The sequence below is a fragment of the Gossypium hirsutum genome, chromosome A08, assembly GCF_007990345.1.
Source record: "Gossypium hirsutum isolate 1008001.06 chromosome A08, Gossypium_hirsutum_v2.1, whole genome shotgun sequence".
NCBI classification, from domain to species: domain Eukaryota; kingdom Viridiplantae; phylum Streptophyta; class Magnoliopsida; order Malvales; family Malvaceae; genus Gossypium; species Gossypium hirsutum.
This window is the reverse complement of record NC_053431.1, coordinates 6,947,832-7,019,920: the sequence shown is the minus strand read 5'-3', so window position 1 is coordinate 7,019,920 and position 72,089 is coordinate 6,947,832. Positions and strand designations below refer to the sequence as shown.

Genomic DNA, 72,089 nt, shown 5'->3' with positions numbered 1-72,089 from the left:
TGACTTCTATCATTTTTAGGAATACTATGAAAAACACACGAGGCAAGAAAATTGTCGTCCCCGCTTTGAAAAAACGGAAGGGTTCTAGGGCAACCTACTCGAGTGCCTCAACCAAAGCTCGTCACCCTTTGCTTCGATTCTCGACAAGCCCACATGACGACTTGTTTTAGCTTCTTCGAATACGACCATTAGGAGTGGGCCGCTGCATAGATTGGACCGCCTTGGAGCAGGTCCAACTTGCCCACCTTGTTCAATTCCATCTCACTACTGCCCCGTGGGATCGATTTTTTTTATTATCGAGCCCACCTATTCGGAGCTTACCTTGGAATTTTGCACTACTTTCCATCTTCAGCACATGATGAATACCTACGACGAGGCCAGTCTATCATTTTCAGACTGGGTAGACTCGTAAGACACATGAGTGTACTAGAGTTTGGAGTTACTTTGGGCCTCTACACGGAGGAGTTTATGGCTTCCGATGCTTTTCTACATCTTTACCAACACATACACCACTCACCTCCCTGCTGTTGGACTAACCTTACGGTGAGTACTGTTCCCTATGATGCAAGTCGCTCAAAGGTGACTTCTTTTCCTCCAACACTATGCTACATCCATGCCATCTTGGCTCACACCTTGACTGGGAGGAGAGAGAGCACCGGCGTCGTTAGCACTACTGATGCTTACTTTTTATGGAGCATGGCTACTGGTCATGTATTTGATTTAGCATACTTTATTGCCCTTGCTTTTCGCCACCAGATAGACCGCCATAGGATGGGCCCCATCTGCCTTGATCCCTACGTAATTTGCCTAACTCGACACTTCAGCCTCTTCGACACTCCCAAGATGTCTTCGATACTCACATAGTAGGCCAGATATCTCTTCAAAGAATTTCCAGTATGATCCACATGAGGATGATAGAGCGACACTGTGGATTCGACCCTCCTTAGTACAGACTCGTTCACTCTGATGACTAGGATGAGCCAGAGGATATTACTGATGATGTCTCTCCCCCTCACGAGGACCCACACCCACTGCCACCACCAAGTCGTCGACCTCCTGCAGCCACTTTGACCAGTATATTCGAGCGACTCACTAGATTCGAGCAACAGTGTTTTGCGAGGTTCGACAGCATCAAGGCGGCTCTGCAGCAGATCTACCAGCACTTCAACATCTCGCCTCCACCACCACCACCTCAAGATCCATCTACCGATGAGGGCTTTTGAGTCTATTTATTTTATATTTTATTTTTCGCTTTATTTTCATTTTCATTTTTATTTTTATTTTTATTTTAGTTCTAAAGACTTGGCATTTATACTTTTTAACTATGTTTATTTTTATGGCTATTATCGAGTAACCCTTTAATTCTCTTCACAGTTGTGTTTTTTTTCTTAATAGTAACTCCGACTTATGCACATTATTAGCCATATCTACAATTTTCACTTTCATTATTCCAAGAATTGCCTCCAAAAATTCAGGGCAGTTTCGCTTCTCTCCCTCTCTTATGATATTATACGTCTATTATCTATCTATATTTGTACATTGAGGACAATGTACATCTTAAGTGTGAGGAGATTATTTATATTCCTGAATTTTTAGCTTGTTCTCAAATAATTTTCTCATATTATTATTAGAGTAAATTTTGATTTATTTATAATTTTTATTAATATGTTTTGAATCAAACCATAGGTAACTGTGCATTGATTGTTTAACTTTAAGACATTAGAGAATCAAGCATGATAAGTTGACTTTTGAGAATTAAAATTGCTAAGTTGTTTCCCTGAATTGAGGTATTATCTTGAAAATTTTAAATTCACAGGATTAACATCAAAAGCCATAATTTTTGTGAGATCTTAAACCTTTAGAGCATATATCCTTTCTTGCTCACTTTTATTGTTGCTTATGAGTGTGTTAATACTGATTTGTTATTCTAGAACTTGCTTTGATTGTACATGTCGAGACCACACCATTGATTTGATATACCGAGATGATAAAGGCACTTAGGCTTTAACCCACTTACCCCATAAAAAGCCTACCACATAATTGACCCTTAATGAACCCCTTTGAGTCTTAACCATTGTTCTTGATTTTCCCCTTAATGTTAATCCACAATTAACCCTTTTTGATTCGTTAAGAATTTCTCCCTTTTCATTGAGTCTTTTTTATCGAGATTTGATTTGATTAGTTACCTAACTATGATCGTTCACTCCAGTGGCTGAATTATTTCTTATTATGTACTTTCCATTACTGTACTTGTTCTTGTTCTTTAAAAAAATCGTATATTTATATTCATATTATAAAGAGCTTGGATAAGTTAAAGTTATTATAGTAAGAAAAAGCTCACTTGACTAGTTCCGAATGGTTTTAATTTTGGCATTTGTTTGTAATTCAGTAATTAGCTTTATTTTTCTAAGTTTGATAATTTATTGAATTAATCTCGATTCTAACCCTCTTTTTCAGCATTTATCCACACCTTTAACCCAAGCCCTATTACAACCCTATTAAAGATCTTTTGATTTGTGTATCATCTCATTTAGAGTGGTGGAGATTTGATTTTCATGCAAGCCTATGGTAATAACTTTTTAGGTTTGACTATTGAGCGCTTAATTATTGAACTTTAAACACTTTGAGTGATTTGAGTGAATCTTTAATAAGGATGTCAACCCTTGTCGATTTGGAATTAAAGGTAATTACTTAGATAAAAGGGGGATACCTTTGATTTTATGATTAAAATGCTCAACTTGAATTGTGTGAAACTTTAATGTTCTTTTAGTTAAACTCTCAATATATGATTACTTGTGGTTTACTTCGATACATTATTGATAAGAATTATAAGTTAAGAAGAATTAATTTTAATTGTGAGTTGAGAATTTTGCTTGAGGATAAGCAAATGCTTAAGTGTGAAGATATTTGATAAACCATAATATATACATGTTTTTACCCTATGAGTGGCATATTTTTGGAAGGATTATCATAAGATTTAATGAATTTGATGCTCCTAATCCTTTAATTTCATGTTTTATACTCAGGAGAGCTTAGGATAGCAAAAGAACAAGAAATGGGCCAAAAACGGACAAATTGGGCCTAATTCAGTGTTTCACACGGCCAGGTACTTCCACACAGGTAATCTACACGCCCGTGTATGACACGCAGGTAGGCCACATGCCTGTGTGTCATGGCTGTATCGACATTAAACCAAGCCAGAATTGCACATGGCCTGAGCACCTTCACACGGGAATGGCACACGGTCGTGTCCCTATCGAGCTAAAGTCTAATTCTATTCAGAGAAGGCTAATTTTGGGCTATTTTGGGCATTCTAAAGTCTATATAAACACCCTAGAAGAGGATCAAAGGGGGGACGCAGAGTAGAAAGGAGAAAATACTCAAGGACAGGGGGACGCAAAGTAGAAAGGAGAAAATACTCAAGGACAGACATCGAAATCAACTCGGAAGCAAGATCTAATTCAAGACTGAAGATCTCCATTCAATTTCCTTAGAAGTTCTTTAGGTTTCTTTATGTTTTGTTGTTTTCTCAATCTTGAGATGTTTTCCATTATTATGAACTAAACTCCCTAAATACCTAAGAAAGATGAAACCTAGGACGGATTTTATTTCTATTTGAATTATATGATAAATACTTGTTCTTATTCTTAATTGTGAGTTTTAATTCTTACTTTAATATTCCAGGATATTAATTCAGGTTTTGATGTGCTTATTCAGTGGAGTAAAAGTCACTGTTTAAGAGTAGATCATTCATAATTAAACGGAGTTGCATGCAATCCTAGAGATATGACGACATAAATCTGTCGGATTAGAGTCAAATCTAATAAGGGAATCCATAGATCAAGTTAATGCCACAATAGGGGTTTTAATTAGAAAGAGATTTCAATTAATCAACCTAGAGTCAGTTGTTTTTAGTCTCGAGAGAGATATTAACATAAATCAGGGATTCCTACGAATTGAGTCAAGTGAATAAATCGTCTAATTCAGAAGTGATAAGTGAAGTCTAGGTGGATTCTTCCTTGGATATTGTCTTCTCCATCGGTTTTCTAAAAAGTATTTCCAACTTTAATCTTTGTCGTAATCTTAGTTAATTAGATAATTAGTTTTAGTTAAAAAACATCCTTTAATTCTTAAGCTAGATAATAAAAAGAAAGTAATTATTAGTACTTTTAGTCCTTGTGGATACGATATTTCCGGTCTCACCATAACTATACTACTGTTTGATAGGTGCGCTTGCCTTAGTCAAATTTTTAGTTAGTTTCACGACCATCACAATACAATAATAGCAAGATAGGTTTCAAGTATATTAACAATAACATGGATATCATGCTTATTTAATCACACGGTCTTAGCTCGAATGCAATTCCGGCTGATTACGCCATTTTAGTCCATAACCTTATACTTTTTTATTTAAGCTCAAATCTCGGTTATTCACTACTTTAATCATCACATTAAATAATACATTCCATAACTTATACTTTGGCAAAATAACTATTTTGCCCCTAGACTTTCCCAAAAATTACAATTTTACCCCGAGGCTCGTAAATCGATTTTTATTGAATTTCTTTATTAATCAAGCCTATCTGAATTTATTTTAGGCTTATAGCAGCCCACAATTTCATTCATTTCACACACTTATCACCTTTTTATCAACCTTTACAAAAAGGTCCATTTAGGTGTTTTTCATGAAAATCCTTTCACAAAAGTTGTTTATTACACAACCATGACTTATTTTTTTCCATAAAAATTCAGCAAAAAACAGAAATATTCACATGGAAAAACCTTATACTTTCAACCATTTTGCAAAATAATGCTCCCATTAGCTAGATTAAGCTACGAGGGTTCCAAAAATACAAAAATCATAAAAAATGACCATCAAAATCACTTACTTGCAAGGGAACTAAGTGGCTGAAAATCTAAGCTCTCAAAACCCCATGATTGTTGCCATTTTTGGTGGAAGAAAGAGAAGAAATGAAAAAGATGACAACTTGTTCTTTATTTTATTTTATTACCAAAACAAGTCACCTAATGCCACCAAATGTTGACTTTTCAAATTTTCTTGTCCCTATGGCCGGCCATCACTCCCCAAATAACCTATTTGCACTTTAAATACCTCCAATTTTGGTTCTCTAGCTATTTAACATATTTGGGTAGTAAAACAAAACTTTTGCCCTTTATGCGATTTAGTCTTTTTTAATTAAGCTCACAAACGTTAAAATTAATTCACCAAAATTTTCATGCACTCATATAATCATTCTATAATACAGAAAATAATGTTAAAATAATTTTTTAACCTCAAATTTATGGTTTCAAAACTACTATTCCGACTAAGCCCTATTTTGGGATGTTACATAGTTCACTCGATGAAGTAAAAATGGCAGCCAGTACTATGCCTATGATTGCAGTAGAAGCATACAACCACTGATTTTAATTTTTTATGGTTTCGTCGCCCGACACATCTCCTGGTACAATGTTGTCAACACGATTAACCTCCAATTAAGTTCACATGCTTCTCTAAAGTAGATGAGCTTTAGTAGCCACCTTAGATGGACAAAATTTCTTGACTTATTGGGCATTAGGAGATCCCCGATGATCATAAGGATGTACTCCTGAACACGTTGTTTTCTTTGAACTTCACTTGAATCCTCATTCAGCCCACCAAAATTTCTTCTTAACCAATTCATATCTATCCAAGCTCCATAAATCATTTTCGAAACCCTCCCCAAAAGTTGCTCGCATACGTCTCTCCAATCGACTGCGTAAATTGACCTAGTCACTACTGGCCTATCCACCGATAACCCGAGCTATAAATGTTCATCCTCTAGAATGATAGTACACTTGCCGCATGGAAGATAGAATGTGCGTCTCAGGTCTCCACATTTCCACCAACGTGCTTACAAGTGTAGGGTCCAATTTACACCCCTTACCCATAAGGGCCATGTGCAAAAATCCCACATCTCTCAAATAGGGTTCGATTAAGGGTGATAGAGAAGCAGGTAGATTACGAATATATGTCTCTAAAATTTGATCTTCCGCCTATATATATAAAAAAATACAAAATACTAAATTCCAATATAACAAGAAAATATTTAAATTAAATTAGATTCAATATAATAAAAAAATTCTTACAATTTGCAATTGATCGATTGAAATATGCTGGTCATCCAAACGGATTAGAGATTTTGTCATTGCTAATTTCAAAAAACACGAAATAAATTGTAATAGAAAAAATAATTTACGAAAATCTTAATACAATTTTAATAATAATAATAAGAGTTGAGAGAGAAATAAAATTTGAGTGAGAAATTAAAAGGGAATTTAAAGAGATTTGAGAATGTGAGAGAGATAGTTGAGATTGAATTGAAAAATAAAATGAAAGGGAGGGGTTTATATAGAAAAAAAGTTATGGTCGTTTGGGAGGGAGAGCCGTTGGTTTCAATGACTAATTAAATAGCCATTGGGAGTGACCGTTGGGGGAAAATGCTTCCAAATGGAAGTGTTTTTTAGGAAATCAGCTAAAAACGTTTCCAGCTAGAAGCATTTTTTGTTTTTTGGGCTCAATCCCGTAATTTTACAAAAAAATGACCTAATCCAATAATTATTTAAAAAACAAAATTTATATGTAATTCAGTCCATTTTTTTACTTAGGGTTTTTTTATATACCAAAAATGGTATATAAAAGTTTTAGGCACCATTTTGTGATTTTCTGGTTGAGATCGAGATTGATTTAAGTTTGATTTCAAAAAAGTTATAAGTATGGTTTCGGGCTCAATCACTCAAATTGACTTATTGTTTAAAAAATATAAATATAAATATAAGAAATTATATTTTTTAATAGTAACACGAGCCAAATTGAGCCTAAAAGTATTAAACTTAAGCTCGACCTAAAGCAAGTTCGGCTGCTGAGTTCATTAACACCTTTAGATCAAATATCCCTTTTTTTTTCATATATTTGTCTTTACCTATATGATTGATGATGTGGTCGTTAACGGTTGACCGCATTAATTGATTTATCGTCTATTTATGTTAACTTATCATTGATTGTGGTTGAAAAGTGTTCTAAGATTTACTTCTATACTTTAATAAATTTATCAATTTGATAACTTTCAAGTTATTCATTTTGATACTTAAATTTTAATTTTGTTTAGTAAAATGATACTTGCCTTTAACACCGTTAATGAGATTGCATCAAACTAATAAAGAGATGACACGTGGAAATTTTTGCCACATCATTTAATTTGTCATCAATCAATTTTCCCACCTATAAGGACTAAAAGGTAATTTGCCCAATATTTATTATTATTCAAAATAAAAAGCCTTCCCTCGCAGCAATCTTGAAAATATAAAAAATACACAACAATATTAATTATCTGATAATAACCCCTAACTAATTTAAAAAGAAAAACTCAAAAATCTCCTTTCATTTTCGTTGGTTTAGGCTTTTTTTTTTCTTTTCCAAAATTTGATTTTAAAATAGCTAATTTCACTGATTTTGCAACCAAAAATCAGAAATATCCTCAACCTTAGCTGGTTTTCGCAAAATCAAAACCCCAAAAAAAAATTTGAGATCGAAAGATTTACTACTATAACGGACCGACTTATTATCATCCACCGTTTCGATTATAAGGTGCAACTATGTAGGATCTTGTAATATTATGTTACGACCGTAAATTGAAGTAGAAGAATTCTGAGAAAAGAAGTAGAGAAGAACGGAGAAGAAGAGAGAATTCTGAATTTACTTCTATATTTTCTTAACCAACTTCCATACACTCACGCTTAATAAAAGGAAAACTAGCAAGAGCAAAACAGAAAGACAGCGTGGCCAATTCAGTTTTTTATACTAAACGCACCATTTAACTTATTCCCCACTACACTCCTTTTAATTGTTCTATTAAAACTCCCCGTTTCATTTAAAGGCCTTCACTGCTTACAATTAGCTCGTAACAATACTTCCCCCCAAAACGAGATCCTTGTCCTCAATGATGGAAGTTAGGAAATTTGGACTGAATCATGGTGAGTGACTCCCACGTTGCATCTTCCGGAAACGAATTAATCTATTCAATGAGTACTTCAGTCACCGCCTGATTTCCTTTCTTGACGATCCTTCTATCTACACTTCGGGCCGGTTCCTTCGGCAGAGCACCATAAACATCCACCAGTGGCAGGTGAGCTTGAATAGGAGCCGATCCAACATGTTTCTTCAACTGCGAGACGTGAAAAGTTGGATGAATACAAGACCCTTGAGGAAGTTAGAGAGTGTAAGCCACCTCGCCTATCTTCTTAACCATAGGGAAAGGGCCATAATATTTAGGGGATAATTTCTGATTGAGAATCTTTTGAACCGTCTGCTGCCTATAGGGTTGCAAACGCAAATAAACCAAATCTCCAATTTGAAAAACTCTCTTAGATCGGTGCTTATCAGCAAAATGCTTCATACGAGTTTGAGCTTTCTTAAGACAAAACTGTAGTAACTTCCTCGCAGCTTCTCTAGCCTGCAGAGTGCGATCCACTACTGCCACTGCAGAGGCGTCGGCAAGATAGGGCATGTGCATAGGTGGAGACTGGCCATACAAGGCCTCATATGGAGTGAGCTGAATCGAAGAGTGAAACGACGAATTATACCACCATTCAGCAAGTGGTAGCCACTGAGACTAATGGCTTGGCGTTTCACCGGTCATACAACGTAAATAATTCTCAAGGCACCTATTCAAAACTTCCGTCTGGCCATCCGTCTGTGGGTGATAGGCTGTGGATAAGAGAAGTTTGGTACCAGCTCACCGAAACAACTCCTGCCAAAAACTACTAACAAAAATTTTGTCGCGGTCGGAAATGATGGAATCCGGCATGCCATGCAGCTTGTAGACATGAGTCAAGTACTCTCGGGCCACCTCTTTAGCTGTAAACGTATAAGACAAAGCGAAGAAGTGACCATACTTGGTAAGGTGGTCAACTACAACAAGAATGGAATTCTTCCTGTCAGAGTTTGGTAAGCCTTCAATAAAATCCAAACTAACAACAGACCAAGCCCGATCAGGTACTGGTAACGGCTGCAAGAGACTAGGAGAAGCCACTGTCTCACCCTTACAATGCTGGCAGACCACACATTCGCGAATCTATCTCTTAACATCGATGGTGAGACCTTTCCAGTATAGCAAATTGGAGATGCGTTTCTTGGTAACGTGCACCCCGGAGTGCCCACCCATGGCACTAGCATGAAAATGAAGAAACAACTCAAATCACAGGTGTCGAATATTACCCACCATAATCTTTCCCTTCTGGAGCAAAAATCTACCATCCCAGGAGTACTTGTGGTCAAGACCATGAGATTGCTGAATATTTTGTATGACTTTCTGCAACTTATCATCATTTGCATACGATTGGCGCACCCTCTCCAAAAGACTGGAGATGACAGAACTAGTTGAGAGCTGATAATATTGACAATGCTCTAACTGTGGTTGTTGAGAGAGAGCATCCACCACCCGATTGTTGATCCCCTTCCTATAAGAAACTTTAAAATCATATCCTAACATTTTGGCGACCCATCTTTGTTGGAAAGGAGTGACAACCACCTGATCAGATAAGAACCGCAAACTCTGATGATCAATGTGAATTTTAAAGTGTCTTCCAACCAAATATGTATGTCATTTCCGAACAGCCAACAGAACCGCTAAATTTCTTTTCATAAATCGATAGATCTTGATGACGCACACCGAGAGCCTTGCTAAAGAAAGCAACTAGTCGTTCGAGTTGCTGCAATACTGCCCCAATTCCAAAACCACTTGCATCCATATCAACTATGAACTCAAGCTGGAAATTAGGAAGGACCAGGATGGAAGCAGCGCTCAAAGCATCTTTTAACGTTTGAAAAGCCACCGTTGCCTGTTCGGACCACCCCCATCCATCTTTTTTTAACAAGTCTGTAAGTGGTCTGGCTAAGGTTCCATAATCTCGTATAAATCTTTGGTAGTAGCCAGAGAGTCCAAGAAAACTTCTCAACTCTTTTACTGATCTCGGAACGGGCCAAGAAGAGATGTATTCGACCTTACTTTTATCCATGAAAACTGTTCCCGCATGTAGGACATGTCCCAAGTAATGAATTTGAGAGGAACAAAAACAACACTTAGACTTTCTAGCGTAAAGCTGTTGTTCCCAGAGTATTAGCAGGACTGTTCTCAAGTGCTGAAGATGCTCATACCAAGACTTCGAATACACTAGTATGTCATCGAAGAATACTAGTACAAATTTTCGCAACAAAGGCTTGAATACAAAATTTATGAGAGCTTGGAAACTATAAGGTGCATTAGTGAGGCCAAAAGGCATCACGAGAAATTCATAATGCCCTTCATGCGTCCGAAAGGCTGTTTTATAGACTTGGGTTCCCACATGCGAATTTGGTGATAACCAGACCGCAAATCCAGTTTGGAGAATATTCGAGCTTCCCCGAGCTCATCCAGCAACTCCTCAATTATAGGAATAGGGAATCGGTCTTTAATTGTATGTTGGTTCAATTGCCTATAGTCGACGCACAACCTCCAACTACTATTATTTTTTTAACCATCACTATAGGATAAGCAAATGAGCTATTACTGTCTCGAATTATTCCAGCTTAAAGCATCTCTTGAATCAACTTATCCATCTCAGTCTTTTGGACAGCCGGATATCGGTAGGGTCGTATCTTAACCACAACCCCTTCATCCTTTAGAGGGATTCTGTGATCGTGTAGCCGGGGTGAAGAAAGTCCTTTTATTACCTGAAAGATGTCATCAAATTCTGTCAACAAGCCTTGAAGTTGATCCTCAGATTCCCTAACTCCTTGGACTGACAATGTCACTTGAGCAGGTGAACTCAAAACTATTGTATAAGGACCCAACGATTGCCCCATCGTCGCAAAACACTTGGATTCAACTCACTGTTCGCTGTTGTCAATGAACCAGGAACAATGCCTTGTATAACACAGGGTACGCCCCCAATAACGAACTACATAGTCAAGGAACTAAAGTTCCAAACGATATCTCCTAAAGACAGTAGCCACTGAATGCCCAAGACCATATCACAGCCCTTCAAGGGCAAGACCATAAAGTCTGTCTCAAACCTATGGTTCTGCACCTCCCAAGAAAGCCCCTTACATATTCCTCTCGTAAACAAACAGCTCCCATTTGCGACCAAAACCTTCAACTGCTCTTGATTGATGATCGATAAAGATAATCTGTTGGCCAATTTGATGTCGATAAAATTATGCGTACTTCCTGAATCAACCAAAATAATAGCCCAATTAGAGCCTACTTTAGTAGCCACCCACATGGTGTTATGCCTTTGTAACCCAATAAGGGCATGTAACGAAATTACAGGTGATTTGGAGGCCTCTTCATCCGTCCCTCCCTCTTCGAGTTTATCAGAACATTCTTGGAATTCCTCTGTCTCACTATCAGAAAGAGGTTCGAGCAAAAATTGGTACAATTGAGATTTCATGCATTTGTGTCCAGCATGTTATTTGACCCTACACCAGAAACATAGACCCTTTTGTTTACGCTCAGCCATCAAAGCAGGTGATATGGACCTAGACCTCGGCTTGTTGGTCGATGGACCACTGGCAGACTGAGACACTGGAATCGCCCTTGCAGGAGCTGAAGAATGAGTTGATATGATAGAAGAGGAGAAAATCGAGGTGAACTAACCCCTGATGGTGTGGGTCGTCTTACGGATGATGAAAGAAGCACTTCAATTTTGCGAGCTAATTGAAAGGCCTCCGTCAATATAGATGGTTCAAACAAATCCAGGTAATGCCCAATTTCAACCTTCAAATTGCTAAGGAAAATACTAAGAGCATATGACTCCGGCAAATGCAGTTGATTCAATAGACTTACAAATATATCTTGGTATTGCTCGACCGTACCTTGTTGTTTGAGGTTGACCAACTCCCCATAGGATTTCCAAACTACCCAAAGCCAAAGCGATCTTGCCGACTCTTCATATAGGCTGGCCAAGCTAGCATTTGCAAGCCCCCATTCCGTTGAGAATAAAAATGATGCCATTCACGACCTTCTAAGTTCAGCATCACTACCTGAACCTTGCTAGACTCTGGAGTACCCTCTGCCTCAAAGTATTGCTCCAGCTTAGTCCACCATCCCCGAAAATCGGTTCCATCAAACTTAGGACATTCCAACTTACTGGCTTTCACAGACATTCCGGCCACAGAAAGTTGATGTCGAAAGTGCACACTACTCCCATCAGCAACATTTTGATCAGCTGGACTCGGAGGTAGCTCATTATCCTTAGGCAAAAACCCAGGGGGTGCCCCTAAGACTCCTTTGCCCTTGTCCACAGCCCCAGTCGTTGAAGGACCCTTAGGTGGTGGAGGACCAAAATATTGACCTAACAAGGCCTGTAAGTCGCCACGAAATTCCTCTTTAAATTCCTGGAATCGAGTTTCCATCTTGGTCTCCAAACGAGTGATCTCCTCTTGAATTTTTGAAATTTCCTGCTGCATACCCCCAACCTCTTTCTGCAAACGTGTTGAAACACCGTCACCAGCCATTGTGGGATCGTAAAAGCTTTGATACCTTTGTTACGACCGTAAATTGAAGTAGAAGAATTCTGAGAAAAGAAGTAGAAAAGAACGAAGAAGAAGAGAGAATTTTGAATTTACTTCTGTATTTTCTTAACCAACTTCCATACAACTCTCGCTTAATAAAAGGAAAACTAGCAAGAGCAAAACAGAAAGACAGCGTGGCCAATTCAGTTTTTTATACTAAACGCACCGTTTAACTTATTCCCCACTACACTCCTTTTAATTGTTCTATTAAAACTCCCCGTTTCATTTAAAGGTCTTCCCTGCTTATCAGCAATAGTAAAACAATTTTAATATTACAAAATGAGTTGCATCTAACAATGTATCTCTGTTATTTAAGTTGTAAAAAATTATAATTTGACAATTTTTTTTTTGTAATAATGTTACTATGTAGTCCATCTCTTTACATGTAATGTCTAGACTGAACATAAATCATGAATCTAACATACCTGTATAGTTTAATTTCTTGTTCCTTAAATATAAAAAAAACATTATGATATACAAATAAGTATAATATCTTATACCGATTAATTTGAACATAGTCATACATTTTTTAATTTAATTCTATTGGTGGACTAAGATATCAAACGAAGAAGGAACAAATCATATCTCCATTACTCAAATCTCACTATATAGTTTGTGGTATATCCAACAATAGGCTCTAAAATAAAAAATGTTTAGCGGCATTAAAATATACAACTACTGATATTGAGAACTATGATAACCTTAAGTTCAAGTATCATATACACCATTATCACTACGAGAATTGATGTGATTTTTATATAATAGTCTGAGAACATTCTCGTAATGTGTTAGTTCAGTAATTGTTTCCCAATGACTTAGTTCAGTAATGTGATTTTTATATAATAGTCTGAGAACATTCTCGTAATGTGTTAGTTCAGTAATTGTTCCCCAATGACTTAGTTCAGTAATTGTTCCCCAATGACAACATCTTATCACCTGGTCTTGACATACCATTGTTGCTTGGCTAGTCACAATTCAAGAATAATCATAAAGACATCATTATTATACAGTTTATTTGATACACAAAAGTATAAACGTAACATCATAATAGAATTGCCTTTATTGATAAAACAATGTTATTTCATGAACTACTCTTAACACACTATATGATCAATCTCAATCACCATCAACCCATGCAACTGGTTTTGCCTTCGTATTTTATAAGATAAAATAGAATCTCGATGATCAACAAAACTGAGCTTTGAGTAACATAATGACATCATCTCCAAATCTCGTTAGAGTCAAAATCTTGATGATCTTAAAAATTTTTTTGACAATAGATTAATTTGTATTAACATATAAATAATACCAGAAAAATATAAGGATGGGAAAATTACAAGTGCATGTAAGACCTACCACCTATTACTCGGGCAACGGGAAAGCAGCCATTAAAATTCTCAACTGTGCATACAAAGATCTTAAGCTATACATTTCAATAATAATAATAATAATAAAATACCCACAAAAGAAAACAGAAATCGAAGGGCAAAATTATAGCTGCATGCTGTTGCCTGTGACTTGACATTGTAAGTCCAGCTTAGCATGTCAGTGGCGGCGGCAACAGCATCTGCAGCTTTTATAAAAGTGCTGACAACCAGATGAAGGAATATATAATTGTCAACATACCCAACACTGAGCAGGCGAACTTGCTCGATTGCAATGGCTGGCAGATGTGACTGACCTATCTCGCCATCCATCAGTCTTTTTTTTATGGTAATGGAGAACCAGGTCTCGGCGATTTATTCATGGTATTTTTTTTGTATCCAACTTCTCCTGTATAAACCTGGAGCACTGTGAGACAACCAACCAATCTGTCATTTTAACTACTAATTATAAATAGACCAATTTTTTCAAACTAATAGAGCATGGTTGGAAAACCTTACTCTCAGAAGCTTTGGGTTTGGTTCAATGGATCATAATCGTAGGCATCACCGGCTTTGACAAAGCGTCCCTTCACACGCTTTCTCACATCGGCCCTTGCTTTGCGAGATGCATATCTCACTCGCTTCTCAAACCTGTCATGCAACAAGGACGAAGTTAAAACATATAAACTCCTTGAACAGATGGAATAATTATATACTGAAAGAATGAGGGTTGCAACTTGCAAACGAGACTAGCGGTAAATAAAACATTAAGACCAAGAGCTTAGAATTTATATCAATCAACTTTCTAAATGAATTGTTGAAAAATATACACATATGAAGACTCAGGAATGCAAATCCACATTCCTTACTAGAGAGCACCACAGTGACATGAAATCCTTCAATAGCATGAATAGTATCTAAACTGCACAGTATACAGATTAGGACACCGAGAAACAATTATACCACTAAAAAAAAATGTTAAAACGATTTAAATATATTTATCTGGAGCAGGCATGTCAGAGTTGTGTTGTTCTGTCTTGTATAGAAAAGCACATAATAAATTGAAACTAGAAGGCAAATACAAAAAGTCCTCATGAGAGAAGTTAGAAAGAGCAATACAGCAACAAGAATGAAGACATGATTATGTACTTAGTTTGTACTAAATTGACATCCACGGAACTATAAATTTAGAAGCAGGGAGGAATTAAAAGGAAGACCAGTAAGTTCCAGAAATTTGTAAAGCCATCAACCTATAGACATGTCAGGTGACACGTTTCCTTATATGGGTTATTGGCATATGCTTACTTCCGTGTCTTCTTCTTTTCCTTGTAACGCATTACAGCATTGCTTCGAGTTGATGATTGGAAGGAGCTCTCAGTACATGGAGGGCACCAAGGAGGCTCTCCCATTAGAAGCATTGATGAAGCCCCACAATCTTGGTAATCTGCTCCGCTGCTCTCTCCAGTAAGGCCAGAAAATGAGAGGCTTGAATGAGCCTGCCTTCCAGTGAAACAAAGCACTGAATCAGTTTTATTGCTCATCACAGAATCAGCAGATGCCCCATTGCTGCATGCTGGCTGGATTGCGTTGACAAGTCCAACAGATGAGCCCTGCACAAAAACATTCAGTTACTGACCATAAGAACATTTACCAAGAACTTGAAATTCTCAGGGGCAGGCATTATTGAAAGTGTGATTCGTAAGGAAGACAAAACAAGCATGTAACATCCAAGCACATTAAATTGTCAATGCTGTTAAGCAAACTGTTGTCACATACATAATTTACAAGAAGAAAATTCATTAATTACCAAGATGACTCTGAAAGATCAAATGCTAATCTATTTGTAAACTTGAGGAATCAATAATCTCATCATCAATTATGGCTATTGATCAACTCTGTCAAAAGAGTAATCACAATTTGCCATGAAGGCTCTGCAAATAGGACAATAAATTTTCTTTCGGTACATAAATCATGTCTGAACTTGTTGTTTTCCTATAAATACTACAGAACCGAGTAGAAAAGGGATATGCATCTTTGATCACCATGCAAACTGCAAAATGAAGATGTAGAAAGATGACAAGCTTTGGTGTGGTAAATTTATCACATCATAATTGAAGATTCTCGGTACCATATCAGAAAACCTTTCTCCATTTTAAAATTGGCAAGGAATACTTCCATTTTCAAATTGAGAAAAAAAAATGATAACCGAAAATATAGTAATTGTTCTACATCATAACAACACAAAAATATTCTAGAAAAATGACAATACTATCATCAGAAAAAGACAATTCAGACACCACAAAGAAAGATCAAAAGAGAAGAGAGAACCTCAGCAGCCACAGCACCACGACAGTCGGAATCAGCAGCAGACAAGTCATTCGTCCTGAATAAGCTGTCAATTCCACCATTCTCAAAAAGTTCTTCTGAGTGATTGAGAGCTACTCCAAAGAGTTCTTCATAATTATCAAGGTTCAAATCAACTTCATCCATGTTGAAGTCATCATAGAGATCATCTTCACAAAGCAATGGACGTTTTGTTTGAGGGCAAGATACCTACAAGTTAATAAAGTAGAAATTAGCAAATATTCCTAAAATGGAATAAATTATTCTAATCACTCTTTTTATGAATAAAATGAAATCTTGATAACTTCCAAGATAACCTCGGCCCAGACAGGTGGCATTAGCGTACAATCCAGAAAGTCATTTGAGTGTGTGAAATAAGTGTCTGGAGTCCAAATTTAGAAACACATGGCACATATAGGCAAAGATGACAAATATAATAAAGGATGAGGTTATTGATTTCAAAATCATATGCGTCACTAGTTTTCTGCAATATCACCCTAAAACTTAAGTTGCTCTAAAATATACTTTAGATGGACCTTTGATTTCCACTATAAAACATAATCAAGAAAGCAAGGAACAAAATTAGCATAAGTTCTTCTGCAGAAGGAACTAATCTCGAAAAAATGATGTCACTTTAACCTCAAGCTTGTTCCCTAAGCAGAAAGAACAGTTATCACTGAGCATCTGCTCTTATATTTTTCAACATAAAGCACAACAGAAGAATAAATTGATCTCGAAATGTTATCATATTTCTTTGATACTGCCCCATGAAACTTAAATAACAAGGGCTCGAAAGTACCTCAATAACAGTTATCTTGATTCTCTAATGATAAATTCCTAATTCGTCATTTACCTTGGGCAATGACGTATCAGTTACTCCAGCTGGCTGATCTAGAGGTGGTGGAGATCTTAGTTCCAGAATTGAAGAAGACCCATCCCAGCCACTTCCCATATCCGCATTATTGTCATTATTAACTTCTGCAACACCATCACTATTCTTATTCTGGCTAACAGTGTTCCCTGTAGGGCCCCAGGAAGTCGTTTCAATATTCTCAGTGATGCTCATTAGACCTAATTCCTTCTCACAAGTAGATTCACCCGGTGAAGGGGACTGCCAAAAAAATGGCCATAAGGAAGAAAGTTCCGCAGATGATGGACAACCAGAGTAACAATTAATTGTTTGCCTCTTATGTGTCGAATTCGAGGTAGATGTACCATGACCTATCCAATCACAGTTTTCGCATAGGGAAACCCTTTCCTCTGTACACCTAACCAAAGCAGGCTGTGAATTGCATCTCTCACATAATAATGTTCTTGAATGGCGTCTCGACAGTGCATTAGCAGAATGGACATTTCGATCACATGATAAACATAAACATGCTGCATCAGACCGGCAATATACCACAGGCCTTTGATGCCCACAGAAATCGCAATTGTAACCCATGTTTGCAATCACAGCACTCCACCACAACAAAACCTATAACTTTTCTCCAAAAATTTACGGACTATAAGCAGAATATATATAAACCATGGCAAGTAGCTTCTCCATGATCACCGACTCTGCTATTTCTTCGTGCACTTCAATACCTGTCACATATAGAGAAAAGAAAGGTCGCTGTTACAAGGGAACTCAGTTTACTTCTGATTTAAAAAGTAAGCGAAACCAACAAGAAAAATGGAATATCAAAATGGATAGTTCCATTTACTTCAAATTTGCACATAAATTGATTATAGCAACAGGGTCAGTAACATGGAAGTGATCACATGAAACAGCACTGATTAAGGGTAAACATTTCCATTTTTCTATATGTCAGCCAAAAAAGTAAACAGTTTGAAGCACTCAGAAGCAAATAAACGATCATTTATTGAATGTGTAAACGTACAAACACCAAATTTTAGAGAGTCATCCATGACGACTACAACAGTCAAGATAAAATAAGAAAATAAAAGGGAAAAAGTGAAAAGAAAAAAAAAAGGAATATCCATTTCAACACTTAATGAAAAGCAAAAAGCAGAGGAGCAAGCATTCCTAGAACAGAATCATAAGCAAAATTAATTACATTTTAAAGAATGTAAAAAAAAGTACCAGAAATCAAATAAAATATCCAAAAAAATGAGTAAAATTTATCATAAACAAATGGAAAATAAAATTTTTAAGTTTAACCCACATAATTAAACTCCATAATCAAAACAAAATTACACAACACAAAACAGATTAAGTTTTGAAAATAAAAGGATCTTATTCAAACCAAGAGACCCAGAAATACTAAACCCAAAAATAAAACTAAATCTAAAACCCAGAAATAAAATCAAAATCGAGTGAAGACAAAAATAAAAATAAAAGACCCAGAAAGGGAAATCAGATTAAAAACTAAAATAGAAAAAGAAGAAGAAATTTACCGTGAAAAAACCAAAGAAGATGGTGACACTAGATCGGTCAGTAGCAGTCATAACAAATTAGAAATTTTATAGAAAAAAAAAAAGGAATTACCAACGAGAAACCCTTGAACAAAGAGCTTTCCAGAATCTCTCTCTCTCTCTCGCTTTTTCTCTGTTTCGAGTTAATGAAAAGTGTAAAGAGATAGAAATTGGCGGGCGTATACGGGAAATGTGATGACATAAGCTGATAAAAAGTGCAGAGAGAGAAAATAAAAAATGATATGAAAATAAATGTAAAGGGTAAAATGGGAAATGAAAAGTGGGGCCTTGTCCTTTTCAATCATGAAAAGGGAAAGTCAGGCCCTGCCTTTTACTTGGTCCCTCCTATAATTAAAATACTATATTTTATAAAATATTTATGTTAAAAAGTAGAAAGGAGTACAAGGTATTAAAAACTAGGAAAAAAGTGAGAACTACAGCCATACCATTAGCATCATTGTGCAACAGTGGCAATAAAGATTTCACATACAAACTAGAGTCATTAAAATATAACATATTCAAGGAAGATTAAGTGTGAAAGTTGCTTCTAGCAAGAGCATTGATATAAAGGTTTCTCTTTCAGAAGACATGTGTGAGAGTCCTAACATCAATAGATATTAAGTAGTAAAAGAAGGATTAAACTTAGAAGTATTATGTAATTAAATTTATCATGGTAGTTGCATCTATTTTGGCTTCAACTTTCTTGATGTTATGATGAATTGCTAAAAAGAAAACCATCGCCCATGATTCTTTCTCTCTCAATGTTTGTAGCAAATGGAATGTGTTGTTAAAATCCTATGATCCATTTTTCTCTATTGTCTTTTGCTCGAGATTTGCTTATATCTGTGCAATAATATTTTCATAATTCAAGTCAATTTAGTACAAGTATATTTATATCAATACAAACATTCTACTCTAATCCAATTCAAGCCAAATCACATACATATTCATATAAAAAAATTTATGATCACATAACTTGCACATATCCATTTTGCACTTCAATTCATTACATAAGTATCTAAACATACAATTCATACTATGTACACATGAGCTTGTCATATCATCTTTCATTCATAAGCATATACTGTTGGATTTGGTGCCTTGAGTGTGGTATATTGAGTCTAGTTTTTCATAAAATAAACGGTATAAGCAATAGAATTGTAGATTATGAGATATTAATTCTTATGAGACAGGTTAGAATAAATTCAGGTTCCCTTGTTCTGACTTTGAAAAATCGTTACAAATTGTACAAAAATGTTAGGAGATGAAATTTATATGCTTAAAATATTGATGAGTCTACTTTCAAGGGAAACAAATGAAAACATAATGTGAGTCTTGCACTGAAAGATAATTAATTTTTAGTGGAGAAGGGTCTGGCAGTAGAACAGGGAAAAATTTTACTGTATTAATTGATTAAAGTGAAAATTCTAAAATTTTTATGGTAAAATTTTCATTGAGTCTAGTTTAAAAAACAATAAGTGAATCTTAATTTGGAATATTGTAGACCAAGATATAAATAATTTAGTGATTGCTATCCAAGTAGATAGCCTTTGTAAAATTATACATGTTATTAGTGAAATCATAATTAACGTTACCTAAGCTTGCTATGCTCAAAAATCAAATGTTCATATATATACATAAAGGTTGTGAAATGCTAAGAAATTGTTATAAGTGAAAGATTTGCTAATATATACAAGAGTAGTTTAAATGATTTGTTGAAGCATTAAATAAATAATTGTTATATAATGTATGAATGGACTTATTTGTAAAACTTTAATAGTTCTGTAATCTTATAATTTGATTGAGAATCATATGGTGTTGAAATTGGGAGTACATACATATGAGTAATAGTGAATTATATGGTATAGTGATTAAATTGTAAAAAAAAATGTAGCTATAGTATTTTAGTAGAATTGTATGATGCGAAAAGTTGAGAATAGGTTATATGAAAGAATGATTTGGTGAACGAAGTAAAAAGTGAAATAGGAAGGTGGTACTAGATTGTAACAAAATTGTAAACATGGAGAAATTGATAAAACAGAGTGCATGTTGCGATGACCCAAGTTAGACGATCACATCGAGACTTGAAGATCCCGACGTCGCCCTTGAAGTTTGAAATGCAACATTCCTAACTCTTCTCCGCCATCAGATTAGGGTTACGGAGTATTACTAAACAATCAAAAATATTTGAACAATATGTCATTCAATATTACAATCACATCATAAAATATTCATACGCATGCATACTGTCCTTGAATCGAGCCCTCGGGGCCCTAAGAATAACTTAAAAACATTTGGGACCAATTTGAAACAGTTTGGAAAGTTTAGGAAAAAAATAAAAAATTTGCAAAATAAGGGTCACATGACCGTGTGGCCAGGTCGTGTGTCTCAGGCCATGTAACTATCGAATTAGGGACACATAGCCGTGTCACACGTCCGTGTGGCAGGTCGTGTCACGCCTGTGTGCTAGGCCGTGTGTTAGGTCGTGTAACTTATTGACTTGCACCCTAAAGAACTCATCTGATGACACACGGCCGCGTGGACCTAAAATGAACCTTAAACAACAATTTACCAATTCAACTTATTTGGACTTTAAATAATCCATTTACCAGCCAAAAGACCTATTCAAACTGACATTAAACAAGCTAAAAATATGTTAAATCAACCATCCTAAGTGCCTAACCAATGTATCCTTATTGATACCAAAAATATATACAATTATACATCAAAATGAATCATTATTCGCAACTTATAAATTCACAAAATTTAACATCTAACCAATGTGCCTATCATAGACACCTCAAACACAACATTTCATTAACACATACCATATATTTGCATTAAAACATCTTACCGCATTCACATATATCATATAAGTTGACTATTTGAACTTAATACCATTCTTTAACATTTTACATATCCAAAACAATAGTAAAGACATACAAGCCTATTACATGCCAAAGACATACAAGCCTATTACATGCCATATAATCCGAAAAGAACGTTCCAAAAATTACCGAAAATTAGTGGATAGTGTGACTTGAGTGCTGATCCGACCGTCCAACCTTCAGTGTATCTACAAGAACAGGAATAACACAAGTAAGCTCATTGAAGCTTAGTAAGTTTGACGTACTAAAACGATAAATCTTACTAAAGTAAGTACAATAAATCAAATAAATATACAACCATTTGTGTTCCCTGTCATCCACAATCTTAACTGATGAATTGTAAAATTTAATTCAAAACTCAAATACATGACAAAAATATCAAAATCACTAAACAAGTTACCTTACTGAGATTTACAATCTGATGAACGACTTACAAATAAGAGTACATCGTTATTCTGACCGAAACACACCAGATACTCATAAGAGCTAATCCATCCAAAAATACATCAATTCTCATAAGAGCTAATTCATCCAAAAACACATCAATGCTTATAAGAGTTAATCCATTCGAAAACACACCAATGTGGCTCTGAAGAGCTAGTCCAACCGAAACACACCGAAATAGGGAGTATAATACGAGAGTTCGCAACAAATGATAAACCTCAGTCTACTCTGAAAACATATATCAAATGTAACACCCCTAATCCGTATCCGTCACCAGATTAAGGTTATAAGGCATTATCGAACAATTCATAGCTTAAGGAAGTCATTCATTATTATACACGTTTAAGATAATATAAACTCAATTATATGAATTATATATATATCTCTTTTATAATGTTCAAATAATCAAATTTTAAAATAAATATTTTCATAACAAATTCTATATACAAACATTAAGACATTCAAACTCATATATCGAATACATGCCATTAAATCTGTCTAACTTGGCAAATATCAAACATATCTTTATGAACTATTAATTGAGCAAAACATACAAACTAAATTACATCTCCTTCACATACCAAAAACCATTCATAAATTAATCTTACGTAACCAAATACACATGATCATACTACTCCATCACATAAATATGCCATAAACACTTATAAAATGATTTAGTACTACAACCGAATATACATTATACTGAACTTTATCCATTTTACCGAAAATTATAACAAACATGACAAACATATATTCCTTGTATTAAATTTAATAACTTAAACTAATTCATAGTACAAATCATGAGTTCCAAGTAAACCAAATTTTAAGACACAACGAAATACATATATGTATATACATATATCTAATATGAAAAGCTTCCCAAAATGATTAACCATTATCTATTTACATCATTACTTTAAAACCGTGAGCATATACCAAGCACACTATATATGTATATGGCATACATATTACTAACTAATACATTACATATTTTAACTCAATAACATACATCATTTACTCCATTATCGAAACACATAATCAAGTACCACAACACATATATACCTTGAGATAACGTATATGCATATATCATCACCACATTATGTGCCAAAATATATTTATATGTGCAAGTACCGAATCATCAATCAAGTATATTCCTTACCTAATTTCAACATTTAACTGAGTACATTCGACAACCAAGTTAAACCCTTCCTACCAAATATCAGTCAAAATTGAATCATTTTAATCATGAATAACATAACAAACATATTTTGTAACACCCCTAACCCGTATCCGCTGCCAGGATAGGGTTTCGGAGTATTACTACCATTTACAGATAACTTAAAAAAATTAAAATACTTACCGATTCAATGCATCATATAAAATAAATATATTACCGTTCAATCAACAGTTTGGCACTTGTATAAGCATCAAACAACAACATTGTTAGTATACTTGCTCATATCTCATATAAATTCAACATTGATATATCTATTTTCTCGACATGTCGCACTTTAGTTTAATAATAGTCTCAACTTACATAATTTCCTTGTATCAACATATCAAAGATAATCATATATGTACATGTCATGAAACATATCATGCTCTTACCGTTTCTTCACAAGCATTTATCATTCATTTCATTATATCAATATTTTATGCTCCATCATTTCCATATATTTTATGTATATTTATTCTGGTAATAGCTTATATCAAACTTAACATAAATTATATTCCATGTACTTATACTTATTTTGTTTATCCATTTTCATAATTATTTCATACAATGCTTTTGTACATATATTTCCATATGACCAGTTCTTGTAAACATTTCACACAACCATTTCATATAACCATTCTTCATCTGATACATTTTACCTGAATATCAATTGTTCAACAGATGTTATAGCGTCTCCCATCCACGGTCTTATTTATCTTTGACGTGATGCCATAGTGTCTTTCAACTATGGTCTTACTCATTTTCTGTCATGTTGCCATGGTATCTTTCAACCATGGTCTTATTCTTTTCATGTCACGTTTCCATGGTATCTTTCAACCATGGTCTTACACATCTCATATTAGGTTGCCATGGTATCTTTCAACCATGGTCTTACACATTTCATATCAGGTTGCCATGGTATCTTTCAACCATGGTCTTACACACAGGTTGCCATGGTATCTTTCAACCATGGTCTTACACATTTCATATCAGAGAGCACACTCTCGCGAACCTCATCCTTACAGTGGGATTACCAGTCCAGGCTAAATCCCCTGCAACGACAATTACTCTAATGAGCTTGGATCTGAATTACCAGTCCAGGCTAAATTCAGACCCTAATTCGGATTACCCGTCCGGGCTAAATCCATTTTACACATATTCTTCGGGAGGGCTATATCAAGATAAGATCACCCGTCCGGGCTAGATCCTTTTTACCGTCAATTCCTTTTCAGAGATCCATCGAATTTTCCTTTCATTCAACTGGGATTTCTTCCCATTTTATCAAATATATCAATGTTTCATAAATTTTCATACAATGAACATTCAAATCATATTCACATCAATAACATACAATCTCAAGCATTTAAGAATATAATTCAAGTTATACGAACTTACCTCATTGCTTGTTTGTGTTTATAATTTCATTAATCTGATATCTTTTCTTTTCCACAATCAAGTCTCATATTTGAGTCGTCCGGATCTTTATAAATAAATTTGATCATCATTTTCATTCATTTCATATTCTAATGCATTTAATTAATGCTCTAGGCAAAATTACCATTTTGCCCCTAAACTTTTAATTAATGACAATTTCATCCTTAGGGTCAGGAAAATAAAATTCTTACAATTTAATCCTTATTTCCAGCTATTATTCTCATATATATTGATAACAATCCATGAATTCTATAAAATATCAGAATTTTTCATAATTTCAACACTTTTCAATTTAATCCCTAAAATATGTTTTCCCCCGATCTTGAACTAAATTAATAATTTCATTCAATTTTGTAATTTAAATAATAAAATAATCCATTTCATGCAATTTGGTCATTTATTTCATGCAATTTGGTCATTTCTGACATGTTTACAAAATTGCCCATAAAGTTTTACTTTTATTCAATTTAGTCCCTGAGCCTAAAATATGAAAATTAGCCATGCTAGATGAATATTCATACATATTTTTCCTCCTCCTCCTCTCCATTCCACATCCTTAATGTAGATAACACACTTGTAAATAATACTATCCATAATTTTTATTATTTACTTTTATGAATATTCAAGCTGTCTATCTGCATCATAGTCATTAAATTATTTATATCTGGATCTATAGAACTCAAAATTAATATCCTATAATTTTCCCTGAATCTAGACTCATATATATTCTTACCATAAAAATTTCAAAATTTTTTGTTTAGCCAATAAGTACAGTTTATTCTTTAAAGTTACTCCTATTATGTTGTCTGACAGTTCTGACCCTTCTTCACCAAAAATTAATTATCTCCTCATACAGGATACAAATGATGTTCTTGTTTGTTTCTATTAAAAATAGACTCATTCAGAATTTTATACATATAAATTTAAGCCCCTAATTATTTTTATTCAATTTTTTATGATTTTTCAAAGTCAGAACAGGGGAACCCAAATTCATTCTGACCTTGTCTCACAAAATTCATTATATCTAAAAATTTACAAATTTATTGCTTAAAATATTTCTTCTATGAGAAACTAGACTCAATAAGCTTTAATTTCATATTTTTTTCATCTTCTAATTAGATTTCTAAAATTTATGGTGATTTTTCAAAGTTAGTCTACTGCTGCTGTCCAAACTGTTTTTGTGCAAGCTATTAATTACCATGTTATAACACCCTTATTTTCTTTTTCTACACCATTTCTCATCACTTTCTCTTATTTTCTCTTCACTAGCATATCAAAAACATAGGACCTTATGTAAGAAAACTCTACTATAACATTATTTCCATGCTTTGTCAATAATAACAAACTTAAAACATATTGAAATCTTGATATACTTACCTTGTTCTATTGATACTAATCTTTAACTTGATTTTCTCTCTCCTCCAGCTTCTATTTCTTGAATCCAACTTGATATTCTAACTCCCCGTGCTCTCCTTAACATTTTTGTCTCTTGGTAGCTATGGAAATTCATTTGATTTTTGGGTGAAAATGGTGAATTTTTGGTAAAAGGACCAAATTGTAAAGAAAGCAAAACTTTCTTTCTTCCTCTCTTTCTCTCACGTTAGTGCATGGGAAAAATATGGATGAGAATTTCTCATCTTTCTTTCTTTATATACTAATAAAATAATAATAAAATATCTTATTAAAATATTAATAAAATAATATTTATCTAATTAAATAATTATAAAATATCAAAATATCTCTAGCATCATTATTACTTTCTAGATTTCTCTCTCTTCCAATTGACCATTTTGCCCTTCATTATCTTTTAAAATTCCATCCTTGAGTCATCATTTAATTTGGTAAAATTGCAATTTAGTCCCTCATAGTTCTTCATATATTCAATTTGGTCCTAATTCATCCATTTTCCTTAGTTTTTAGAGCATTCCACTCTTAAATTATTTACACTATTGGTCCTTCAACTTTTTCATACTTACACTTTAACCCCTCAAATTTTGAATATTTACTCTTGTGCAACAAAACTTTTCTCACTTTTACAATTTAGTCCTTTCTTGAATTAATATATCATAATATACTTCTCAATATTGACATAACTCAAAATTTCCCTTTTTGTCACTTTATTTCCTTATTTTACTATATCAAGGATAATATCTTACTGTAAAAATTTTCAGAGTATTACATATTTCATACTTATGCATATGCCATGGCCAATTCAAACAAACCACGTCCAAAATCATCAACCACTTTCCATGTATAAAACACTTATCTACTTGACTAAAGTTTCATATACTCACATATCATTTTAGTCATTTTCGCATGGCTTAATATATACACAACTTCAAAAACAAACATATTAACTTGCCTATACATGCCATAGGTTCAAATTTAAACTTATCAAATACCAAAAACAGTCGATAGTGTGATGGACTTTGCTGATGATCCCCGAGCTCATAACTAAATCTCGAAATCTATAAAACAGAGGCAAACATAACACACAGCAAGCTATTAAAGCTTAGTAAGTCATAAGCAAATAACAACTTAATGACATTATCAACTTATTTTAACCAAGCCAAGTTATACTATCATAGTCACATTTAATCTCAAGTTTAACATTTCATAATTAACATATGCTTTCATAAATAACCTTATCTTAACTGATTGTACATATATACATATTCCAAGTATCATTCAATTTCAAAGACATAACATTATTATATAACCGAATGTATTTACACACGTATACATATACTCATGAATCAAAGTATAACATCACCTGCATATACATAACATATAGTCGAATATATTTTGCAAGTGCACATATGTTCACATTAATAACTTATATAATTTGCATCATATATCAAATGACCAACTTATCTTATTTTCGAATAGGTAATCAACTAACTCATACCTGATCGTTTTAGCTTGTTTTACAGTTTCGTTCACAACTTATCATTGCCCATTGAACCATTCGGAATTGAACAGGATACTCGGATAATCACATATATCAAACAATGCCAACGTCCCAGACAGGGTCTTACACGAATCAAATACGATTTCGATGTCCCAAACATGGTCTTACACGTAATCACAGATCGATGCCAACGTCCCAGATGTGGTCTTACACGAGAACACATATCGAAAATCCTATGTCATGACATATGTATCCTAGCTATTTCTAAGGTTCGTACGGGACTTTCGGACATTATAATTCGGTCGAATTGAACTCGTAAACTTTGTTTCCATGCATATGTACATTCGAATTTCACATATATAATTTCACATAATTTAATTTCAGTATATAAACTCGTACATAATTAAAATTAACAATATCTATTTGCTTATAAACTTACCTCGGACGATGAAAATCGGAACGGGATGGCTAATCGACAACTTTAGTTTTCCCCCGATCCAAATCTGATTTTTTTGGTTCTTGATCTAAACATATTCAAATTAAACTCATTCAAATATATTTTCACTCATTTTAGTCCAAAAACACATAAATAGAAAATTATAATTTTACCCCTAACATTTTACACTTTTCACAATTTAGTCCAAATTGCACAAAACACAAAACATGCAAAATTTGCACATACCATGCTTAGGCCGAATGTTCCATATGTTCATAGAAGTCCATACATTTCATTTATTTCACATTTTAGTCCCTCAATTTATTTTTTTTTACAATTTAGTCCTAATTACTCAAAATAATTAAAAATTCCAATACAAAACATGTTAATCTAAAACATATCTTTCATATTTCATCAACTATCATCATAAAGCTCAAATATTCATCAATGGTATAACTCAAAATATTCATCAAAATCAAAAATTCAAACATGGCTTTGTACATTACACTGCAACGATCTTAAAAACGTAAAAATTATCAAAAACCCAGCTAATTACATACCTTAATTAAGCTTGACAATGGCTGAACCTTTGTAACCTTATTTTTTTATTTCTTATTTTGACGTTCCGTCATGAAAAGAAAATATGAACAATGGCTTTTAATATCATGTTTTATTTAATACATATTTTTACATAATTTACAAATTTAGCCTTTATAATATAATTCCCATTCCATTAACTAATGGCCTAATTTGTCCATGCCAAAATTCAAGGGTATAATTGCATTATAAATACCTCCATTTTAAAAGACAACAATTTGGACCTTTTACATTTAACCATCAAACTTTCATTTTATGCGATTAAGCCCTTTTTATTAAATCAACACTCAAACGACAAAGTTAAAACACGAAAATTTCACAGATATAAATACACATAATAAACACAGAAAATAATTTTAAAATATTTTTCTGACTCAGATTCGTGGTCCCGAAACTACCGTTCTAAATAGGGTCTAAATCGGACTGTTACATATATATCACTCCACAACAATCTCCACTCCAATCCCCCATAACATACCATTTCTTGATTATACTCTATCTCGTGTTCAATTCGATCCAAGTATTGAATTTCAACAATTTTTCTTAAATAACTTTATACCATTATAATCAAATATATCTATTAAATCACATTATATCATCAAACATTTCCTATAGATGTTAAATTATAAACTGTACGAACTTACCTGGACTGAATTGTAGTAGTTGCAGAAGTTCAGGGACTATTCCATAATTTTTTTCCACGAGTATCATTTGGGTTTTGATCTAAAATATAAAATTTCTCAATTATCAGCTTACATTTCACATTCCAATTCATTTTACATTTTATACTTTTTTTGAATTTACACAATTACCTCTAACTTTTACAATTTTTGCAATTTAATCCCTTAACCCAAGAATCATCAAATTAACTTTCTTTTTCTCAACTCAACATGATATTCGAATATACTAGGCCCTTAAACAATCCCTACTAAATATAAAATTCACTATCAAACCCTAAAATTTTGACATTTTCACAATTTAATCTCTAAATCAAAATATAACAAAAATCACTTCACAAAATCACCAAATAGCACAATCAAAGCTTCAAATACATAATTATCATAAAAATACATTCAAGATTCATCGATGGAAAATTTTAAAACTTTTAACAGATTCAAAAACGAAGGTACGAGCTAGCTAGACCTAGTTACAATGATCTCAAAAACACAAAACCTAGAGAAACAGACTCGAAATAGACTTACATGCAAGATACAAAAAATGGCCGAACCTTCAACTAAGTTTCCATGGTGTTTTTGGCTATGAAAAAGAGAGATTGAAGAAGAAATGTCTTTTACTTCATTTAATTTTGTTTTGATTTCATAATATTTACCATTTTACCATTAAAACATGTAATATTTAATAATTTTCATCAATAATGGCGTCCAATGTTAATGATTAGGGGATAATTACAACATAAGTCCCTCCTAAATTAGTAATTAAGCTATTTGATAACCTAAATGCTATAATTACTATGTTTTTCACTTTTTACAATTTAGTTCTTTTTCTTTAATTAGCTATTTAAACAGTGATATTTCTAGACCAAATTTTAATACAACTTTAATGACTTCGTAAATATTCTATAAATAATATTTACAAGTCAACTCAACAGAAATTTGTAGTCCCGAAATCATTGTTCCGTCACCACTAAAAATCGGGCTGTTACATGAAGAGTTTGCAAATAGATCATAAATGGCCTATAAACTATTGAAAGAGCTAACGAAAGCTCGAATAAAACTTGGAATGAAATCGGGAACTTTATATTAACTCAAAATTGATATGTTAACTTGATTAGAAAGAGTTTTTGAACTAAATTTCTCTGAAGTTGCATCGGCAACGTTTGTAACATTCTAGTGCTCAAACTCGACAAATGGGTCGGGTATGAGAATGTTATAGGACAAATTTTAAAATTTTAAATGCATGTTTTTGTGTATTACTAATAATTTTTAATGTTGGTTACATGTGATTGTATATATTTATTTATATATTTTACTTTTTGGTTTTGTGCAATTAAAAGGTTAATACTCACACTCACAGACAACTCACACCCACTAAATTTAAATACCCAAATATTTTTTTTATTTTATTAAATAATATATTTGTATTTCATGTAATTAATGTACAATAATATTATACAAATGATTGAATATAATTAAGATTTATTAACTATTTTAAGGTTACAACAATAAAAGAACTTTAAATCATAATTAAACTCTAAACAAAGATAACAATCAAATTAATTATCAATTATTTTTTAGGTACTAAATAAATAGTTTTGGGTTCGGCCTCATTTTGATAAAGTTAATTTTATGTCTACTTATTTATCTTTGTTAAGTTTTTTTTTTTTGTTGTTTCTGTAGTGGTTTACTCTGCTGATACAGTGATATTTTATGTTTTTCCAATCATTTTATGAATATGTTTTATTGACAAAAAAAAGAAGAAGAATGAAACCACTTAAATATTGAACAATAATGCATCTAATAATACCAATAAAAAATCAAATTTAAATAATTTAAATCACAATAAGAATATTATTTATCATAAATATAAAACATAACCTAAACTTTCATAAAATATTCTTCTAATATCAATGTATTAATATAATAATAATAATAAAATATTTTTGTCAATTTAAAGAAATAAAATCATACAATAAAATATTTTTGTAAATGGAAAAAATTGCTCTGATATAAGTATTCAATGGTAATTCAAGTTTATTCTAAATATTAATAAACTTACCAAATATTTTTTCTCCACTCCATTTACGACAATATAAGTCTTCTCTTTGTGAAAATTTCTGACATTTGACACAACCATCACTAAAGATTACAATTTGAATGTTAGTTTCCTCAAATTTAAAAATTAATTTGAATAAAAATAAGTATAATATTATTATCTCATTATTAATTAAAATAATATTTCATCTCTTCTCGATATCATTGCCATTCAAATATGACTCAACTAGTACTTTCGCTTCGAAAAATCATTACTTCAATACTTCATTATTTTAAATATATTGAATTTGAACCTATGTCATACACATATTAAACCCTAACAACTATGTTAATAAATCCTGGCCTAAAATTTGTAATGTTTGAACCGAACCGGACCAACTAATCAAACCAAGGTACCATTTCGAATAATGGCATTAGACTAATTGAACCAATACAAATTGATTGAACTAACTAAAAATTTGATTGAATCGACAATTGAATCGAACCAGTCATACCGGCAAACTGATAACTTAACCATTTCAACCACTAACCTGATTCTAAAAATATTGTGTAAAGCTATCTATTTATTTATGTTAGATTTAGTTTTAATGATACATCAGTTAGGGTTGAAGTAGATCTTTCCAAATTCTGGCGTTGAATTTTCATGCCTGTTTTCATTTACGAGAAGTGACATTCGTGAATTTCATAGCCAATTTCTTTAAGAGCAAAAGCAAAAAAGCAGATCTCCATCTACACCTTATTGTCGATAATGATGAAATAAATGAGTCTTTTGTACGAAGCAAACACCTTTTCCTCCTCCTCATCTGACCTAAAATAGTTCAGAAAACCATTATCACACGCTTGTTTTCTCTTCTATGTTTCACTTTTTGGATTAATTAATTTCCCTCCACAATACGACCACACAATGTAGGTAGAGGTATCTATAGGCCAGGTCTAATTCAAGCCGAATCTAACCAAAACTTTAGGCCCATTTGCTAGGTCGGGACAATGAGCCTAAAATTTTGCCCAAGCCCAGCCCGGATAAAAATGCAAAAACCTGAGACCAGCTCAGCTTGTATTAATTATTTTTTATATATATATTTAAAAATATAATACATCAAAAAACTAAAAAAATTAAAATAAATATTTCCCAACAAATTGAAAATAAATTAGAAAAATATGTATACTTGAATAACACAAAGATATGTGCAACTTAAAGAGCAAATGTCTTTAAAATAGTAACAAAATTAACAATAAAATAAGAGTTATATAATATCTAAATAATAATAATAAAATAGTGAAATTATAGTGAAAAAAAACAGTAAAAAAAATAACAATTTTTTTGCATATTTGGGCCAGGCCCGACTTGGCCCAAAAAACCTTAACTAAGGCCCCAACCCATTTTCTAAACGGGCCTTACTTTTTTTGTTTAAGCTCATTTTTTAGAATTATATTTTCACTCAAACCCTCTTACTTTCCAAGCTCAGCCTGGCTCATGGACATTTCTAGATGTAGGTAAGAAACTTATTTCTAATATCTTGGGACCCGGAGACATGGGCGACTAAATAAATGGAACAGCTGTACCTGGTGGTTAGACATATAATCCACGTCTATAACTAGCTAGACACTTTTCTTGGCCGAACAAAGTTTACAATGAAACTATGACCTAAACACTAATTTCGGACAAATTAAACTGTCCAAAAATCGAGTCAGGGGCCTCCGTTCTGCCTGTGGATAGATAATCAAATTCTAAGACATTTCTAATAGAACACATACAACGTCCTACACTGGCTAAAAGAGCTCATCAGCACATATAAATTAAATGGTTAGTTCTAGTTATTTACGAACTCAAACAGGAATGATGTAAGCAATTCAACAACTGAATGGGGAACCCTTTTCCTTTTCTTTCAAAAGATGGAGAATAGCTGACCTCATGTAGCACGGGATGGCAGGACAACCTTCTCGCTGTCCAAACAGTTCGAAATTCTGCACTTCAATCCAAGACTCCGCGAATGAACATGACCATTGATTTTCGAAACATAAATAAGCTGGTACCTTCACTAGGTTTAATGTGCCTTTAGAGTTTCGAGCCCATATCACAACACATTTTACAAAATACACTCATTTGTATGTTGCAATGTAGGTTTGAATCTCTCAAAGCACACTTAAAGAGTGGCAAAACCTTGTGAGGGCATAAAAAAGACAATTTTAAACTATGTTATTATGACATGACCTATGCCTTTTAGGTTGAATTAAGTAGAAGATACAAAAGCAGCTTTTTATCTCATGACCCAATCCAACTAACAAGGCATGGGCTATGCTTTGAAAGCATAAATCAAAATTATCCTCTTTGAGCCCCATAGGTCCAATGTTTTTTTACCTCACAACATGACTTAACTTGGGACACAAGTTTATCTTGTTAGAACATAATCCGAAATTGTTCTCTTTGGACTCCCATATTACATTTACACCACAAATGAGTGCACTTAGTAAAATGGAATCCAATTGATATAGTAGAACAATTGTATCATTTTTGCGTGTATTGTGATAAGGATTCGAATTTCTGAAAACGCATCTGAAGATGAAAAAATTGTGGGACCTATGAGGCCCAAAAAAGACAATTTCAACTTATGTTTTCACAGCACAGCTCATGCCCTGCGAGCTGGGTTGGGTCATGATAGTATTAGTCCTCAACCATTAATGAGTTAGAATAATCAAACAATCAAACAAACAGTAAAGGTGAGCGGCAAAAAGGGAAATAGACGGCTGTTAAGTGTTACTACATAAAGTGCAATTTCGGTTCAAAGTCACAGCATTCGTGTAAATTGGCTACTTTAAGGTACTGCAATAAACATTTACGGAACCACAAAAAAAGTGGTCAACAAATGAGAAAGAAATGCATCTACCGTTTCTGAAGATGTTGGAGCAAATCTGTCACCTTGTAGTGCAGCTTACAAAAAAAAGGATATAATGCTCAATCAAGCAACAAAGAGAGAACGACAAATTGTAGGTGCCCTTTCTCTCTTCTTTAAGATGTTAAATAAAAAAACCCCAATCACCTGCCTGAAGATTGCAGCACCTGGGTAACACACCTACAGAGCCTTATTATCCTTGAGTACCCAGCTCTAAGATTACTGATTGCAGCTTTTATTTCAATTGAGAGTGGACAGTGTAAGTCGTCTGTCCTAGTGGTGGAAGTCTGTAAATGATGGGGAAGGATCTCTGAAGGATAAACCCCACTGTAAGAAATCAAGAGGCAAGATAAGACAGTATAACTATTCAACAAATTACGACAAAACATATCTGCCTTGACACCTGTTGATGCATAATGTTATATTTTACAATGACGACAGCACATACAAAAAAGTATCCCAAATTGTCCAGTATTAATATTTCTACATTTAGAGAATTACCGAATTTACTTGAACTCGAAAGCAACAGTTGTCTAGATTATGTTACAATCTGAGCCATATGAAATGTGGGTGTAACAAGAGCTGACAATTGGTTGCACTTCTATGGCAAGAGTTAAGCAAAAGTTTACAGAGAACAGTTAGTCCAAAAGTTAGCCCAGCTGAACTCAGACCCTATATATTGAAGGAAAAGAAAATTATTAATTAGAAGTCCAGAAAAAATAATGAACCAAACCAATCCGTAGAAACTATATAAAAATCAGCATAATTTACGTAGCAATCACAAACTCTTTGCCAAGGATCAATGCTCTGGATATATTGAATTAATGTTACAAATTAATAGATTCTCCTCAGAGCATACATTTTCAACCATATAAAAAGATCATACATCCAATCTCAGATGACTCAGCTATAAGACATAGCATCAGATTTGCAAAATGCTTATTGGTTAAGTAGAAAAAACAATTTAGACAAGACTTTACCAGTTCAAACATGTCATGTCGAGAGACATTATCAGCTTTACACCACTCTCAAAATCAATGAAAGCAAGCTGCAAATCCAGCTGCTTAGCTGCGAACAAAGGAGGTGCTATCAAGTTTTAATCTGGCAAAATATGTTCTTTCAGAAGACATATATCACTCAAAATTGGACAGACTAGAGAAAGCAGAGGGTTGATTTTGTGCATATCTTTGGTAAATGCAGAAATGGTAACCAAGCCAAATGAGCATTCCAATGTAGAACATGCTATTTGGAAATTTGACATTACAATGATTTAGGATTTGGGACAGCAAAGAAATCAAGCAATTTATACAGTCAGCAGACAAAAATACTGCATTATAAGTCATATATCGTAATAGTTCTAGAAATCAAGAGGCAGATGACAACAATAAAGCCAAGATAACGAAGTTACCATTGTTTCTTTGGCGATGTAAGTGCAAAAATTTAACAAAGATTTAGGTTTTTTATTTAAAAAAACACAAAGATTTAACTTCACCAAGCCATGTGTGGGCTATGCCAAACCTTTTTACAACCACACTTAAACAAATCGGAAAAGAGAGGAACACTAAAACTTTGAATGGTCTTGCACCAGCTATCATTAAAAGCCTTTACCTTGAATATGCTAAACTAACTGAAGAAAGAGTCCTGGAAATAGAAAAACTTTTCCTTCCCTAGTTTTATGACTTATATCCTACCACTCATAAATAAAAACAAGAACGCCCAAAACGCTAAGCTCCATTCCAATAAATAAAAACAAAAAACAGAAACAAAATAATAAGTAAAACAGTTCCGTAGCAGGATAAGCATGCATAGGCTTCAAATGGCATTATATCAAACCAGAAATATGATCTAGTCATCCATAATCTCTACTTTGTTTTCCTGAAGAAAAGAATCAAAAGTCAAATTCTCAAAGCAGGAATTTCAGCCCACGACATCACAACCACAAATTTAAGAAACATAATAAAGAGGAGATAAAAGTGTACCGGATGGAGAATGAAAGCTAGTAAGAATCAGACCCCTAATTTCTAACCGCGCTATCTGTACTTCCTCAATAACATCAAGCAGATTTCGTAAAAGTGAACTGGTCCTCAGCATAATCAGATCAAACCAGAATAAATGTAAAGCAAAGTTAAACAAACGGTTACAAGATACTATAGGATCACTCAACTTAAAATACGTACTATAGCTTCGTTCTAGTACAATCAAAATTCAAAGAACAAGTATGGCATACTTTTCTGGTAAAAAATGGATTAAAGACTTTTTTGACCCTCTAACTTTACAAAAAATAGTCATTTTAGCACTCCATTTTTTTAACCCTTAAACTTGCAATTTTTATCAAATCATCTCAAAATAGATGGCAAAGTTAAACATTTTTTAACTTTACTAACGTGACGTACACGTGTATTAACTCGTGGATGACACATTAGCATTTAATTAATTTTTTAAAAATTTAAAAAAAGCTATAAAAAATTAAAAATCATTAAAATTATTTAAAAAGTATTAAAATTATAAAAAAAATATTTTTTAATTTTAAAAAGCTAATTAAATATTGACATGTCATCCACGAGACAATCCACGTGTATGTCACGTCAGCAAAATTAACAATTGTTAACTTTTCCATCCATTTTGGGGTAATTTGACAAAAAATGCAAGTTCAAGGGTTAAAAAAGATGAAAATTTAAATGGAAGGCTAAAATGATTTTTTTTGTAAAGTTAGAGGGCTAAAAAAGTCATTATGCCAAATTAAATTGAAATAATTTGTTTTGCTTAAGAAAAGAAAAACAAGAGATGCAAAAATTATGAGACAGAAGTACTTACTTGTGTTTCTTGCGCCAGACTTTTGGGCCCAACATATTTCGTAGTATATTCATGGTTAAAGACAAAAGCAAATGCAGAACAAGCATCCATGTTTGGGAAGTTCTAATGAACAAGATAAAATTTTAGAGATAAGCATGGTAAATAAAAAAGGGAATGACTTCATGTAAATTGTTGACTTTGTTACCTTACTGATGTTTATATCGTTCAATTTGTTTCCAACAAAAATGCTTGAATTTGGACTGGTGTCTAATGTAAGACTGAAATCAAACATAAGGACAAATGTAAACCTTTAAGCATAAACAAGTCTGGGTTAAAGAGAACTATATTAAAAAAAGAAAACCTTTGAGATAAGAACTCATGGTAGTTGAGAATAACATTATGATAGCCATTCCTATTCTGCAAAACATCAACCTCCCACAACTAACAAAATAACAGACTGGTTAGGCCTCAGTTACATAAAATAATTTTCAATATGTTTTGAGAAGAAATTATAGTTAAGAGTTAATAAGACCTGCATATCCTGGCGTATACATCCCCAACAAGTTCTCTTCTTTAGATGATCATGAAGCAAATCAATAGTATCCGCACAACTCAGTTCTCCTTTTATCTTGAAGTGAGGACAAAGAGACTTGGTTAGATTGTTTATCTTCGTCTCCAGAGCATCAGCCTGATGCTTCACTGTCGTAACTTTATCATTGGTTCCCTGTCATGACACAAAGAAATCTTTAGCATAGAATTAACCATTAACCAAATATCAATTGCCCATATCTTTTAAAACAACATAAGAGACAGTAAAACACATGAAGTTTAGAATATTATTTTATTTATAGCTGAGAGAATGCTAATACATCATTCAAAACAACAAATGTAAGAGTTCTCCACATATTGCCTCTGGTATGCACTGTGCTGAATGTTAGTAGTAATTCTCAAAATATAGAAGATAAATCCCTGTACAAGAATAAATATTTTGTAATCATCCAAAAAACTACGATATTACACTCCAAATCAAGTCAACAAAACTTCAAAGAAAACTGAGCCTGAGTCTTGTATTAATTAATTCAAATTTCTTCACCATTGAGATATGTTAAAAGGTTAAGAGAAAATAACTATATTCTAACACCGAATTGAAATTGATATTTGTACAAGCCAATAAATAGCTTATACCAGCAGCAACAACAAAAAGTAGAGAAAATTTTTGGCCTCTAAATGGCTTTGATAGATATCAAAGCACTTTCTGACAATAAAATATGGGATTCAACCCAAATGTGGGTTTCAGTTAAAATAAAACACAGTTTCATATTTGCATGCAGTAATGTTATCTCTGGAGGAGTACCTTTTTTCCTTTCTAATCATTTGAGACAAATTAGAAAGACGAAATCCATAACAACAAAAGCAGAACTGATGAGCATACCTCACGGTTCTCTCCAGATCTAACTGAACATGTATTATTGTCAAGTTGAGTGTCTCTTCCAGCTAACACAGATGGATGCTTGACATAATTTAACTTCAACATTTGAGACTCCCGAACTCCAGTTCTCAGTAACTGTACCTGATTCTGATTGAGGGATATAGGAAGATGATAAAGAATACACATTTGCGCAGAACACACCCCCCCCCCAAAAAAAAAGAGATAAAGAAAAGCAAATACCAGCAGTCTTTCACGCTTCACTTGCATCAACTGCAATTTAGCCTTTTCATAAACTAATCTATAGAGCAATAGTTTTGTTTCAGCTACACTGCAAGGACATTAATTCGTCAACTTTTCAACTTGTAACATTAAACCAGTTTCCTTAATAATTTCAGAAACCAATATCAATGGCATTCATAATCAAGCTGTAGGAGTGAACTAGAAGCACCTCTTGTACTGAATATTGCAGGATTGACCATATGCCTGCCAACAGCAATATATGAGGGCAGAATAAGCAAGAACATAGTCTAGTTTGGTTAGTAGGGGAAGCAATGAGTATTCCAGCAAAATAAAATAAAAGTGGGCAATTTTACTTACTGAACCTAGTTTGAATTGGATTTCAGAACAGAGCATCTCTAACTTATTAACCTTCTGCTGATGAAGTAATATATCTTCCGACATGTTTATCTGGATATTCCATTCAAGGCAAAGAAAAAAGAAAAGGAAACTATTACGCAGGGTTTAGGTTATGGAAAGATGTTATCAGTAATTATACCTGCATTAGAAAAATGTTGTAAAAATATGTTGTAATTACAGAAACAAGATATCTACCACTTTTATATTTAGTTTATCAAAACTAGGAGACAGTAGCTGTTTTGTATCTGCCAAAAGTTTGCTGGAAATCTGCAATATAAGTTGTACAAATCAATTCAACAGGAAGACTAAGAGGAAAAATCTTGCATTCTATATCAGCAAACCTGAATGTGCCACAAATAAGTGGCATTGTGCACATACATCAGTCATATTCAGCAATGTTTTGCCACCTTCAATTCCTTTATTTCCTATGTTACTACCATTCGAATATTCCAACATATGCTCCATATCTTTTTCTCCAATTTCACAAAAATTTGGACTCTGCTGGATACACTTATTTTTATCTGCAGGGTGCATGTCTGCAAGAACTACTTCACTTATTCTTTTGCTTTTTGAAGAGTTCTGAGTGTCTTGGTCAGGACTTGGGTCCTGCACAGATCTTTGAAGATGGTTATCAATCGTTTGTATAGTTGAATGGCAGCTAAGAGATAGTACATCCTTTGCAACAGGTAGTTGCATATTATCACCACACAGTCCCCTATGCATTTCTTTCCTGTACGGGCTGCAACTTGGCTCTTTTGAAGTTGGACTCTGAGTTTGCTTCTTTCCGAAGGGGCTCTGAGCAATCATTGCACCAGACTTTAAATGTCAAGCATAATTTGAATTCTGAGCTAGGAAACATTCAGGCAATCAAGAGAAGATACAGAGAAGATATTTACCTTTAAAGGCAACTGGTCATTTTTGCTTCTAGGTGCATCTGGAGAAGCATAAGAAGAAGAAACTTTCATCTGTTCCTGAATGAAACTTCCACTGAACTGGGTTATTTCAATTGCAGTCTCGATGTTTTTCTCTGGGCTTCTTGATTGCAATTTCAAGGCAAATCCCTCAGGGATGTTCCTAGAGTTCTCAGAAGCATTCAGCATATCAAGTCCATTACTTTCTCCTTCATTCAACTTTTTTACTATAGAAGTCGCAGTTAAATGGTTGGCCTTAATAAGTGATAAGCTGGACTGTGTTCTGTTTTCAGCTGTTCCAGTTAAATAATTACTACTAGGAACTGTTTCTAGTGAGTTGGGCTCCTCTCTAGAAACAATAATGATGCTGTTATCCTGATCATGAGGCTTTAAATTGCCAGACAGACTGCTATGATGCTCTGTTGATGAGCATAACTTCTCTTATGACCTATTCACCAGTGGAGAAACAAGCTTATAGGCTGTATCAAGATCTCTTTTATCTTTGCCAATTTCACGTGTGATCCCCATGGGTGAGGAATTAAATGCAGAAGCTACTTGTGTTCCATCTAAAGGATCTACTGGAGTCATTGAATGATGGATCATTTTCTTTCCTGAGTGAGTGCACTTAGATGGTGAAGTAGTTATGCCCATTCTTTCAGCATATTTTTCATAATGTTCTTTATCTTCTAAAAGCTCTGTGGTCCCTCCATCTTGGCTCAAGTAGCTGATGTTTTTTGGAGTTACAGGACCATCAATTTCCCCCTGCTTTAGACCAACACCAGATAACTGCTCCTCCAGATTAATAGTGGGTGCAGTTACCTGTTGGCACTGGAAACCTTCACTCGGTTCCATAATTTTACTGAATGAACAAGCTGAAGCTCTAGAAGAAAGGGAATCTGATAATCTAATTTTTGACTTCAAAATTCCATCATTGAAAGCAGAACCAAGGGGAGTACACTCCAGATTTTTTAATTTGATGTTACTTTTCAGGACAGAAGGCAAACTCCCACCCTGTTTTATGCTTCCCTGACTCAAAAAAGAACCAGATTGTTTTGGGGACGGAGTAACAAACAGTGCATGTCTTGGTGAATTTGTAGTATCCAGAAGTAATTGTTGTCTTTTAGCAGATAATGAGTGTATGGAACCTGCTAATGGAGACCTATGCATTTCTTCCTGAAAAAAAAAAAAGAAGCAATAGCTGAACAGTGAACAAGCATATAATTTTCATTCAAGTCGTGCACCTACAAGTGTATGGAATAAATATATGAAACTGTATGGCTAAAACTACTGAAGTAACCCTTTATGAGTTGACAATGGCAGTAGTTCCATGTATGGCATGTCATTGTATTGAAAGTTGCAAAGATAAATTCCTAAATAGAATAGAGTTAAATAGCCCAAATCTCAAAAAGAAAAGGAGATTGTTCTGCAGATGTTAGGATAGGAAACGCCATAGTATAAATGAAATCTCCATGAATCCCATCGTTTAGCAAGTAGCTACACCCCAAGCAAATCGACTCACTGAAAGTGCCAAAATTAAATTATTAAAAAGAAAACAACAAAAACATTGAGAAAAGTAAAATCTTACTTAACATTCAATTGATAGGAGAATATACTTTGTTCACTGAATTTACCAATTTAAATGATTGGAAAATAACCAAATTATTGAGAAAAGTGATCTGGATAACATCAGATTCATAAGATAACGTACTTTATTCAGCTGATTAGGAGTTTGGATTTGGTGACCAACAAAATTTTCAGCAACTGAACCATCCTTAGTGTTTGACGAGCAGTCACACATAGTTTGATCAGTAAGAGTGGTTGCTGAATCACCTGTTGACTCAATCATTTTGTCCTGAGCAAAAGAAATGCCCTTACCAGACATATCATGATTATTCATGTTGCAGAGCTCTTGATTCCTATAATTTGACAGTTCCGTGCAGTCATTCTTATGACCATAAGATAAGGCAACTTCGCTTGATGACCTTGGAGTGGTAGATTCAAAAGCAGGAATGGCATTAAACTCCTTACTGCCTTCAGCCAGAAGAGCTTCCAATGTGGGAGAGAGCTTTCCATAATCATACCTACGCATGCTTTCTCCAACAAGGCTCATGCCATTAGATTCTTCACCACCACTAAATTTACTGATAGGCACAGGTGACGGTGACTTTACCTTCTTCGCCTTCATTAACACCATAAAACTTTTTAGATCAGACGGCATGGTAGCTTGGCAAGGCATCTTCTCTTCAGATGGAAGACAAACTCCTGTGGTAGTTAAAGTATTGAGCTCTCCTGACTCTGAACCTGCAATGCTACGAAAGTGCATATAAAATGTTATTGAATCCATAGTGATATCGTGGTTGTCATCTGAAGCAGCAGAATCAGATAATCTTCCAGGTTGAATGAAGTTTGCAGACACTGGTCCGAAAAAGTTGTCTTCTGCAACAAGATATTTCAGAAAAAACTTCAAAACACGGCATTTATTAGCATTAACCATTCTTTTCATTAGCTGAAACCATTAGAATTCTCCTTTTAACATAAAAACTTTTTTATCTCACAAAACTTTAAGCAATGGCGTATTACTTAGGCTTCATTTGGTTGATGCTTTCGCCACTCGCTTATTTTTCCATTTTGAAGAACTGATATCAAAGTCGCAATTTTTGCATTTTGCTTCCTAAAACAAAAATCATAAGCGGAAATAACAACCAAATGACGCCTAAACAATTATAAACCCTAAACTTCGTCAAAACAAAAACAAATGCTTACTAAGAATGGAGAATGCAAGCTAAACCGACCGTCATTAGAAATAGCAGATCCAACTGTGCTACTTCCACCGGGAGAAGGCGACTCCATCGGCCTCAAGAACGACTTCTCCACACTCAAAACGTCATCATCATTATCATCGTCATCACTGTCAATCAAATCCCTAAAGAGACCCAGCACTTCATTTCCCCTTTCAGAGGCTGGCGTGGGAGTGGAATGCTGCGGGGACTCGTAGTCATCGTCGCGGTTGAAGATGTGGACCGAGGTGATCTCGCACTCAGCGAAACTAACTCGCCGCGACAGCTTCTTCCTGAATGCGATGGTTTCTTCGTCCGTTTCCTGCGTGTTTGAGGGTGGTTCGTCGGGGAATTTGGAAGCCATTCTAGCGAAGGAGAGAGTGCGGCGAAACCGTGAGGTGATAGGGAAAGAAAATAGGGAATTTTTGAATTAGGGTTCAGAGATGAAGTGCATTCGTGTGGGACTTTGGTCAGTTCAGTAGTTTTGCGCGGGAAAGATCAAATGGAAATTTTCAATTTGCAGCCCTTAATGTTAAAATTTTGATTTTCCCTTTTACTCTAATAGAATAGAGCTCTAATGTAATGAGAAAGAATTTGAGCTATAAATGCTCAAATAATTAAAATACCTTTTTAACCAAAAAAATTTTGAAGTATTATTTAATACATATATTAATATTTTAAAAAATTATAAAAATTGAATATAATTAATAATAGAAAATTTATTTAAAACCCAATTAATTATAAAATATTTTTAAAAAATTATAAAATATTTATATATTATTTATATTATTATTTTTATATCAATAAAAAATCATATGCCAATAAATTCACAATTACAACGAACTAAAAGCTATGTATTCAATCAAATCATTAGAAATGATATGTGCATAAATTCTATCAATTTTATATGAATTTTAAAAATCTTATAAATTTAGCTTTCACTTATTCTTAACTATAAACAAGTTTTTTAAAATAAAAATAGAAAAAATATTAAAAATAAATGTATAATTATAAAAGAGATATTACTGTACTTGGCAATATAAATAACATAAATAGGTAAAAATACAACAAACTCTTTATATTATATTTTAGATTGCAGTTTAGCCCTTTCATTGAAAAGATGGGCAAATTAGTCTCTATATATTAGATAGATGAGTAAAGCAGCCCCTGTGCTAAATTTTGGTGTTCATATATAAGGTATAATAATAATTTTAACCCTCAACTTTTACACATTCATTCAATTTAATCCCTACTCTTTAATTGGAAGTAAATCAAAAAGTTTTGAAACTAATAATGTTAAAGGGTCAAAAAAGCCTTCGTAACATATTTAAAAAATCAACTAAACTCTTTTAAAATTTGAAAATTATTAAAAATCATAAAAGTTATGAACAAAATTCATAAAAAGAATTTATAAAAATTTTAAAATTTTAATTAAAAATAACAAGACCGACCCAATAAAAGAGTAGGGGTCAATTTTTTTATTTAAATCTTCTAACCATTAGATTTTTTTAAAAAAAATCTTATAACCATTAGATTCATATATTTAGTTATACTATGATCAAAATCTTATGAGATAAACATATTATCATATGTATAATGTCATATCAGCTTGTTATTTTCATATATTTCTCGAAAAAGATTCATTTGATAAAATTAATGATTGTTGTTTGTGTCAAGACAAATTTCAAATTTTGAAAAATACAGGGGCCAAGAATGATCAAATTGAAGAACATGGGTTAAACCTATAACTTTACATATAGTATAGACCTAATGGCATAATTTAACCAAACAGATTTAATTATTGTCATTTGCTTCAAGATTGAAATTTTAAAATTAAAGAAGTACATGAGCTAAAATTGACCTATTCAAATAGTACAAAGACTAATTGATAAAATTAAAATATATAGGGACTAAATCCATAATTTACACATATAATACAAACACTAGTAGAATAATTTCACCTCATTATCATGGTGTGTGTGTGTATATATATATATAAAGAGATGTATAATGGTTTGTTTGGTCATGAAAACACCTAAAGAGTTTACCCAATATATAACTTTTATTACGTCATTATTATTACATAACATAAAGATAATTATCGATACAACTCACACATTCTTAATAGTTGAAAATCACTGCTATGCTATCATGAACCTATTACATAAATTATGAGATAAATATTCATGACCAACAAACCAAACACGAGAAAAATACAAGTAAAATAGGAAATACGATTAATATTGTTTAGGCCAATCAAAGATAATGATTAGCGACTTTATTTATTTCTTTGGTTTAAATACATAAAGCTTATGTATTAAGATGTTAACCTTTAACCTTCCAATGGCCATTAGCCTCTTGAACCATTCTTTTGCGATTCTCACCTTCCCACCAATAGTCAGGAATTCCGTGCTTCTCTTTCAGGCGGTCTAAATACTTATTCACCAGTGCAATATCAAGATCAACTTCCAAATGAAACCCAGACGTTCCCTCTTGTACCCCCGCAATCCCATGCAGGTATACATCCATATTATGGGCACTAACAGAGTCAGCTACCCAGTTAAAAAACAAGCCTCTGCTGGCTATTATTTCTTCCTCGGTAACAATATTTGGATGATAATCATTCGGGCGAGGATTAGAAGTACATTCCAATGTTCCGAAAAGCCACTTCTGCTTCAAGTAGGGTGATTCGTTGCTGTAAACGGTCAACTTTTTTCCCACATGGGTAAGGGTACAAAATGGCCATTTATGAACCGGGTCATTGGCATTTCTAATTCTTAGAAGACGAAGATGATGATGATCAACGAGTTTCTTAAATAGTTGTTTGAACCCACAGTCTCCAACCCGAGGGCTGCCGAATGTGAAAGTTGTCACCATGCACGGGTTGTTTGCACCCAGTAGGGAGCTGCTGGGCTTGTTATATCCATTGGCAACGATGTCCATTGCATTTAGGGTCGCTAATGCTCCACCCAAGCTGAATCCTGTAACAGTTATGCTTATTTCCTCGTCTTTGTATTTGTCCATCAGTTCTCTTAGGGCATCTCGAACCTACATGTGCATGCACTACGTATGAGATCAATCACATATAATTAACACATAGATGAAACCATATATATCAGGCATAATGATAAATTATGCTATTGTCCTTTTTTGTGTGTTAATTTTGTCTCCAACTTTTAAAAATAAGATCATCAACCTTTAAAAAAATTGTTTTTTTTATAATAAAAGAATATTTATTTTAAATTCATGTCTACTTAATAATTTTTTTAAAAAATATATTAACTATTTAATTTTTTTGAATTTATTTTTATTTTTGAATATCATTTTATAAATTTTAAGATATGCATGAAGTACACATGATTACGGTGCGAGTTATGAGATCCAACATTGTTAAAAAATTAATGTATTAAAAAGATTAATAATAATAAGAGAGAATTTGATAATATATATAATCATACTTATATAATACTGTATTATTATTACCTGGTGTCTAGCACTGAGGTTGTCAACAGCAGAATTTGACCTTGTTCCAGTATAAAGAGACAAGAAACCGGAGTGCACCTTCGCCTCAGTGCCAGTCCCGAACAATTCTGAAGCAGATTTCGGATTAGCGATTAAATCATTAATCCACTCAGTGTAATGTATGGTTCCTCTCCAAGCAATCAAAATGTCCCTCCTTCCAAGAACAGCCTTTCCTTCATCTGTTGTTACTGCCACAAATCCAAACCATGAGGGCTCAACAATATCTGACTCTGCATGAATGTAGTGGGTGACGCTGTACTTGAAATCATTTCCTTTTTCAAGGCCGGCCTCTGCAAAAAACTTATCTTTGGGGAATTCACCATGTTTGTTATGATTGTAAAGATCACCAACAGAACCAGCCCTTTGACCGTAGTGAATAATGTAGTGGCGGAGATCGAGATTCAGTGGTTGGAGTAAACCATCCCAGTCGTTCTCGCCACTCAGTACCCTCCACTGAGATGCCATGTCGGACTTAACCATTTTCTTTTCTTTTCTTTTCTTTTTGGTTTCAGTGGTTTATGAGTGAAGATGTGATTCACTGGGCTATGTTGGGTTCATTTATATAGACCACTCATCCATAGATAAAAACAGTTGTTCGGAACATTAATATCACAGAAAAATCAATAAACTAATGTGAATCTACATGTTCCTAACTTCCTACCTACCTATTCAATAATGAACCCCAATCTTGAAAATAATATTTTCGAAAGAGCTAACTACAAATCTATAGAAGACTAGAAAAGATTAGTCCTTAAACGACAGTAAAACGTACATAAAAGGATATATGCCTTAATTATTAAAAAAATTGTTATACCATTTTATACCTATGTTTGACTTAATATTTAATGTGGTACTCGAATTTTTATTGGTTTAAATGGATACTTAAATTTAATTTCCGTCACACAAATTAGTACCTCTAATAAATAATTAATTTTTTTTTGGGGTCCAACGAATATTTGAAATGTGATGATAGTTAAAGAATATATTAGAAAATCTAAAAAAATTAAAAGTTATTAAAATCATTAAATATTTATTTTATGTAAAATATATATTTTTTTAGTTTATAAAAATGTAAAAAGAAATTTACGAGACCTAATGAATATTTTCATGATTTTTATTTATTTGTTTATAAAATTATTAAAAAAAAATTATAAAGAAATTTATGTTTTATAAAAATTATACTTTTATTTAAAAAATTATGAAAACTATTAATTTTTTAAATTTTTTAATGAAATATTATAATTTAGTTCCTCTACTTTTCAAAATTAAAAATTAAGGTTTAGTTGTTACCACCATTAAATTTTCAATTAAATTCAATAGCGTGACATTTTAAAACTAAAAAAATTCACTTCGTAGTGATGTAATAAACATTATGTTGAAAATACTAATGTGAATTTTTTTTCTTAAAAACATGTTTGAACTCGTTGAGAATAATGTACTGTTGGAATAATGATCTTAAGAAAATCACTTCAAAATTGTAACTATTAGTTAATAATATTAACTATTTAGACTAATTAACAACATTATAGAAGTAGAGGGACCAAATTATATCAAAAATTAAAGTATATGGATTTAAACCAAGTTTTAGCATAGTATAGTGTCTAAAATTGAAATTTGACCATGGTCTGATAATGTAAAAAAAAAGCAAGACAAATTCAAAAGATGTGTTTGACTCTAAGATCCTTAAAGTATTCAAATTATATATAACCACGTTACATTTTAATTGAAAATTTAACTATATTAATCATTTAGACTAATTAATAACATTATAAAAATATAAAACTAAAGTATATTAAAAAATTAAAATATAATGATTAAATTTCAAATTTAAGTATAATAGAAAGACTAAAGTTGAAATTAAACCATTTTTGTAAATGAAGATAAAAAAAGAGCATGGAAGAAGGTCCTTTCAATCTTACCAGGGATTTTATTATGCTTCACTATGCTTTAAATATAGAGTAAATAATTGAGTATTAAAATATACTTTAAATATTTGTGTTTTTTATATATTTGAAATTTAGCTTTAGTATTTTTAATTTTTAGGAATCCAATTCCTCTATTTTTTAAATTAAAAAATTTAAATTCATTTGTTAATACCATTAAATGCATCTGTTAAATTCATTGATGTGACATTTTAAAATTAAAAAAATACTCATTTAATAATTATGTAACAAAAAAAAATATTTGCAATGGACTTGAATTTAACAAATAATTTTAATAGTGTTAGCAACTCTTAAGAGTTACATCGACATTATAATCAAAATAAAGTATTTGGGCTAATAAATGGCATTGTAAAAAATGAGATATCAAATTATGCTAAAAAAATTAAAGTTTAAAAATTAAAATTTAAAATTTGAGTGTAATATAGAGACTCAAATTAATATTTAACTATTGTTATATAATTTAAATTTGAGAATAACATAAAGACTAAAGTTGAAATTTCACCATTTTTGTTTATAATATAAAAAAGAGAGAGTGATACACATGTTAACGTCCTTTGGACCCTCCTATTATATATATAGGTATATAGATGTGGCTGTACATGTTCATACCTAACTAATCGATTGGAAATAAGGCAGCCAAAAATTTTAAAAAGATTAAGCTTTTATCGACAATAAAATGAGTGTAGGGGATGCCTTAATTAAGTTTGGCTTAATGTGGCACCCAAATGTTTATTCGTTTAGATTGATACTTTAAGTATGGATATTATTACATAAAATGGTATTTAGGACAAACTAATCAAAATTATTTAAAAGTTTTATTTTATGTAAAAATTATATTTTATTTTTATAAAAATGTAAATAGAATACATGATTTAATGAATATTTTCATGGTTGTTGTTTAATTTTTTTATATAATAATTAAAATTTATTTTTATAGTTATAAAATAAAGAGAGATGGAGAGAATAAAGAACAAATAAAATATAAAAGCAATATAGAATGTACTTTATTGATCAAAAAGGGTGATTACAATGCTTCATCAGAGCTTCTATTTATAGGCATAAGAAATATAAAAGAAGTAGAGATCTAATTCTAATAACTATTAGAATTTAAAGTAGATAATGTGCCTCATTGGATGTCCATTGATAGATAATGTGTCTTGTTAAAACCTTATTAGAAAAAACCTTGTAGGATAAAAACCTAATAAAGGAAAAAGAGTACATAATCTATAATACGCATAAAATGTTGCCTCATTAAAAATCTTACCAGGAAAATTCAATGGGACAAAACCTTGGTTAAGGAAAAAAGAGTACAACGCGTATTTACTCCTCCTTATGAAAACTTCACATATTTTATCATATTCTACATCTTCAATCTTGAATACTAGTTTTTCAAATGACTATTTGAATATATTTGCTAAGCATTTATATTACCATTCTTTTAAAAGTCATGAGTGAGGGGAATTTGGGGAAATATATTTTGATCTCTTCAGGAGATTCAACAATAATCATAACAAACTTTAATCATGATTCTTATATAAAAACACAAATAGGTATTTTGGATTATTTTATAATCCTCCTTTAACTATTCAAATTTACCACATATGTTCAAATTATTTCAATTCATATAAATAAATAATTTCCAAATAATTTCAATATGCTTCTAGCATTCTAAATCCTTCGAGGATTTTAATATAAACTTTACTATATAGTGATTTATAAAGGTTGTAACAACAACCATTAGACGCAACTTAAATCTTTTATGAAATTGTCAATTTAATAACATATCTAAAGGTTATTGCATCCACCACAAAAGAATATTATTTCTTTTCATAATCAATACCAGTACTTAGCGAAAAACTTTATATTTTTTATTTTGCTTTTGCAAAACCACTTCATTTGCAAACTCATTGGCTTTATACCTTTAGATATTTGGACTACTGGTCCAAAAACTCCACAAATTTAATTGTACTTGAGTTGTGCCTTTCTATTTTGATCAATTTATTCCATATCTATATTTATCAATAGATTTATTCAATATCCTCCTTTTATTTCATTATTTCAATGATAATATTGCCTGCAAAATCATGTCGACCACTTTTATTATTCGGTTCCACATTTTCTCGAATTAACATAACTTATTGAGATCTATTATTTTCATTATTTTAAAATTCACTTTCAGGTACCTAAATCTCTTCTAAAGTTTTACCTATTAGTTATGTCTTGGGTCTCTTTTGGAGCACTCACCTCCACTATATGACCATCTAGAATAATTTTCATATTTGGAACCGATCAATCTATTATTTATTCTAATTGATTGTCCTACTAGGACTTTCATTTAAATTAAAATATTAGATGGTATATAACACTTGGTTATTCTCATTAAGGTTGTAAATACATCTAACAGTTAACTTGTAATAGGTTATCCTTATTGAACTTCTGGTTCAATTACTCTCCGGCCCCCTAACTCATTACAAGTTATTATTTCTCTCCCCCTAATGTTGGGAAAAAACTGACAACTCATGTCACAATTAAATCTCGAATTAATTACTCAAAAATATTATAAGAAGACTCATATAAATATATATTCCCAATCTCTTATTATGACTTATGCATTGTGGTGGAGCAGTTGAAACATATGCCGCACATCCAAAAATTGTAAGATGGAAAATATTTGGCTCTTGACCAAAAACCAATTGTAATGGGGAGTATTTATAATTTATTGGCTTGATGCATACAATATGTAAATCAATACAAGCATGAATCTCATGCTGAAATAGAAAGTTGTGAGTTGATAACGCATGTGATTATTTTGTAGATGCATCTACCAAAATCATATAATATCAAAACCATCCACATGGTGGATGAATGTGCCCATATTCATTTCAGAAATGCAAGACATTAAATCTTAACTTTAGCTAGTAAGTTTCTAAGAACCAAATTTTATTGAGAACAACCAACAAATGAGAATTCTTTAAATTAAAGAATCTTCTGGTTCTTTAATGGATGTCTATATGAATTCTCAATTAATTTTCACATCATATAAGATCCAGGATAGTCTAATTGGTCACACCAAGTAATAAACACATATAAGTACTATTGTGACATTTACTACTGGAAATGTCTAAATCAATATGAAGTCTATAATGCCACCAAGTCAATAAATATAATTTTCTAATAATTGTATGCAAGATTCACTTTAAGGAATATGTCAAAATCTTCAAATGCCCAAAAATTTATTAATAGCAAACTTTGAGAATGAATCTTATTCATTAGTAACCCAGTCCCCTTTATTTATTCATATGAGATATAATATTTTCCTCATTCACTATTATTATGAGATCCACTATAAATATCTTTTAAAACCAATGGATTAACCATCACAATCACAAGTTTTGTGTTTTTTAGATAGTGATATATTAGCTCTTTTGGAGCTTTCAACTAATTTTTTATTATCAAATATTGGAATAATATTTGTTTATTTTTGTACCAAATAAGATAAATATTTTCTATCTGTAATGATAGAATTCATTACTACATTTTCATATTATTCCTCAAAGAATATTAACATAAACAAAATATTTGGGCATACGCTACATATGTGGCCAATAATTTTTCATATCACATTGATAACATAAGTTATCTTTACCATTTGAAAAGTTATCCTGAGAACTCTCATTGTTCTCTTATTTATTACTATGTTCCCACTTTTAGTGGTCCATGAGTATATCTTTTATTTTTTTTTATGTTTACATTCACTTCGGGGAATGCAATAGATTTACTAGGATGAACTTATAAACATCCCAATATATTCTTTATTTCATAATCACCATCGCAAACAGCGTGGATTTTAAATCATAATCTATCTATTAATGTTGTCATAATTAGTCTCCAATTATAATAAAAAATAAATAAAACATAGTAAAATATACCTGAAGCTCTTTAACATCATCGCCATCGCTAAAAGGTATGAGATAGTTCAAAAATATTTGTGCTAATAACATGTTATAAAATAAAGAGAAATAGGGAGAATAAAGAACAAATAAAATATGAAAGCAATATAGAATGTACTTTATTGATTAAAAAAGGGTTATTACAATGCTTTATCAGAGTCTCTATTTACAGGCATAAGAAGTATAAAAGAAGTAGAGATCTAATTCTAATAACTATTAGAATTTAAAGTACATCAAAACTTTATCTTGATCATGATGGACATCCACTTAATAAGATATTCATAACATTTATAATTTTTTTATTTGTCTTTTTATAAAACATATACAAATAAGTTTTTAATATGTATGTTTCTTTTTTCTTTTTTCTTTTTCATAGATTTTTGGATGATGACATATCATAGCTACATGTCAAATTTTGGATTTATCACATGTCAAATATTCATTGGAAAAAAAAAAGTTAACTTCTTTGTCTAATGGCACATTTTGTGTAATAGAAGCCAAACTTAGTTACCAACTTGAACACAAAAACATTTTTGGCACTACATTGAATATTAAAGTCAAACTAAAGTACCATGTAACACCCCTAGCCCGTCTCGATTTTCGATACTAAGCTACAAAATGCTACAGTACAAAATGGAATAGTTATAGAACTTTAACAGATAATTCAAATCGAAAATCATTACCAATCATAATACAATTCATTTAGAACAAATTTAAATATTTCCCGAGCTACGAGCTTTCATGAGCTCTAAAGTTAACTCGGGATTAAATAAAGACCAAACTACAAAGTTTGAAAAATATAAGGTCGACGTCCTAACGATATTTTCTCCACATTCTGATGTCGCCAAACAAAATGTCACTTCATGACATCAGACCACTCAACGTTGGGATGTCACAATCTGTTGGCCAATGTTGTGATGAGAGAAGATCAACATCGGACAAGAAACCTGTTTTTGGCCAACTTTGGCTATTTGGTACTTACTTCAAACAAAACAATCAAATAGGCTAAGGAATGCTTTTGACATCATTTGAACCTGTTCAAACTGTTGGGAAATGTGCTCATATTGTAGTAAACATGTAATTGTTTTATATTTATTTGAACAATGAATAAATAAATAAAGTTAATTTCACATTTCACTATTATGTTTTTTGTGTTTCTGTTTTTCATGTTTTGCATGCATAGCAAAACCGTGACAAAAAATATTAACTCATTAATTGTCTAAGTTCAAATTGATGATAAGTGGCACTGTAAAAACATTTACATTGCGAGAAAGATAACTTACTTCAGTAGATAATCTAAACGAGTCTGTAATCCCGTAAAAAAATCAAAATGAGTGTTCATTCAAATAATTAGAAAGATTATTATGTCGTATACAATTGGGGAGATGAATAGTCTTGGCCATCGGAGTAGTTGACTCCACCGGTAGTAATATAGATGTATTCAATGGTAGAATGATACATTGGACTGGACCCAAGATGAATTAATTCTGAATTCATTTGTGAATTAATTTACTTGTGACATTCATGCTGTGATTTACTTAAATCCCGAGTTAATAATTGATCATCGTGTGCAACTCATGTGCTTTGATAAAAGTGAAGGCTTATGCTCTAAAGATGATCAAGCTTATAGCCAGTATGTTGGGTACATAACTTGTCTATGGCATGACTTTACTAGCAACAATGGAATTAATAACTCAATTAAAGAGTTAATGATATTCCCTCATTGGCATCGTGTGGATTGATAAATATGGAACGTGGCCACGTGTTGCTAGTTCTCGAACGAGCAATTTATCACTGTCATTTGTTGACAATGATCATATTAATCATTAAGAAAATACAATGGTGACAATGAGATAAAATATGATTGTGTTGAGTGAACAAATTTAACTCAAAAGAATCAATGATATCATATGAGGGTAACACACACATGACAAGGCCATTGGACAAATTAGTTGGATGAATTGCTTTCTTAAAGAGTATACAATAAGGAGTTTTCAATCATGGTACTTCTTATGGACTAACTTCATGATAAAGTAATTGCGAATTATCAGAATGATGCTTCTGGACATAATTGCACACTAGAGCCTAATTGTATATATCCGATTGGTCCTTTCGCTAACTCAACAAAAGCTTGACTTAATTGCATTTGAATCAGAAGAAAATTCTACGACTTTGGGAATAATTTAATTGAGTCGATTTATTCGATGTGGAATTAAATTAGGTGGTCGTGAGAATTGTTCAATTAGAGAATTTGATTAAAGAATTTTTTTTGAAAAATTAATTTGGAAAATCTAAGTGATTTTTAGAAAAATTAATTTTGATCAAGTAAAATTAAATTAATCAAATCAATTAAAATTAATATGATATTTTTGGAAGTTAATTTGCAAGTTAGACAATTGGCCCAATAGGTAATTGAACTTAAAAATTGGACTTGAGATAAAAAATTGGGATCGAGAACCCAAAATTGAGATCGAGACCCAATAACTAGTCAAACCAGGCCTGGTATCTGAAATCGGGCTGACGGTCCAATCGGTGGCTAGACCAGACCGGTCGGGCAGTCATTAGCCCGGACCAAATCGACTCAGGGTACTGTGAGGGTACCGTGTCTGCACCATCGAGCATTGCGGTGTCGGCTACTGCAACAACGACATTCTAGTGGCTGGTAGATGATTGGTGGCAGTGACTATTCGGTGGTTAAGTAGTGGAAAAATTACACTCCTACTGGGACTCTACCGGATAATTTGATTTCAAATTAACTATTCCAAAAATAATATTATTTTAATAGTTTTAATATTAAATTAAATATTTATCTTTTTCTAAAAGATAAATATTTAATTTAATTTAATATTAAAGTGATTAAGTTTAATTATAATTGCTCCTCATATAAAAAGAGTTATGAGTCATTATTTTTCACACATTTGAATTAAAGTAAAAGTTGTAGAGAGAAAATTATTTGAAAAAATTATTTCAGAAAATTTTTGAAATATTTTTCATATTTACAACTTGACCTCAGAGTTTAGAGAATTTACGAAATTACCCCACTGGTAATTTTTTGAAAAAAATTTCTGATTCGAAATGAGCCCACACTCAGCAGACGTGAGTTTGAGAATAGTGGAGAAGACTACTCGAAGCGTTTATCCTAAACAAATTGAAAATGTACAATTTTGACTAAGTGTTAATTACTTTAGATATCACAAATAAGTTCTAGTTTTTGAAAAAAAATTAAAATCTTTATTTTTTCTTTAAAACTATTTTTCGCTGCTTTGCCAAACCTGTTTTTCCAACATCAAGTTACCCATCCGGGGTAAAACTTTTATTAACACATCAAGTAGTTTGGCCAAAGTTGTAATGTACTGGTTAGGTTACCCATTCAAGCTAAACCTTTAAACACCTCGGGTTGCTTGTTCAAGCAGAACATATGTTAGTGTCAGGTTACCCATTCGGGCTAAACCTTTATCGACATATCAGAGAGTTGGTCAATTCTGTATATACATATAAGATTACTTGTCCAAGCTAAACCTATAAAACAGCATCAGGTTACTTTTCCAAGCTAAACTTATGTCACATGTATCTTCGAGCCCACAACAAATGTTGGATATTGGAATCATTGGAAATCAACCTCTAACCATGTGTATGATACATTTATTGTAACACCCCCTACCCCTATTTCGAGCCTAGAATAGGGTGGGAGGCATTACCGAACTTAATATGATCAATCATGTAAAAATCATCCATAAAATTTATTCTAAATTAAAAACTTTCATACATATATTTAAGGTCTCTTATATGGGCCTATGGGGCCCAAAACATACATTCAGGGTGGCTCGGGACCAAACCGTAAACATATGAAACTTTTGCAACACTTAGAAAATTTTCACACTTTGGAGAGTCACACGCCCGTGTTTTCAACCCGTGTAACTCTCTGTTTATAACTTCATCACCCTTGTCAGTCGTACACTTCATATAAATAACAAGAAATGTGTATGGGCTTATTTCTCATTAAATTTCTCATATATATACACAATTTCACGTTATGTAATCATACAACATATATCAGCCATATCTCTGTAATCTAAATATATTTTTATAACAACTTATCTTGATTTCATACTGTTTCATATTTAAGCTTAAATAACTAAAGTATTTGAAATATCATCTTTATGCAAGTAGTAAACATGAGGTATATAATTCCATAATTATGAATAAACACATTTATCAAACATTTTCCATATTCATATACCAATGTCTCATGTCTCCATATATCAATAACCGTCATTTTCATGAATTCCAAGTTCAATTTCATAATTATTTGTCTCGTATTCAATTTATTCCATGTCGGAACTTTATTCATTAATACGTTTGAATTATCAATACATATCAAATTAGTGAACGTCTTACGGAATTGAGTACTTCGTTTTCTCGATGCCATAGTTCAACTATGGTCTTACACATCTTCACATAATGATGCCATAGCCCAGCTATGATCTTACACATATTCATATATCGATGCCATAGCCCAGCTATGGTCTTACACGTAATCACATATCACATATCGATGCCATAGCCCAGCTATGGTCATACACGTATCACATATCTCACTGATGCCATATCCCAGATATGGTCTTATACAGTAGCATATATCACACCGATGCCATATCCCAAATATGGTCTTATACGGAAATCACTTGTCACTTGTAGCCGAAGCTACCACTATTCACTAATCAGGTAACCGGAGCTACCATTTTTCACTGATCAGGTAACCGGAGCTGCCACTTTTCACTGATCAGGTAGCAGAAGCTACCACTTTTCACTGATCAGGTAGCCGAAGCTACCACTTTTCACTTGTCATTTGTCCTTGATCAGATAAGTGTAGCCGAAGCTATCACTTATCACTTGTTGCCATGGTCCAACCATGGTCTTTTCCTTCAATTAATCTTGTCACTGAACTGAAATGCTCAATTTGATCATTTATTCAATTTTCATGCTTTTACATTATTCACGATTTTATCATCAATACATATGAAATAACACATCATGAAATTCATAAAATTAACAAATAATCACCAAAATTTAGCCATATAAACTCACAAGTTCAATTTTTGTATTATAACGATAATCATAATTTCATAATAAATATTCCAAATAAAACTTTATATCATTTCTAATCCAACACTTATCGATTATAATCGGACATGTGATCAATTTATACAGGAGTCATTCATATATTTTTTCCTCCCCCTCCTCTCCATCCACATCCTTGGTATAAATAACACACTTGTAAGTAACTTTATCCATAATTTTCACTAATTACTTATGTGAATATTCAAGCTATCCACCAGTGTCATAGTCACTAAATTATTTATATCTGAAGCTACAGAACTCCAAATTAAGATCTGCTAATTTTTCCTAAAACTAGACTCACATATATGCTTACCATAAAAATTTCATAATTTTTGGTTGGGCCAATTAATACAGTTTATTCATTGAAGTCTCCCCTGTTCTGCTGTCTGACAGTTCCGACCCTTCTTCACTAAAAATTAATTATCTCCTTGTACAGGATTTGAATGATGTTCCTATTTGTTTCTATTGAAAATAGACTCATTCAGGATTCTAAACATATAAATTTAAGCCCCTAATTATTTTTATCCAATTTTTTTATGATTTTACAAAGTCAGAACAGGGGAACCCAAAATCATTCTAACCTTATCTCACAAAATTTATCATATCTCATGATTTACAATTCCATTGCTTACATCATTTCTTCTATAACAAACTAGACTCAATAAGCTTTAATTTCATATTTTATCTATCCTCTAATTTCATTTCTACAATTTTTGGTGATTTTTAAAAGTTAGACTACTGCTGCTGTCCTAAACAGTTTTAGTGCAAAATGTTGATTTCCATTTTGCCCCAAAGTTCACAATTCATACAATTCAGTCCTTACTCAATTAACCCCTCAATTAAGATAATTTTCTCAATTAATACTTTTCCTAGACATTATAAGTTATTTCATAACTATTAAAATTCAGAATTTCTACATAAAACTCTAACATCAAACTCTTTTACAATTAGGTCTCAAACATTCACTTTCTATTCAATTCTTTCAATAAAATCAGCATATAAACAATTTAAAGCTCTAATTCCATGCCAAATCATCATATACTTTCATAAAATATTCATAGCAACTTTCAATTTCTTTCATAGAATCAAAAACTAATGAATTTAACAAGTGGACCTAGTTGTAAAAGTCACAAAAACACAAAAAATTCAAGAAAAAATCAAGAATTGAACTTACTTGAAGTAAAAATATGAAAAAACAGCTTAAGGGAACTCTTCCATGGTGTTTTTGCTGATGAGAATGCAGAAAAATAAAGAGAAATCTAGATAATTCCACTTTAGTCCTAGCTTTATTAAGTAAATTTTGTAATTTTCCAATTTTTCCCTTAATTCTCCTTATTTTCTTGCTGATTTCATGCCATTGCCGTCCGCCCAAAGAGACCTTGGGTCTATTTTCCTTTTAAACTCTCTTTCTTTTATCATTTAAGCTATTTAATCATTTCCCACAATTTTGTATTTAATACAATTTAGTCCTTTTTGTTCAATTAACTATCAGAACTTTAAAATTTCTTGACGAAACTTTAACGCTGACTTATTAACACTCCATAAATATTTATAAAAATATTTATGGCTCGATTTAAAATTCTCGAGGTCTCGATACCTCGTTTTCGATTCTAATTATTTTAATATTTATTTTTAGTACACTATTCACTACTTCAAAATTTTTCCTAACTTCACATTTAACTTATACTCACTAAATTAATAATATTTCCTACTCATTTGTCTGATTTAGTGATCTTGAATCACTATTCCGACACCACTGAAAATTAGGCTGTTACATTTATGAAGTTTCATCAGGGTAATTCTGATAAACCATAATATATACATATTTTTATCCTATGCTTGGCATATTTTTGGATGATTTAGTATACGGTTTAGCAAAAAGAGCATGAAACAGGCCAAAAACGGACAAATTGGGCCTACTTCAGTGTTTCACACGGCCTAAGCATTTTCACATTGGTAAACCACACGCCCGTGTGTGACACATGAGCAGGCCACACGCCCGTGTGGCATGGCCGTGTCGACATTAAACCAAGTCAGAATTGCATACGGCCTGAGCACCTTCACACGGGCGTGGCACACGGCCGTGTCCCTGTCGAGCCAAAGTCTAATTCTATTCAGAAAAGGGTAATTTTAGGCTATTTTGGGCATTCCAAAGCCTATATAAACACCCTTGAAGAAGATCAAAGAGGACACGCAGAGTGGAAGGCAGAAAATATTTAAGGATAGCCATCAGAATCAGCTCGGAAGTAGGATCTACTTCAAGACTGAAGATCTCCATTCAATTTCCCTAGAAGTTCTTTGGGTTTCTTTATGTTTTGTTGTTTTCCCAATATTGAGATGTTTTCCATTATTATGAACTAAACTCCCTAAATACCTAAGGGAGATGAAACCTAAGACGAATCTTATTACTATTTGAATTATATGATAAATACTTGTTCTTATTCTTAATTGTGAGTTTTAACCCTTGCTTTAATATTCCAGGATATTAATTTAGGTTTTGATGTGCTTATTCAGTGGAGCAAAAGTCCCTATTTAAGAGTAGATCATTCATAATTAAGCGGAGTTGCATGCAATCCTAGAGATAGGACGACATAAATCTGCCGGATTAGAGTCAAATCTAATAATGGAATCTATAGATCGAGTTAATACGACAATAGGGGTTTTAATTAGAAAGAGATTTCGATTAACCAACCTAGAGTCAGTTATTCTTAGTCTCGAGAGAGATATTAACATAAATCAAGGATTTCTACGGATTAATTCAAGTGAATAAATCATCTAATTCAGAAGTGATAAGTGAAGTTTAGGTGGATTCTTCCTTGGGTATTGTCTTTTCCATCGGTTTTCCAAAAGTATTTTCCAACCTTAATCTTTGTCATAATCTTAGTTAATTAGATAATTAGTCTTAGATAAAACACTCTCTTAATTGTTAAGCTAGATAATAAAAAGATAGTAATTACTAGTACTTTTAGTCCTCGTGTATATGATATTCCCGGTCTCACCATAGCTATACTACTGTTCGATAGGTGCACTTGCCTTAGTCGAATTTTGAGTTAGTTTCACGACCATCAAGTTTTTGGCACCGTTGCCGGGGAACTAAGATCTTAGGAACGCTTAATTTTTATTACTTTATCCATTTTTTATTTTTGTTTCAATTTAATTACTAAATTTTCTTTTATTTACTTCTGGCAGGTTTTTATAGTTTATGATTAGAAGAAACCCATCAGGACCTTTGCTTTTTGATAGTGAGATCGAGAGCACAGCTCGCAGAAATTGAAGAGAAATAAGGCGAAGTCTACAATACATAGAGGAAGAGCGAGGGGGCAATATTCACACTAATACCGAGGAGATGGATGAAAATCAGAATAATCCGCTGCCTCCTGTGGTTGCTGCAAATCCAGTAGATCAGAATCCCGCTCCTCGTACTATGTATGATTATGCTAAACCTACTTTAACATGAACTGAATCGAGTATAGTTGGACCTGTTGTTTCTACAAATAATTTTGAACTAAAACCTAACACGATTCAAATGATACAACAGTTTGTTCAGTTTGATGGTTTGCAGGACGAGGATCCAAACACTCATTTAGTAAATTTTCTGGAATTCTGCAACATATTTAAGATTAATGGTGTTTCTGACGATGCCATTCGCCTTCGGTTATTTCCCTTTTCATTAAGGAACAAGGCTAAACAGTGGTTGAACTTGTTACCACGAGGATTAATCACTACTTGGGAACAAATGACCGAAAAATTTTTACTTAAATATTTTTCATCGGCTAAAATGGCTAAATTAAGGAATGATATCTCTTCTTTTGTACAGATGGATCTAGAAACTCTTTATGATGCATGGGAGAGATACAATGACTTATTAAGAAGGTGTCCTCATCATGGGTTACCTCTATGGCTGCAGGTTCAGACTTTTTATAATGGTGTGAACCCCTTAACAAGGCAACTTATCGACGCATCTGCTGGTGGAACTTTAAACAACAAACACCTAAAGAGGCTTATAAATTTATTGAAGAGATGCCACTGAGTAACTATCAGTGGCAAGTCATGAGAACAAAGCCGACAAAAATAGTTGGTGTTTTCAACCTCAACGCGGTCACTATACTATCTAACCAGGTAAAACTTTTAAATAAAAAGATTGATGGTTTGTATGGTTCTACTCAGGTACATCTAGTGATGAGGTGTGATTCAAATGGAAGAAGAGTGCACAACACAGATTATCCATCCTTCAACCCTAGCAAAGAGAAGGAACAAGTCCACTATATAGATAATAATTCTAGACCTCAAAATAATTCGTATAGTAACACTTTTAATGCAGGTTGAAGGAACCATTCTAATTTCTCGTAGAGTCAAAAACCACAGCATCCTCCAAGTTTTCAACAACCACCTTATCAACAAGAGAAGAAACCAAACCTCGAAGAGATGCTCACAAAATTCATCTCGGTGTCAGAAACTTGTTTTCAGAATATCGAAACAGTGCTTAAGAATCAGCAAGCATCAATTCAAGGGCTCGAAACTCAAATAGGATAGCTCGCTAAGTTGATTTTTGAACGATCACAAGGTAGCATACCTAATAACACAGAAACTAACCTAAGGGAGCAACTCCATTCCATCACTGTGCGCGACGAAGAAGGGTTAGTTGAATCTAAATTTGAAATGAGGAACGAAGCTGTGGTAAGTAATGGTAACGATGAGATGAATCACGGCACACAAAAGTTGGTAAACAAAGAATATAAACCTCTTGTACCACATTCTAATGCAAAAATGAAAGACCACACAGACAAACAATTCGGTAAATTCCTTAAACTACTTAAAAAATTACATATTAACTTACCGTTCATTGAAGCTCTTTCACAAATGCTAAACGCAGTTAAATTTTTAAAAGAACTTCTGACAAATAAATGGAAGTTAGATGAGTCATCGTATGTGGAGTTAAATGCAGTCTACTCAACTATTCTACAAAACAAGTTACTCAACAAACTGAAAGATCTAGGGAGTTTTACAATTCCTTGTTTAATTGGTAGTTTGAATGTTAACAATGCTTTAGCTGATTTAAGGGGCGAGCATTAATGTTATGCCCTATAAAATGTTTAAACAACTAGGCCTTAGGAAACCAAAACAAACTAGGATGAGCATTCAACTGGTTGATAAAATAATTAGGTTTCCTAGGGGTATCATTGAAAATGTGCTAGTCAAAATTGATAAATTTATAATCCCAATTAATTTTGTTGTTTTATATATGGAAGAGGATAGTGACGTGCCTTTAATTTTAAGACGACCCTTTTTAGCAACTGCTAGGACTATCATTGATATTGGCATAGGAGAACTAATACTTCGTGTAGGAGATTACACGATTACTCTCCAAGCTTGTGATTCGACTAAATTATCTAGTAAGTAAGATGGCTATACAAGTTCTGTTGATATGAATAACATTATGGCTTAAACTTCTTTTGAAGAAACCCCTAGAAAGAATATAATGGAGCCACATTCTAATCCATTTGACAAAAACAGAGCGACTAACGAAGAACGAATGCTTCAGATCGATGAATTAAACAAATGGCGAACACATGTCAAGGAGAAATCAAAAGTACATGATGAATCAAAGCGACGCCATGATGAGCGTAGGGATAAAACAAAGTAATTTAAGGTCGGGGATAAAGTATTGTTAGATGAAAAGGACCCCCGAATTGTTCCTTCAAAGCTTAATACAAACGGAGCGATTCCTTTCACGGTACTGAATGTTTTCCCATACGGTACATATCATAACCATTTTAAAAAAAAAACGGGTATCGACTTGGAGAAAAACGAAAACGAGAGTCGCCATCAATCTTTTTAGGTGTGATTGGATCACCTTGTAAAAGTGGTTGTTTTTAATAAATGGTTTGATTTATTTAAACAACGATTTTGGTCCACGTAAATCAAGAAAATAGGTTCGGGAGTCGGTTATGCATTAGGAAGGATTAGCACCCTCGTAGCACCCAAAAATTGGTACCTAGTTGATTAATTAATATCTTAGTGTCGAAAATTGAAAGCTTGAAAGACATTGAAATACGATCCGTCTTCGTAAAAACGCTAATTTGAAAATGACCGAATAGATTAAAACAAACGTTAAAGACTCTCTCATCTCGAAGTAATAAAATGTCACACCCAGTAAGTTAAGACACGACATCTCAAACTTTGAAAATGAGCTTGCCTTTATTTAAAATTCATATATTCTAATTTTTTTTAAAAGGTTGTTCGGTTATTTAGGATAAACAAGAAAAGTCGAAACCTAGTAAGTTAGGGCATGTTTTCTCGAATTTCCTAATACCGAATACTGCCTTTATTTTAAAACAAATTCTTACTTCGAGGTAACGAAGTGTTATACCCAGTAAGTTAGGGCACAACACCTCGTACTTCCGAAAATAAGTATTATTCAAAACTCGTATTGCAATTTAAAAGAGTATTCGTATTTAGATTAAATGAGAAAAGTCGAAACCCAGTAAGTTAGGGCATGATTGTCTCGAATTATCAAATACGGAATATTTATTTTTATGAAAGAATTATTATTGGGTTAGATAAAACCTAAATTCGTGATGGAACGAGATAATAAAGAACGCATAACAAATAAAAATCAATAACTATAACAAGATAAACATAAACACAAATATGAATAGTAACGATAAATACAAAGGTAAGATAAATGAGTCGAACAAATAATAAGAAAGGGAAATAATGAATAAGCTAAATGTTTGGAACTATCTAAAAAACTATAAGTAGAATAGATGATGAAATAATAATAAAAAAAGTAATGATATGTAAATAAAATAAATATGCTAAAAAATATATATTTATTAAATTAGTTAATATAAAAAATAATAACGTATAAGTAAATACAAAAAAAAGAAAATATAATAATAATAGTAAAACCACAATAGTAATAATAATGAAAATGTATTATAATATAATAGTAATAATGATGATAATAGTGGTATTAGTAATAATAATAATAGAAAATAATAACAAAATTAAAAATAACACTCTCTCCCTCCCTTCTAAATCCGACCATTGGTCCTGCTTTGCTCTGGTCACGGACCTCCACGGGCCGCCGTCAGCACCACCGTACACGGCGGCCGGACCTCAAAAAAAAACTTTTTCGGTAATGAAAATATGGGTAAGCTTCTTACTTTTATTTTTACTTCCGTATAAAAAACAAAATAAAATTGAAAGAAAAACAATAAACAAACAAAGAACTTAAGATGAGAATAGACAAAAGAAACCTCTTTTACTTTGATCTTTTGATTAATCTCCAAAAACTAGCCTTTCCAAAAAAAAAAATCCTCCTTTGCTAACATAGTCTTGAATGGCTTTTATAGCCAAATTTTACAACTAATTTTTTTGTAGGCAAGTGGAGTGGTTGGGATGGTTTAGTGGAGTGGTTTAGTGGGGTGGTTGGGGTGGTTTAGTGGGGTGGTTGGAGTGGTTTAGTGGAGTGGTTTAGTGGGGTGGTTGGAGTGAAGATATTTGGATTTTTATTTATTTTTTTTATTTCATAAATGGGCCATTAGGGTTTAGGTGATTGGGCTTTGGAGGTTGTTGGGTTTTGGGCTGTTGGGTTTTTAGATGTTGGGCTTTTTGGCCCGGGCAAAATTTGGGCTGTACAGTTGCCCCTCTTTGCTTGTTGTCGTTGAACGTGAACAGAGCAAAGACTATAAAAAGACCAATTTTGCCTGGACTCGCCGAGTCTTGAGTTCTTGATCCTTGATCTTCTTTAAATAGCCTCTTGACGGCTTCAATCTGTTTCACTGCAACTCAGGAAGGCAATATCTGCTATCTTTGATCTGCTCCCCGTCTAATACAGAGACGCTAAATTTGCTTCATTAATCTACTCCTTGCAAACTCATGACTGTGTGATATCTTCAATCTGCTCCCCGTCGAGCACAGAGACGCCAAATCTGCTTCTTCAATTTGTTCCTTGTAAGCACAAAGATGCCAAATCATCTTGGATCTTGCTTCGGTATAAACATCTGAAGGCCAGATCTGCTATGTATCTGCTCTCCGTCGAAATGGAGATGCCAGACTTTGGCTTGTTCTCTGACAATACAGAGATGCCAAATCATCTTAGACTTGCTTTAGCATAAGCACACGAAAGCCAAATCAACTATGCATTCGATTTACTCCTTGTAAGCACAAGGATGCCAAATCATCCTGGATCTTGCTTCAGTATAAACATCTGAAGGCCAGATCTGCTATGTATTTGCTCTCCGTCGAAATGGAGATGCCAGACTTCGACTTGTTCTCTGACAATACAGAGATGCCAAATCATCTTAGACTTGCTTTAGCGTAAGCATGCGAAAGCCAAATCAGCTATGTCCTCGATTTGCTCATTGTAAACACAAGGATGCCAAATCATCTTGGATCTTGCTTCAGTATAAACATCTGAAAGCCAGATCTGCTATGTATCTGCTCTCCGTCGAAATGGAGATGCCAGACTTCGACTTGTTCTCTGACAATACAGAGATGCCAAATCATCTTAGACTTGCTTTAGCGTAAGCACGCGAAAGCCAATCAGCTATGTTTTCGATTTGCTCCTTGTAAGCACAAGGATGCCAAACCATCTTGGATCTGCTTTGGCCAGATCTGCTATGCTGTGGCCTATTACCCTAAAAGGAAATTAATCTGAAAGCCTATCTTTAGGAAGGAACAAAATCTAAAGATAGAAAACAGGATAAAAGTTAGATGCTCAAGATATTACTGCTTGAGTGCCTATACACCAGCTCCATGAAGTCTTTCTTGAGTTCAACATGTGTTTAAAAAGATCCAAAATGCTTCATTAATGCCCCAATATGCAATGTGCTTCGCCCTTCAAATATAGCAAGATCACTGTGTACTCTTTAAAATTTGAGCTGCTCTTTCGGGTTTTCAACTCAAAACCCCTTTGGTCACAAGGTGCCCTTTGCGGGTTCTCACCTTGGCCTCTCCGTTTTTTTTTAATCTCAAGGCGCCCTTTACGGGTTTTCACCTTGGATTCTCTTCTCCTGTAGACAAAGTATTTTTTAACTGAGTCTGAGTTCACTGGGTTGGGTAAACTTTTCCCATCCATTTCCATTAAGATCAATGCACTGCCGGAGAAAGCTTTCTTCACGACATACGGCCCTTCCCAATTCGGCATCCATTTCCCCCTAAAATCTTTTTGAATAGGAAGAATCTTTTTCAGTACAAGGTCTCCCTCGTGGAACTCTCTGGGTTGAACTTTCTTGTCATAAGCTCGCATCATTCGCTTCTGATACATCTGACCATGCCGAATGGCTCTTAGCCTCTTTTCCTCAATCAAGTTCAATTGGTCATATCGGGATTGAACCCATTCAGCTTCATCTAACCTTATTTCATTCAAAATTCGAATAGAAGGTATTTCTACTTCAATAGGTAACACTGCTTCCATCCCATAAACCAACGAGAATGGGGTTACCTCGGTAGAGGTTTTGACAGATGTTCGATAGGCCAGGAGTGCAAACGGTAACTTCTCATGCCAATCTCTATAGGTCTCAGTCATTTTCCCCACTATATTCTTAATGTTTTTGTTGGCAGCTTCTATTGCCCCATTCATTTTTGGACGATAGGGGGAAGAATTGTGATGCTTAATATTGAACTGGTTGCAAACTTCTGCTATCATTTTGTTGTTCAAGTTCAATGCATTGTCTGATATGATCTTTTCAGGCATCCTATACCGACAAATGATCTCTTTCTTTAAAAATTGACTCACAGCCGACTTAGTAACATTTGCGTAAGAAGTGGCCTCTACCCATTTTGTGAAGTAGTCAATGACCACGAAGATAAACCAATGTCCATTTGAAGCCTTCGGTGATATTGGTCCAATGACATCCATGCCCCACATGGAAAAGGGCCATGGAGAAGTCATAACATGTAGAGGTAAAGGTGGTACATGTATCTTGTCTCCATAAATCTGACATTTATGACATTTCTTGGCGTAGTTGATACAATCCTCTTCCATGGTAGCCCAGTAATATCCAAATCTCATGATTTTTCTAGCCATCGTGAACCTATTTGCATATGTCCCGCATACGCCTTCATGAACTTCTTCTAAAATTAGCTTAGCTTCTACGGCATCAACACATCTCAAAAGTACTTGGTCTTTCCTTCTCTTGTACAGGATATCCTCGTCTAAGACATAGTCGCAAGCTAGCCTTCTTAACGTTCGTTTGTCATTTTCATTGACTTGTTCAGGGTATTTACGATCCCTCACATATCGTAATATATCCTGATACCAAGGGTTATCATTCTCTTCTTCCTTCTTAATGTTGCAACAATGTGCTGGAGCCTTGTAGACACTCATTTGAATTGGTCTTATCTCTTCTTCTTTATTCGCCTTAATCATTGAGGCCAAGGTTGCTAAAGCATCTGCCATCTGATTTTCGTCTCGTGGGAGATAATTGAAAGTGATGTCATCAAACTCCTCAAGTAACCCCAAAACTACCTTTCGATAATTGATCAATTTAGGGTCCCTTGTTTCTCATTCACCTCTGAGTTGATAAATTACCAACGCAGAATCTCCATATACTTTTAGGGTTTTTATACCTCGCTCTATAGCTGCTTGTAGTCCCATGATGCACGCTTCATACTCAGCCATATTGTTCGTGCAATCAAAGTCTAACTTGCACGTGAAAGGGTAGTGATTACCATTTGGAGATACCAAGACTGCCCTAATTCCATTTTCGACTGCATTAGAAGCCCCATCAAAATTGAGCTTCCAAGAAGAATCTTCGGCCGTTGCTATACACATCAACTCCTCATTTGGAAAATTAAAGTTCAATGGCTCATAATCCTCTAGAGCCCTACTGGCTAAGAAATCTGCTACCGTACTTCATTTGATAGCCTTCTGACTTATGTAGATTATATCAAATTCTGAAAGCAAAATTTACCATCTCGCCATTCATCCATTCAAAGCCGTTGACTCCATCATGTATTTCAATGGATCAAGCTTTGAGATGAGCCAAGTGGTATGGTATAACATGTACTGTCTTAATCTCCGAGTTGTTCAAGTCAGAGCACAACACAACTTTTCAATCGGTGAATATCTCATCTTACAGTCAGTGAACTTCTTACTGAGATAATATATTGCCTTCTTCTTTTTCCCTGACTCGTCATGCTGGCCAAGCACACATCCCATAGAATTACTGAACACTGAGAAGTACAGTATTAACGGCTTATCTAGGCTAGGTGGAGATAAACCCGGAGCATTCAACAAATACTGCTTAACCCTTTCAAAAGCATTCTGGCATTCCTCATCCCAAGTAACTTGATTGTGCTTTCTGAGGAGGCGAAAGATAGGGTCACATTTTTCGGTTAGTTGTGAAATGAACCGAGCGATGTAATTCAACCTTCCTAGGAATCCTCGAACTTCCTTCTGAGTACGTGGTGGAGGTAACTCTCGTATGGCTCTGACCTTGTCTGAGTCAACCTCAATTCCCTTTTCACTGACTACGAAGCCTAATAACTTTCCCGATCTGGCTCCAAAGGTACACTTTGCTGGATTGAGATTCAACTGAAATTTTCTCAACCTCAAGAACAATCTTCTCAAGATCTCAATGGGCTCTTTTTCTGTATGCGACTTGGCAATCATATCATTAACGTATACCTCAATATCTTTATGCATCATGTCGTGGAATAAGTTTACCATGGCCCGTTGGTATGTTGCCCCTGCGTTCTTCAGTCCAAACGGCATTACTTTGTAGCAAAATGTGCCCCATAAGGTTATAAAGGTGGTTTTATCCATGTCCTCTGGATGCATCTTTATTTGATTGTATCCTGAGAAACCATCCATGAAGGAAAACAACGAATATCCTGCTGTGTTGTCCACCAAAGTGTCTATGTGTGGCAGAGGGAAATTATCTTTGGGGCTAGCTTTATTTAAATCTCTGTAATCAACACACATTCGTACCTTCCCGTCTTTCTTAGGAACTGGTACAATGCTAGCTACCCATTCGGAGTATTTCACTTCTTGTAAGAACCCTGCATTGAACTGCTTCTTAACCTCATCTTTTATTTTTAGAACAATGTCCGGCCGCATTCTCTGCAACTTCTGTTAGACTGGCTTACAATCCTGCCTTATCGAAAGACGATGTACTACAATGTCAGTACTCAATCCGGGCATGTCCTGATATGACCAGGCGAAGATATCCTTAAACTCTCGAAGCAACTCAACCAGACTATGCCTTGTTTCCTCAGTAATTAGTGTTCCAATTTTCAACGCCTTCCCTTCCTCTAGGGCTATATTCTCTATTTCCTCTTTCTCATGTGGCGTGATTTATTTCTCCTCCTACTTTACCATTCTTAACAGATCGAGGGATACGTCACAATCTTGAACATCTTCAAAATTCTGAGATTCCTCTAAACACATATCTTGCTCGTAAGAGAAATCAGGAGTGGTAGTATCAGTGCTCATATCATTGATATCTAGAGACTCTGCAAAATTCCTAAAGACTACAGGAAGGTCTTCAGCAGTCAAATTATTCAGAGAGCTCCCTGGCTCGTGATGACGAATGTCCTCGAAACTTTCTTTCTCCAATCCCTCATCGTGCACAGCATTAATTTGATGACTCTTTTCTATCAGTAACCCTCTTGACTTAAAGGATTTGGATATATGTGGGAATGTCATCGGTTCCCACTCCACTTCACCTCCATTCAAACGCGCATTCCTTCTTGCTTGGCGCCTCTCCATCTCTTGCTTTTTGTACTTATGGTCTGGCTTAAAGCCCAAACCAAAGCGATCTTTCTTCTCAATCAGTTTTGGGATTTGAATCCCTCCTTGCAACTGTCTTCCTAGTCCTTTTCCTAGTAATGCCCCTTTTCCCATCATCATTTGCAGGGCCATCCTTGTGGCTCTAGACATTTTGGGTACCGACACCTCATTTCCTTCCAAAATGAAGGTTGCATTGATGATTTCTAAAGAGCGAAAAGGACACTCAATAGCTTCTTCATTCGCCTCGACATAAGAGGCCTTGCTAGTGACTGCTGCTATAATGTCTTCCTCCGCGTTGATGGTTATTAACTGCCCATCTGTTACTAACTTCAATTTTTGGTGCAATGAGGAAAGCACCGCTCCTGCCGAGTGTATCCATGGCCTCCCCAATAAACAATTATAGGAGGGCTTGATATCCATTACCAAGAAATCAACTTCATATGTATTTGGTCCAATTTCCAAAGGGATGCCGATTCGTCCCATCACTTTCCTTTCAGTTCCATCAAAGGCTCTTACCACGTTGTGACATGTTTTCATATGCGAACCATCAATGGGTAATCTGTTCAATGTGGATAATGGAAGGACATTCAAAGCAGACCCGTTATCAACAAGTACACTTGGCAGCGTGTATCCCTTGCACCGAGTAGTGATGTGCAAGGCTTTGGTTGACCCTATGCCCCCGGGTGGAATTTCATCATAATTCAAGTAGATGAAATTGTCTGCACTGATGTTATTTACCAACTGGTCCAACTTGTTAACGAATATGTCATAGGTGACATATGTTTCGTTAAGTACCTTCAACAATGCATCTCGATGCACCTCAATACTCAGAAGTAAGGCTAATACTGATATACACACCGGCTGCTTATGCAACTGATCGACCACACTGTACTCGCTATGCTTAAGGAATTTTAGAAACTCCTTAGCCTCCACTTCCTTTACTGGCTATTTGACAGGGATTTCAACCTCTTTCTTCTTCTCAACGTCAACATCCTTTGCTTTCGTGGGCTCCACTCTGATGCCCCCCATTATAGCGCTTCCCACTTCGCGTATGGGAACCTTCATTTTGCTCACTCCTAGGTGCACTGGCTATGCTCTCCCCCTCAGGTACTGTTATACTGCAATCAGAGCTCCATAGCACCCTCTTGTCATCCTTGTAAGGGAAATGAGTGAGTTTATGAATGACGATCTTGGGACCAGTTCGTGTCCCCACTTCCTTATTCCCCGGTAAGGAAATAATAATTCTTGGTCGACTGGTGCCTTGTTGTTCATTTTCCAGCACACATATTTGTCTTTTGCAAGAACTACCCTAAAAAATCTGTAGCTCTTTGTCAAACATAAGGCCTTGCACCATGGCCTTGAACTCCTCACAATTTTGGATCACATGACCCACCTCTCCATGGAATTCACAATAATTCTCTATTCCTCTTCTACCTTTTCCAGAGGTCAACATACCTCTCTTCGCCATTTCCTCCCATACTACTTTCATGGGTGTCTTCACTTCAGCAATATCTTCCTTGATTTTTCCTTCCATTGTTTCATCAATGGCATTCACTCTTCGATTGCCATGATCTGGTAATGAATTTTTGACATTAAGGGTACTGTCAAATTTCACAACCCCCATCTTGATAAGCCTCTCCACGGCCTTCTTGAATCTGGTACAGTGTTCGATCGAATGCCCCGGTATTTCCGCATGATATTCGCATTTAGCATTTGTATCATACCATCTGGGGTACGGTGGCTGTAGTGGTTTCAAGTGAAATGGAGCAATGGAATGTGCATCATACAAGCTTTGATAAAGCTCACGATACGTCACAGGGATAGGCGTAGATTGCATTCTTTTCAAATTTTATCTTATGCCCGATTCCTGTCTTTGGGTATTTTGTTGTTCGACCATAGCTGCTTTGGGTTGACCAACTGTGATTGCCCTCGAGTTGAGACTATTCACCTCATTGTCTTTTCTCCTTGGGGCTGATCTTTTAGTCGTTTCCCCCTCAAT

The 72,089-nt window shown here is 33.6% G+C and overlaps 4 protein-coding genes and 1 non-coding gene across 19 annotated transcripts; all 5 read right to left on the bottom strand.

Annotated features, from left to right (window-relative positions):
* Positions 1–13,637: 13,637 nt before the first annotated feature.
* On the bottom strand, positions 13,638–18,921 carry LOC107950033 (zinc finger protein CONSTANS-LIKE 9). 4 transcript variants are annotated; one of them, XM_016884788.2, is made up of 6 exons: positions 18,791–18,921; positions 17,153–17,886; positions 16,285–16,509; positions 15,262–15,566; positions 14,476–14,607; positions 13,638–14,383 (listed from the first exon to the last, which is right to left on the bottom strand). In XM_016884788.2, the coding sequence occupies exons 2-5, from the start codon at positions 17,741–17,743 to the stop codon at positions 14,478–14,480; spliced, it is 1,251 nt and encodes a 416-aa protein (XP_016740277.1). In that variant the 5' UTR covers positions 17,744–17,886; positions 18,791–18,921; the 3' UTR covers positions 13,638–14,383; positions 14,476–14,477. The 4 variants fall into 4 exon arrangements, with proteins under 4 accessions (XP_016740277.1, XP_016740273.1, XP_016740285.1 ...); XM_016884784.2 differs by having other exon boundaries at positions 18,700–18,919; XM_016884796.2 differs by having other exon boundaries at positions 17,153–17,877; positions 18,791–18,919.
* Positions 18,922–34,094: 15,173 nt separating this feature from the next.
* LOC107950015 (uncharacterized) lies at positions 34,095–40,304 on the bottom strand. Of its 12 annotated transcripts, XM_041075762.1 has the most exons (16): positions 40,021–40,304; positions 39,503–39,940; positions 39,320–39,391; positions 39,086–39,175; positions 38,937–38,971; positions 38,729–38,816; positions 38,492–38,635; positions 37,592–37,783; positions 37,421–37,500; positions 37,265–37,337; positions 37,081–37,182; positions 36,246–36,343; positions 36,100–36,141; positions 35,247–35,334; positions 34,768–34,938; positions 34,095–34,593 (listed from the first exon to the last, which is right to left on the bottom strand). In XM_041075762.1, exons 1-12 carry the CDS (start codon positions 40,222–40,224, stop codon positions 36,320–36,322), a joined length of 1,542 nt encoding a protein of 513 aa, XP_040931696.1. In that variant the 5' UTR covers positions 40,225–40,304; the 3' UTR covers positions 34,095–34,593; positions 34,768–34,938; positions 35,247–35,334; positions 36,100–36,141; positions 36,246–36,319. The 12 variants fall into 12 exon arrangements, with proteins under 12 accessions (XP_040931696.1, XP_040931694.1, XP_040931692.1 ...); XM_041075760.1 differs by having other exon boundaries at positions 36,100–36,343; XM_041075758.1 differs by having other exon boundaries at positions 35,247–36,141.
* A 172-nt stretch (positions 40,305–40,476) lies between these two features.
* Positions 40,477–43,329, bottom strand: LOC107887910 (uncharacterized). The gene is made up of 3 exons (XM_041075752.1): positions 42,828–43,329; positions 41,744–42,471; positions 40,477–41,208 (listed from the first exon to the last, which is right to left on the bottom strand). The coding sequence occupies exons 1-3, from the start codon at positions 43,174–43,176 to the stop codon at positions 40,477–40,479; spliced, it is 1,809 nt and encodes a 602-aa protein (XP_040931686.1). The 5' UTR covers positions 43,177–43,329.
* A 1,526-nt stretch (positions 43,330–44,855) lies between these two features.
* On the bottom strand, positions 44,856–46,876 carry LOC107950022 (phospholipase A1-II 7). The gene is made up of 2 exons (XM_016884774.2): positions 46,296–46,876; positions 44,856–45,860 (listed from the first exon to the last, which is right to left on the bottom strand). The coding sequence occupies exons 1-2, from the start codon at positions 46,812–46,814 to the stop codon at positions 45,138–45,140; spliced, it is 1,242 nt and encodes a 413-aa protein (XP_016740263.2). The 5' UTR covers positions 46,815–46,876; the 3' UTR covers positions 44,856–45,137.
* Positions 46,877–61,132: 14,256 nt separating this feature from the next.
* Positions 61,133–61,239, bottom strand: LOC121205885 (small nucleolar RNA R71). Its single transcript, XR_005900958.1, has one exon. It is a non-coding gene; the product is annotated as a small nucleolar RNA R71 (small nucleolar RNA).
* Positions 61,240–72,089: the final 10,850 nt, after the last annotated feature.

Coding starts and splice junctions, on each gene's coding strand:
- LOC107950015 (XM_041075753.1), bottom strand. CDS start 40,224: ATGCTGAATGCTTCTGAGAACTCTAGGAACATCCCTGAGGGATTTGCC. Junction 37,784..38,491: donor GATCTGGAGAGAACCGTGAG/GTATGCTCATCA, acceptor GTGTCATGACAG/GGAACCAATGATAAAGTTAC. Junction 37,183..37,264: donor ACGATATAAACATCAGTAAG/GTAACAAAGTCA, acceptor CTTGTTCATTAG/AACTTCCCAAACATGGATGC.
- LOC107950022 (XM_016884774.2), bottom strand. CDS start 46,814: ATGGTTAAGTCCGACATGGCATCTCAGTGGAGGGTACTGAGTGGCGAG. Junction 45,861..46,295: donor ACCTCAGTGCTAGACACCAG/GTAATAATAATA, acceptor ATGCACATGTAG/GTTCGAGATGCCCTAAGAGA.
- LOC107887910 (XM_041075752.1), bottom strand. CDS start 43,176: ATGGCTTCCAAATTCCCCGACGAACCACCCTCAAACACGCAGGAAACG. Junction 42,472..42,827: donor ATCTGCTATTTCTAATGACG/GTCGGTTTAGCT, acceptor ATCTTGTTGCAG/AAGACAACTTTTTCGGACCA. Junction 41,209..41,743: donor CTCCTAATCAGCTGAATAAA/GTACGTTATCTT, acceptor TTTTTTTTTCAG/GAAGAAATGCATAGGTCTCC.
- LOC107950033 (XM_016884788.2), bottom strand. CDS start 17,743: ATGGGTTACAATTGCGATTTCTGTGGGCATCAAAGGCCTGTGGTATAT. Junction 16,510..17,152: donor CTGATACGTCATTGCCCAAG/GTAAATGACGAA, acceptor ATTAACTTGTAG/GTATCTTGCCCTCAAACAAA. Junction 14,608..15,261: donor GAAAAGAAGAAGACACGGAA/GTAAGCATATGC, acceptor GTTGCATGACAG/GTTTGAGAAGCGAGTGAGAT.